Here is a 72,089-nt window from a genome sequence, read left to right as displayed (position 1 = left end):
CAATACTGCAATATCATCATCCTCCAAATATTTTTAGAATTTAAAAACCAATAAACCTAAAAAATAACATAAGAAGATGAAAACAAAAATAGCTATGTGTAGTCACAATCATCGCTATTCAAAGCACTAGTTATTCTTCCAACTAATCCAAAAAGAAGATATAGGCAACAATTCCTTTGAGAAATTCTTTATCATTCCCGAACTCCTTGTTATCGACAACCATCGGGACATAAGGTTCACGGAGATAAGTGTCAATACCCACGAACTGTCTTGGCTGAAGAGGTCGAATTAGGGTCCTCTGAATTTCCAAAGATTTAGACACGAACGTCTTTATTTCATAAATCTCCCTTCTTATTTCCTTTAACTCATCAAGAACATCGGAAAACTTCTGAGAGTTAGAAGGAACAACCCTGGGTTTTCTTGTATTCCTTCTTTTTCTTTTCAGGGACTTAGAACAGAGATTTTCTTTTTCCTTGATTGAAGACTTAACAATCATGTTGACATCCTTTCCATCTGACGACATAGTGCTTTGAGAACAGTTATAACAACTGGATTTGTGTGATTGAATCACTTAACTCAACAAGCAGTCTTATATAGGATGTCAGGAAAAAAGGAATGTAGGGTTCGAAACCTATTGACAGGTTCGTATACGCCCAACTCTAAAACCCTATAAAGAGTAGAATTGTCGATAATAACCCTTTCTTTTATTTGATAGACAAAAAATAACAAAACTAAGAAAAGAAGGAAAAACTCTTCTGAAGCCTGGATCAACACTCAATTGTCTCTTTTCGAACAGGCACATGAGACAAGATTTTCCCAACAACACAATCAAGTTGTGTTGCGATGAACAACGATTTGTCCATCTTTTTCCTCATGGGAGGAATCCTCTGATCTTGTCTATCAAAATTTGACCATATTTTCTTTTCAAATGGTCTTATTCTATCCTTGGAAACCAACTTCTTAGACGAAGATAAGATCCTACATACCTCGGCGGTCTTCTGAGCAAGTTTCAGCTTCCTTGCTAATCGATCTGCTCTTCGTTGAAGTTTGCTGGCGTGCCTTATTTGGTGCTTGTATTTGTAACACCTTGATAGTTCGTGTCCCTTCATCGAACAAAACGAGCACGTCAAACTTGGATAGTATTCAGGCATCTGAGATGTGCAAGCAGACATACAGTTGATCCTGAAACATCACTGACAGGGTTTCCAGTTATCGGATTCAGAATCTTCCAGCTTGATTGGGTTTCCCTCTTCTCCGAACCCATTGAGGTTGATATATGTATTGCTACAAGTATCAAAATCGATGTTTTCACAAAGAAGCCCTACACTTGATTTCCTATCTTCATCGGAATCATAGGTTTCAGACATTTCATCAAGTGTTACAGCTAGACCTTTGTTCCCAGTGTATTTTCTACGATTTGGGATTCGTTAGCAAAATGGCCAAAACCCTTACACTTAAAGCACTGAGGCATGTCCTCGTCGTCAGCCTCGTCAGCATCCCTGTTTTTAGGAGGTACGCGACCGTGAGGTTTGTCTGATGACTTAGGTTTGTCTCTTGAAAACCGTTTACTTCTCTTCAACAGAAGATCCCTAAACTGTCTTGTGATCAAGGAGACTGATTTGTCAAGATCTTCATCCGAAAAATCATCCTCAGACTGATCATCCTCAGAGACATGAACACTCTTACCTTTGACAGTAATTTAGTGTTCTCTGTGCTTTAAAGGCAACATCCTTACCGACTTTGGATGTATGCTCATGGTCAAAGATCTTAAGCTTTCCAACCAAGGTGTTTCTGGAAAGATTATCGAGGTTATTCCCCTCAACGATGGCATGCTTCTTAGACTCGTATCTAGATGGCAGCGATCTGAGAATTTTCATCACAATGTCCTTTTCAGGAATAGTCTTACCCAATGCAAAAGATGCATTAACAATTTCAGACACTTTGTGATTAAACTCATCAAATGTTTCTTCATCTGCCATACGAAGGTTCTCCCAATCGGAATTAAGGTTTTGAAGCCTAGCATCCTTTTCACTGGAGTTGCCTTCAAATACGGTTTCTAAGATATCCCAAGCATCTTTAGATCTAGTGCAGTTTGTCACATGATGTGAAGATTTGGGGTAATGGATGCATGTAGCATTCAAACGTCAATTTTGCTTTGCAGCAGTTATCTCAACAACGGTGTATTCACCAATAGGTTTGGGAACGTTTACATCACCGATGCCACAACGGGAGCATCATAGCCATTAACCACATATACCCATGATTGAAAATCACGCGATTGAAGAAAAGCTCGCATAGCAATTTTCCACCATAAGTAATTGGAGCCATCGAAGACTGGTGGTACGTTAATAGAGATAGCACCTCTGTCCATAGAGTCAGATCGCTACAAACACGACTTGTTAGGTCTTAAACGTGTTTGCCTGCTCTGATACCAATTGAAAAAGGGGGTCTAACAACACCACCCAATATTTCGCTTAGCAATGTATGGACTAACTGAAATACTTTGCTAGAGAATCAACTAGACAGTCAGACTCAATCTAGATAAAAGTATCTCAAGGAGTTAATATCTCTCTCTTGATTTGATTTTTACTCAAGCTAAAATCAATAGCGAGTCTTTATCAAATACAAGGAATAACTTGGACGGTACCAAAGACCAATGTCCAAGGATCAATCAATATCAATCAACAACCAAAGGTTGGATTTCCAATTGATGATCACGAACGACAACCTGTATTATTTCAATTATATAAATATAATGCGGAAAAGAAATAACACAGACACCAGAAGTTTTGTTAACGAGGAAACCGCAAATGCAGAAAAACCCCGGGACCTAGTCCAGATTGAATACACACTGTATTAAGCCGCTACAGACACTAGCCTACTCCAAGCTAACTTCGGACTGGACTATAGTTGAACCCCAATCAGTCTCCCCGATCCAAGGTACAGTTGTACTCCTACGCCTCTGATCCCAGCAGGATACTGCCACTTGATTCCCTTAGCTGATCTCACCCACAACCAAGAGTTGCTGCAACCCAAAATCGCAGACTTGATAATAAACAAATCTGTCTCACACAAAAGTCTATCAAAGGATAAATCTGTCTCACAGATAAACCCTAGGTTTTGTTCCGTCTTAAGATATAAATCAAGGTGAACAGGAACCAATTGATAATCCGGTCTTATATTCCCGAAGAACAACCTAGATTAATCAATCACCTCTCTACAATCCTTCTGACTACACAAGCGGTTTGTCGAGGAATCACAAACAGTGAGACGAAGATGTTTGTGACTTCTTTATCTTGCCTATCGGAGAACTCTCACGATCTCAAGCCAATCAAAGATTGTACTCGTACGATAGAAGATGCAAGATCAGATCACACAACTACGATAAAAGTAGTATCGGTCTGGCTTCACAATCCCAATGAAGTCTTTAAGTCGTTAACCTGGTTTTAGAGAAGAAAACCAAAGGTTAAAGGAGAATCGACTCTAGCGAGCGCACTAGTATCACACAGACGTGTGGGGATTAGTTTTGCACAATGCTAGATGTCTCCTTTATAGCCTTCAAATCAGGGTTTTGCCTTAGTTACAAAGCAATCCATATTCACCGTTAGATGAAAACCTGATTTAGATTCAAGCTAATATTTCTCAACCGTTAGATCGAAAACTTAGCTTGTCACACACACTTGGGTAGACGTTTACTGGGTTTGTGAAAACCATGCCCAAACGTGTACGTGTATGTTGGTTCAACATAGTAACCCAAAAGGTTAACCATATGAGCATTTCATATTAACCTTGTTCTTCTTCACCATAACTAGTTCAATTGACTCAAATGAACTAGTTAAGAGTTGTTCAATTGCTATGAGATCTTATGTAACTACACAAGACACAATTGAAACAAAGATGATTCGATTCGATTGAATCGGCCTTTGAACTTTATAGCCACGGTTTTCATAAAGCATTCCTTAGTAATTTAAGTTTCTTGTTCAGAGCACATCTTTAGATCATAACCTCTTAAGCTCACAAACAAGTTCGCGGACTTAAGACAATCGGTGGAGTTTTCCAAACTCAACAGAAAATCTCGGCAAAGAGACTTTCGCCAGTTTGCGGACTAATTTCGCGGACTTACATGCAAACGAGTTTTTGGAAAATCCCAGAAGAAATTCTCTGTACAAGAACTTCCGTCAGTTCGCGGACTGAGTTCGGGGACTGGGTTCGCGGACTTGGCAAAGCCAATTCCTCTGGTTTACCTCAATCAACAAAGTTCGAAAACTTCGGATTAAGGAATACATGGTTATGTAATCTAAACTCTCATTCCAATCATTGAGACATTCTCAGAGGACGTTATATATCCGTTATTCACAGACCATTTCGCGTCAGAGCAATTCTCAAAGTAATTGAAACTTTTCATGACTTTCGTCACTAGGTGAAGATAAACTTGATCAAAGCGAAACGCTTTACCAACACATGATTTCGAGATATAGGTAGGCGAGATATACTCGGCTCGAAATATCAAATGTGTATGATCCAGTCTATATAGCATACGACTTTTGTCTCATAAGAAGTAAGAGATAGAAGAGATAGAATTTTGAGTGATAGATAAGTTCAAGTCTCCACATACATTTTTGTTTATGAAGTTCTACGGTTCCTTGAGTAGATCTTCGTTGTTGTATGATGAATCGCCATGAAGTCCTTGAGCTCAACCACACTTTTCTATCCTAGTCCGAGACTTAGCTATGTAGGCTAGAAATCAAGACTCATAGTTTTGATCACTAACATTGACAAACATACTTGAGATAGCAACGCATGCGAGGTCGACCGATCTATGCTCTAACATGATGCCCAAACAAGAACATCATGCAGTTTCTCATTCCTTATACGGAAACGACATCTCCTTTCCAGGTGACCTTTATTTCCGCAATAATGGAAAACATAAGGAATGCTCTTACCTCGATCCGTGTGTGCTGACTTTGGAGGTTGATATACTTTGCTCTTTTGAACCTTAATTGTCGGTGAAGGTATTTCACTTTTTCCATCAGTGGAGACCTTTTGTTGAGAAGAATCACTAGCCTTGACAAATTTTACCTCTTTGCTAATACTTGGAGCATTTATTCCCTTATAGCTCAATCCTCATGTATCACGATGATTTTTACTTGCTCCTAGCATAGTGGTTAACTTGCTTGAACTAGTTTGAATTTTTTCAAGTCATCTTCCAACATCTTGATTTTATCAAGAGCAGCAGCTAAATCAGCCTCAAGACGTTTTTCTCGAGCGAGAAAAACTAACTCGTTGAGAGTTAATCCTTGCTTCATATTATGCAAGTTTCTCTTCCAACCAAAAGTACTTTTGATAAATATTATCACATTCAAGTGACTTCATACGTAGGTTTTCCTCAGAATCCTTGAGGATCGATTCGTTAGAACGATTCAAAACATAAACACCTGCGTAACATCTTCTCATCTGCTTGTTTTTTCGACAGAGAGGAGTCAGAAGAGGTGTGACATGAGAAGTTGTCATCTTCTTCTTTTCCAACGAATTCAAAACCTTAACATACTCTGAGACTTCCTCATCAACCTCTCTATCAATATCTGAATCACCTTCATCAGAAAGTTCATCCAACTGTTCTTCTAGGAGTGTTTCCCAGTTATCAAAAGTTTTTACATTAAGAGAATGTTTAGATATTGACACAGTTCTCTCAGGTGAATCCAAGCTTTGAAAAACATCTGGTAGTTTCTGACCTGGTACGTTATTAGAGATATACTCGTCCATAATCAGATCGCTACAAACACAGACTTATAAGGTCTTTAATGTGTTTTCCTGCTCTGATACCAATTGAAAATGCGGGGGTCTAATAACCTCACCCAATAATTCGCTTAGGAATCTGTATGGAGTAACTCCAATATACTTTTAAGAGAATCAACTAGACAGTCAGACTCAATCTTAATAAAAAGTATATCAAGGAGTTATATCTCAATTTCTCAATTCAATACTTACTCAAGCAAATAAAAATCTGCGAGTCTAATTGAATACAAGAGAAATTAACTTGAACGGTACCAAAGACCAATGTTCAAGTATCAATCAATTTCAATCAACAGCCAAATGTTGGATTTACCAATTGATCGATTCAACGCACAACCTGTGATATTTCAATTGTATAACAAAATATAATGCGGAAAAGAAATAACACAGACACCAGAAGTTTTGTTAACGAGGAAACAGCAAAAGCAGAAAAACCTTGGGACCTAGTCCATATTGAACACACACTATATTAAGCCGCTACAGACACTATCCTACTACAAACTAACTTCGGTCTGGACTGTAGTTGAACCCCACTCAATCTCACACTGATCCAAGGTACAATTGCGTTCCTTATGTCTCTCATCCCAGCAGGATACTACGCACTTGATTCCCTTAGCTGATCTCACCCACAACTAAGAGTTGTTACGACCCAAAGTCGAAGACTTTAATAAACAAACTGTATCACACAGAAAAGTCTACATGAATTGATAAATCGGTCTCCCACAGAAATACCTACAAGTTTTGTTCCGTATTTTGATAAATCAAGGTGAACAGGAACCAATTGATATACCGGACTTATATTCCCGAAGAACATCCTAGAAATATCAGTCACCTCACAATAATCTTAATCGACTAGCGAAACAAGATATTGCGGAATCACAAACGATGAGACGAAGATGTTTTTGAATACTTTTCTATATTGCCTAAGGTTAAAGGAGAATCGACTCTAGCTTATACAACTAGTATCACACAGGAGGTGCGGGGAATAGAATTCCCATTTGTTAGAGCTCTCCTTTATATAGTCTTCAAATCAGGGTTTGCAATCAATGCTACCTTGGTAACAAAGCATTCAATATTCACCGTTAGATGAAAACCTATTAGATTCAAGCTAATATCTTTCAACCTTTAGATCGAATCTTAGCCTGTTATACACAAATGAAATGCACGTTCATTTAGGTTTGTGTAACCGTACCTAAATGTGTACACCTAGTTGGTTCAACAGTAGTTAACCAAATGTTAGCCATATGACCACTTTCATATCAACCATATTCATCTTCACCATAACTAGTTCAAATGACTCAAAAGAACTAGTTAGAGAGTTGTTCAACTTTTTAGATCTTATAGAAGTACACAAGACGCAATCAAAGCAAAATCGGTTTTGATTCACTCGAATCGATTCATGAACATTATAGCAACGGTTTGAAAATTGCATTCCTTATTATATAAATTTTTTAGTTCATGAATAAACCAATTTTAGAAAGTAACACACTTAAGTATGCGTACGGGTATGCATTCTTAAATAACCGGATTTGAGTTTGTTTTGGTTTTAAAACTCAGCAGAAATTCACGAATGTGAACTTTCCGTCGGTATGCGTACGGATACGTATACTTAGGTAACCATATTGAGTTGGTTTTGATTTCCAAACTCAGCAGAAATTCACGGTCGTGAACTTCCGCCAGTATGCGTACGGGTACGCATACTTACCCAGTCTCCATCAACCATTTAGTATACACACAAGTATGCATACATTTGGTTCCCGGTTTTGGACTTATACACTAATGTGGGAACACACTATATGCTTATATCCAAAGATGGTTAGATATTCCAAACTCTCATTTCAATCATTGAAACATTCTTAGAGGATGTTATATAGAGGTTATTCACACTCCATTTTTCATCAAAGCGATTTTCAAGAGATTGAAACAATCAACATGACTTTTGATAAGTGTCTAAAATACCTAGTTTTATATCTAGTATTTATGCTTTCTTTGCGAGTTTTCTTGTAAATTATGCATCTTCCAATTGGTTATAAACGAGGCAGAACTATCTAGGAGTCCTTGATATCATCTCGAAGAGCACGAAAATACGAAGCCAATGGCGAAAGAATGGAGTCAATCCGACGTCGTATGAAGAATCTGGAAGCATTTGAAGCAAGCCGAAGTTGTCGAAAACTAGAGAACCTACAGAACTGTTATAGGCACCCGATTTTATACTCAGGGCAGCCACAAAATAATGGTTCATCTGCCAAGGGTTCATACAAAGAAACTGTTCTTTACCGAGAATCCATATGAACAAGGCTATGTGCTGCCATTGTTTAGAAGATGAACAGAAATACAGGGAAGAATGAATGAAATTAATGTGTTTTTATCGCATTGAGAATATGGGTTTGTGTTAAATTGATGTTCAGTGCAGGAAAGGAGCTGAGATCGGCTTATAAAACAACAAGAAGCTTGCGTCTGTATCAGCAGAAGAATGCAGTCGCATGTTTGAGAAAATGCCGGAAAATCAACAGTTGAGCTCGAGAGAAGACATGGGTAACGATGGAGCTATTGATCATGCTCGGAGTAATGGTGATGTTGTTCATGGTTAATGGTGGGTTTTAACGAGGCTGAGATACTCAGCTGAAGAGCGATGTATATGAATGATGGAGATTGGTGGTGCTGAGTTGGTTGTTTCTCTAGTGGTGGTTCTTTCCAGTAATGGTGAAGATGGCTGCCAGCGATAACTCGAATTGGTTTGGCCTTGGAAGAGCTGAGCTGCAGAGAAGTTGAGCTGTTGCTATTGTTGATCGTGCATGGCAGTGATATGGTGATCGAGCTATAAACGAAACAGAGAAGTTGTGGTTCATGGAAGTGAGTGCTGGAATGATGATGGTTGGTTGTATAGGTGATGGAATGGAGTCGAGTAACGAGATGGAGAATAGGATCTGCATTCAGTGGGAAAAGGACTTAACGAATATTGCTGCCATTTTGGATGAGCTGTGAAATGGGTGCCGTTGTTATCGTCGATGGCGTTTGGATAGAATTGAAGAATAGCTCGAGTCTGTTTGGCAGTAACGGCGAGAGATGACGATGGAGTATGCAAGGTTGCTGTCAATCGAGATCGAACAGGGAAGATAGCAGTGGAGAATAATGAAGGGTTGCAGCTGATAAGCAAAGAACAGAGTTGATGGGCAGTGATGGTGGTTGTGTGCTGTTTCTATGTTGATCAATGGAAAGATTATTGCTGCCATTATCTGAGATAGGAAGATGGGTTTCCATTGGTGTATGGCATGAGTCGAGCATGGGGAGATATTGACGTGATGATGAACCGGTGTGCTATCGCTGGTTAGGATGATGGAAATGGGCTGTCAGTTTCACAAAACTGACAAGCCAAGAATGACCGTTGGGCTTGGATGATAACCTCGTGGGCTGAAATTAACATGCATTTGCGAAAGCCCATTAGTTGTGGCTGAAATCCTTTACACAGCCAGACATTGGACGTGGGATATTGGCAAGTTTGACGACCTATTTTGCACGGGGTGTGATGCACGGACACAACTCTTAAGGAGGTGCACTTTCCTATTTTTGCTAGGTTTCCTAGTTTTCTTCAAGAAGAGGTTACAAATCTCTATATATATAGGGAGGCCTAGAAACAATTTGAAAAATGGGGATATGATATCTTTTTCTACTACTTTTATCCTAGGGTTTTGAACATGATAGTCTTATTTCTTCTTCTTGTTTATGAACTCCATGGATATGATTACATAACTCTCTTTTGGTTAAGGAATAAGTTGGAGTACCAATCATGATATTTATGCAATGCATTAGTTTTGTCTCCATATTTTGTTGATTATGATTCACTTTTAATATTGTTATATGATTTGAATGCATGTTTAGTCGAGTCGCGAATCGATTGAATTAGTTTTCATCTCTATTGCTAGATTAGGGTTATTATACGCAAAAGTGATCATTCCTGATTGCAAGTAGCATAATTGTGAGTATTGCTTGTAGTGATACATCCTAGTAGTCACAAGTGGATCATAACCTTTGTTAAAACGGATTAGTGCTTTTACACGTTCGTTTGCATTGATTAGTCTTATTTCATAGAACTTAGTGCTCTTAGGGAGTTAAACTTAATTGTGCTTAAAACACTTTAGGTTGTTGTCTAGGTAGAATTCACATTCGCATCTTTTAATGTGTTTGTTGATGACAAGAGGAAATTAGCAGGATATTCTTGCGATCAAGGTATCCTAGGACGTTTAATAAATTGAGATTAAATATAAATTCTAGTTATTGTTACAAATTCATGTTTGTGAATGAAAACTAATCCTTGACCAATATCTTCATCTTATTGATTTGCTTGTTTATTTCATTATTTGCTTTTAGTTTATTTTCCTTTACATAAAAATTAGAAATCCCCCCTTGTTTATATAGGAAACCGAAACAATTTGACAACCTAGATCCTCTCCGTGGGAACGATCCTTTCTTACCCTTGCTATATTATTTATTTTGAGTTGTGAGAAAGTGTAATTTATTTTTGACGCATACGACAGCGATCAACTTTCGTCACGAGTAAAGATGAACTTGGCCAAAGCGAAAGCTTACCAACACATATTTCGAGAAATCGATAAGCGAGATAAACTCGGCTCGAAATAGCAAATGTGTATAATTGAAGTCTATATAGCAATACGACTTTTGTCTCAAGATAGGAGATAGAGTAGATAGACTTTTGAGTGATAGATAAGTTCAAGTCTCCACATACCTTTTAGTCGATGAAGTTCCACCAGTTCCTTGAGTAGTTCTTCGTCTTTGTATGATGAACGACGTGGAGTCTAGAACTCAACTACACTTTCTATCTTATTGTCCGAGACTTAGCTATAAGTAGACTAGAAATAAAGACTTATAGTTTTGGCAACTAAACTTGACAAACAAGCTTGAGATAGCAACGCTTGCGAGTTCGACCGAGCAGTGCTCTAACAATCTCCCCCTTTGTCAATTTTAGTACAAAACTATCAATACAATGGAATACAAGATAAATAAACTTTGCAACTTCTCTTCCACATGCATGATCTCCTTGGTTCTTCAATATTACTCTAAATATTCGTCACTTCCAAGTACTCCAATGATTCCAAAGATATTCAATGCATCATCATCGTTGTTGAAGATCCGTAGCCATAACAATGAGAAAACAAAAGGTCTCAATTATTGTTACACAATGTCATACACAACATCAAAGTTCAATTGTATCACAACTTCGACAACAATACTATGGTGATATGTATCACTCCCCCTTAGTCAATACTCCATCTCACATGGAAACCACTCCCCCTTACATAATGATCCGAAAACCATATGTATTTGTAGTGTGAACTACACATTAATTCTCCCCCTTTTTGTCAATAAAATTGGCAAAGATACGAAAACTAGTGGGATCCTAATGAAATTTCCATAGAGACATTTCATGACCAAAATAAAGCACATATCAACTTTTTAGATGCAATCATATAGCCGAAACTAAATGCATTCATCAAGGAGTTTATAAAGATACAAGATAACCCATACAATATTCCACAGCCGCACTCCCCACAAAGATTTGGCATTTAAGCACAAGTTCAATTAAGAACTGATCTCCCCCATAAAATGTCATTCTCGAAAGAACAACAAAGGCGACCTTGCTTTTACAAGAAAAGAAGGATTTCTTTGGACATAACCAAATCACATGAAAACATGAATTTGTATCCAAAAATCTCAATTGAATCAACCACAAAAATGATCAACTCAATTGGTCATGCTCGACATAAGAGAACTTACGGAGCAACACAGTATGTGCACAAAAATATGGATCAGAGGTCGACCAATACTGCGGAATACACAAGGATTCATTCTATTTTCCATCACTATTTGCACAATGACATACAATAGACATAATCCTTGTAAACAAAAGTCTTCCATCAAAATAATGACATAAAAGGATTTACTTTTGTATTCAAAAGTTCATTCTATCTTTTATCAATACTTTCATACCGACATAATATAGATAACTTTTGAACAAGTATGGGACAGTCAAGGTTCACGGACGTAAACAACATATCCCATAACAATTTGCAATATATAAAACCATAAAGATTAATATTCTAAAAACAATCTTTGCCCTTAGAATGTAGAATCAATCATTTTCGCACGGATTTACACCAAGAGTGGTTACCAAAGGCGTATAAAAATATTTTCTTAACAAAGAAGAACATACAAAGTCATTAAAGACCATGCATCATAATTCACATAAGATGATTGTGAACATTCAAGAATCTCATAGAAATGCGCACTACTTCCCATTCTTGAACTTCCTTCTTTGTGATTCACCAACATCATTCTTGTAAAAGCTTACAATGAGCTTAGAAGAGAATTACTCCAAGAATTCAAGTGCCCAAGTCCAACAGAAGTAGAACAAGTGCGACGAAACAGAGCAAAACACTCAAAAACAAGATACAGGACAAAGACTAACCTCAACTCATCCAACTTTAGGTCCCCTAATCCAAATAATGGTTTTGAAACCATGTTTTTCCAAAGTCTAAGTTCAGTTTTATCCCAGATTCTTCGTTCTTCACGTTACAGTACTCTCTCCGTCCCCTGTGTATAAGAGGAATATGTAAAATCTTTTAAGTTAAGAACTTTTTTTGATTTGATAAATATCCATTTTTTTTTATATTTTACTCTTTATCTTATTCCTGATACTAGTTAGAGACATTAACTTAATCGTTATGATACATATGCTCTTTAAATAAGGGTGTGCGTGGTAAAAAAAGCTTTTGGAATCTGATTTATGTCTATATAATGTGATACGAAAATATCAAAAAGTCCATCTTTATAAGTAGAGCGGGGAGAGTATTTATTACATAATAGGGTTTCAAAACGACCCAATTAATGGTTCCTAAACCCACCATGATATCGCCGAATCGTCAGCGGACTGCAATAACATAATCAATTTTTTTTTTGCTTAATCATTAGAAAAATTTATTACCAAAACCAAAAAAGAGTATTACAAAATCAGTCTAGATAGGCCCAAACCAATTACAACTAAAAAAACAAAAAGAAAAACATAACAGGTTAGCCCATTAAGGCAAGCCCATAAAAAACAGCTGAAGGAAATCTACACAAAGTTTTCAAACTCTAAAGTAAGACTTATTCTGACATTCTAATACCCCTAAGAATGTTGGTTTGTTCTCATAGTAAATACATTCACCTCTGTTTAGCAGAACTCCCTTCTTAGCCAAATTGTTTGCTGAAAAATTATCCTCTCTGTAAGAATGTTTGAATGGTATTCTATTCAGCTTCTTTTTAATTGTCTGCCACCTATTCTTCACTATCCAAGGTACCCTCCCTGTCATGAAAGCCATGATGACTTCCTTTGAATCAAGGTTAAAATACACATCCATAAAATTTCTTTTTACTGCCCATTCACCAACTGTGATCAGAGTCATCACCTCAGCAATATAGTTTGTGGCAATCCCAATACCACCAGAAATAGCACCTAAGTACTCTCCATTAGTATCTCTTCATATACATCCAACTCCAGCCTGTCCAGGATTTCCTTTGGCAGCACCATTACAGCAAATCAAAACTTGATTCTTCACTGGATACTTAAAAAAAATTGTTCAAATGGGGACTTTTATTCAATATCTTCTTCGTTATGATTTGGCGCGAAAATATACTCCTTGATATAGATATATAACAATTGGCTGATATTTTTCAATTGTAGACTGTGTGTTTATCCAGTTATGTAACCAAACTGGTTGTTAAACTTCTACATTATAGAGTAAAAACATCCATAACTTAAAAGAGTATCCACATGTATGTGGACCCTCAGCAGTTAGTGGAGCTAAAATTCACTATGGGTAAATAAAAAAGTTAATCCATCCAGTCCCTCATGTTCTGGGTTTTTCACGAAAGGATTTATAAAAAAATTATCCGTCGGCTCTTGAATGACCGTATGATTCCTAAATTAATAATATTTCAAATTTTTTAAATTAGTAACGCTTATAACTACTGCTGATTCAAAGGGTAACAGTTGACATACATCAAGAACAAGAAAATAGATACAGATTCTTACACAATCCTTATATTAATTCATAATTAAATCTATTCAAAAAGGATTAAACTCCCATTCGGGAAATGAGTGGTTGGATTGTTCCATACGACTGCTGAATGGTCGGATGTGAGAGAAAAAATGAAAAATAAACACCCAAATATTCAATAATTGAATAGGGTATGCGGTCAGCTTATTACTGGGTGGACTACTACTCCAGAGTCATCCCCTCAAATTTGAGAAGTAGAATTGAGATTTTACAAAGATGTGGATGATAAATTCATCCATTAGCCCATAAGGTGTGGACTGTCATAAAAATGTAGATTATTTTCCTCATAGAAGTTGCCCTTAGGGATGGTCCGTAGAAGATACCCTTAAATCACCTTTTCAACTACGAAGCAAGTTTCGTAAATCTACTTCCTTAAACTATGTGATTAAACATAAACCCCAGGAAGTTCAACACTAAAGAATATCAAATTAACAATTAGTAAAATATCTATAATATGAAGTCCATAGATGAATTATACTTCGTAACTTCATATACTCAAGTTGTAGAAATAACTAATATGTCGTTCCTTGATACTTTGTCATAGTAATGACCAAGTCACCAATACCAAATTTATATTTCGTATGTTATGTTTCAACAAATACTGACTTGAAAAAATAAATATAGAAACGGAACAAGTCAAGTATGTTGTTACTAGCCTCGATTTGAAGGATGATGTGTTCGTTGATTCCGATACGTCTTCAGGTTCTTCATGAGTAACATGAGCAAGTCTCAATATTTATATGTTCCTAGTCTAACCTAACTAAGCCGACTCTAATAATCAAATCAAGCGACTGCGGGTTTTGGAATTAAACAAAACAACCAAACTTGACATACAAACGCTTGGTGGATTCAACCGAGCAATGCTCTCAGATATACTTTAATATTGTTATCCAGACAAGATTATGGATTTTAATATTTTGGATGCGCTTTATATTTCTTCACTACAACAAGATTTATTAGTTATAACAAAATTTATATAAGACAGTTCATGTTATTTTGAGTCGACACGTTGAGGATACTCAATCATAGATACTGTTACAAAACATGTACTATCTAAGGTTTCCATCTAAAACAATATTTATCCACTTTTGGTTCATCTCCTCAACCTTTCTAACAACCCGCATTAGCTCTCTCCACTCTCTCCACTCTCTCCTATAGAAAAGAGATTTTAACATATTTCCCAACATTGCATGTTAATATCTTACTGGTGCATACGTCAATAGTTGTTGGTCGTGATATTGCCACAAAATAAAGGTTATATCGGAAAAAAATTATTTTGTAAAACACGACTTTTTCACGAACTATTCGCAGTTTTCCGTTGCTTTTCCGAAATATATCGACTCCCTCCCTTTTAGGGTTCAGGAAGTGGGTTTTGTTTTATCCTGTTCAAACCGACATTTGGGGGTTTCAGCTGTCATACCACAAGGTATTGATATATAAAATTATGTATTACTGTTGTTAGTCTTTGTGATCTTACTCGATTTTTTTCGCTAGTTGATGGTGTTTTGTTGAATCCTAATAAAGGTTTTTAAAAGCTTGATTTCATGGATTTCATTTTAGGGTATCTTAGAGTAACTAGTTGAAGAAAGGGTTCAAATGAGTGTTTCGGTTAGTTGAAAAACATTATGGTTTAGAAAATGTATGAATGGTTGAAAACAATTTTTTTTTATTTAAAATTGTTCTGGTCTCTTGTTGATTTTCTCCCTTCTAAATTGCTTCCTTTCTGATATATTAGATGAGTGGAAGTGAAAAGGCGGGGTCTAACAATCACACCCAATATTTCGATTAGCAATCTGTACGGACTAACTCCAATATACTTCCTAGAGAATCAACTAGACAGTTAGACTCAATCTAGGTAAAATTATATCGAGGAGTTAATATCTCTTCTCTTGATTTTATTCTTTACTCAAGAAAATAGTAATCTGCGAGTCTTTATCAAATCCGAGGAATAAACTTGGATGGTACCAAAGACCAATATCCAAGGATCAATCAATATCCAATCAACAACCAAAGGTTGGATTTCACTATTGATCGATACAACACACAACCTGCATTATTTTAATTATATAACAAATATACTGCGGAAAGTAATAACAAAGACACCAGTAATTTTGTTAATGAGGAAACCGCAAATGCAGAAAAACCCCGGGAGCTAGTCCAGATTGAACACCACACTGTATTAAGACGCTACAGACACTAGCCTACTACAAACTAACTTCGGTCTGGACTGTAGTTGAACCCTAATAAATATCACACTGATTCAAAGACACCAGTAATAAAACCCCGGGAGCTAGTCCAGATTGAACACCACACTGTATTAAGACGCTACAGACACTAGCCTACTACAAACTAACTTCGGTCTGGACTGTAGTTGAACCCTAATAAATATCACACTGATTCAAGGTACAATTGCGCTCCTTACGTCTCTGATCCCAGCAGGATACTACGCACTTGATTCCCTTAGATGATCTCACCCACAACCAAGAGTTGCTACGACCCAAAGTCGAATACTTAATAAACAAATCTGTATCACAGAGAAAAGTCTACGATAATATATAAATCTGTCTCCCACAGATAAACCTACAAGTTTTGTTCCGTATTTTGATAAAATCAAGGTGAACAGGAACTAATTAATAAACCGGACTTATATTCCCGAAGAAAAATCTAGTTTTATCAATCACCTCACAATAATCTAAATCGTATGGTAGCGAAACTAGATATTGCGGAATCACAAACGATGAGACGAAGATGTTTGTGATTTCTTTTTATCTTTCCCTATCGGAGATATAATCTCAAGCCAATCTTATAATTGAACTCATATGACAGAAAATGGCAAGATCAGATCGCTCAACTACAAGAGAAGTAGTTTCGTCTGGATTCACAATCCCAATGAAGTCTTTAAGTCGTTAACCGTCAGGGTCTCGAGAAGGAACCTACGGTTAAAGGAGAATCGACTCTAGCAAAACCAACTAGTATCACACAGGAGGTGTGGGGATTAGTTTTTCCAGTTGCTAGACGTCTCCCTTATATAGTTTTCAAATCAGGGTTTGGAATCCAACTTACCTTGGTAATAAAGCATTCAATATTCACCGTTAGATGAAAAACCTGATTTATCCAAGCTAATATCTTTCAACCGTTAGATCGAAACTTAGCTTGTCACACACACAAATGAAATTTGTTCATTTAGGTTTGAGTAACCATACCTAAACGTGTACACTTAGTTGGTTCACAAATAGTTAACCAATGGTTAGCCATATGAGCACTTTCATATTAACCGTATTCATCTTTCTCATAACTAGTTCAAATGACTCATAAGAACTGGTTCAAGAGTTGTTCAATTGCTTAGATATTTATACATAGACACAATTGAAACAAAATCGGTTTGATTCACTTGAATCAATTCATGAACAATATAGCCACGGTTTGCAAAGACTGCATTCCATATTGATTTATTGTTTAAGTTCATGAAACTACCGATTTGAGAAATATAACCAGCTTGGGTACGCGTACGGGTATGCGTTCCTTAGATACCAGATTTGAGTTGGTTTTTGATTTCCAAACTTAGCAGAACTTTTCGGGTAGAAAAGTTTCGCCAGTACGTGAACGGGTACGCGTACCTAAGGTGACTGGTTTATGAGTTCGTAAACTCCAAACTCAGCAGAATTTTCCGGGAGGAAAATTTCCGCCAGTACGCGTACCTAACCTGTCTCCTTCACCAATACCGCATGCACACATATGCACGCACTTGGTTTCCGACACATGGATTTATACACTAATGTGCGAACACACTATATAGGCTTATATCCATAGTTGGTTACGTAATCTCAACTCTACATTTCAATCATTGAAACATTCTTATATAATGTCATAATAGTCGTTAGACATAAAGAATTGACTATCGTCATCAAAGCTATTTTCAAGATTGAAACATCATCATGACTTTCGTCACGGGTAAAGATGAAAAATGGTTAAATCAAAAGCTTACCAACACATATTTCGAGAAAAATATAGGCGAGTAAACTCGGCTCGAAATAACAAATGTGTATGTATGAAAACTATCATACTTATACGAATTTTGTCTCAACAGTAGGAGATAGAGTAGATAGACTTTTAAGTGACAGATGAGTTCAAGTCTCCATATACCTTTTGGTTGGATGAAGTTCCACTGGTTCCTTGAGTAGTTCTTCGTCTTCGTGTGATAATCGCCATGGAGTCTGGAGCTCAACTATTCCTAACTATCCTAGACCGAGACTTAGTCATAAGTAAACTAGAAATCAAGACATATAGTTTTGATCACTAACATTGACAAACATGCTTGAGATAGCAATGCATGCGAGTTCGACCGAGCAATGTGGTAGGTTGGGAAACCTACAATAAAATACTGCAAGTGCACAGCGTCTAACTAGTAGACAATGGCAAGTACAGGTCGTTCCCACGAGGAGTGTGAAATACTCTGCTAACTAATACCAAAACTAAATAATCAAATAAGTAATGTTTTAGCGATTTTCAAAAGGTCGGAACAAAATGAAATAATAATAATTTTAACAATAAACAAAATGAAAACGGGTTATCAGGGTTTTCGGTTTCCACCAATTAAATCGTGTGAACTCTACTAATTTTTATATATTACTCAAGACAAATATTGAAATTGATTTCATGTCTCGGAAGATAGTATGTTAAATTCCAAAATATTGTTTCTCCGCTGTAAATTCCTTCGCTTCATCGGTAGTGATTCTATAAAGCATTATTTATCAATTCTAAAGCATATCACGTCAAAGAATTTAACCCAAGCACGCCATATTAATTGAAAAACATAAATAATCAAAATAATCACATGAAAAATTATACACCAAGCTATATGAAGTGAAAATACTAATCAATCAAATCATTATTAAAAATATCATCGTAGAGAGTACACAATTGAATTGGTTTCTACCTAAACCCTAATATGGATCTAGTTAGCCATGGCTTTCTCAAAAGCCATAAACAAATATCAAATAAAATCAATAGTTAATAGAAAAACGGAATTGAAACAAAACTTCAAACCGTAAACGGCTGTGAAGCCGCAACAGCAGCAGCCTCCCTTCCTTCTTCTCTGTATACGGCTCTCGCCTCCCATTCCCTCTTGTTCTCTGTTATGTGTTTATATAGTGATGCCAAGCATTCCAAAATAAGACCCATCCGATGACTCATATCTATATCTTCCAAGGCCCAGTCCATTAACACCAGTTTTCAAACTGGGCTCTCTTCCGAAGTCAGCAGCAACTCAAGGAATTTGTCGCAGTTCATACTCCCTATCGGTTATTGCTTGTTCTTCTCGCTAGGCTACAACACATAGCCCTCATTCTAATACAGAATCCATCTCTTCCAATCGATACCACAGTTCTAGCTTCTTAGTTTCATCGACGTCACATCAGCTTTGAGTAGAAGACTACTGTCAGCTCCTTTCTTCGACGACTGCAACAGCTCCACCAAGTTCAGTCATATTCAACAGACGAGCATCTTTCCCTGGCTATAACACCATCGTTCTCGTATTTCTGTTGCCCTCCTGCCATCTCTGTTCAAACCAACAACTACTGACAATCAAACTCAGCCAACTCCTAGACCTAGACATGTAACCCACTCGAGCGACTATATAAACTCCACTTTTTCTGATGTACCACCAGCTCGACTCCATTCATGCAAACACGATCTGCGTACAACCCATTTTTAGGCCATATAAACACCAGACTCCTCCACAGCCAACAACATGCATCTATACTCTTCGCAGCATCAGTTTCTCCTCTGAATTTCCACCTGAAATCATGATTCACTTCACCGTTCAACAACCCAACTGGCAGCAGCATCCGCTTATATTTCAGTTAGTTTACCGGCTTGAAAACTCCATAAAACTGTGTCCAAGGCTGAATCCGGTCCATCCCCCCTTTCTCTTCAGTACCCTTGCTTTGGTTCGACAACAGCTACTTAGAACTATTCTTTTGGTTTGATAATAAAATGAGATGTGGTGTAGATCTTGACACGTCGCCCCCTTTGACCACTCTGTGAAATGATAAGGTTCTTCTCCAGAAGTAACTTGTCAGAGTGCTCGACCAAATAAACGAGGATAATTCTCTGTTTCCGTTAGCATCGTTCCTTGGCCGCGAATGCTGCTGATATATGAAAATATCAGGCCAGCTGCATTTTGTCATTGTGGTTGCTGATACATGGAAATACTAGGCCAACCCCATTTCATTATTCTCGTCGCAAATACTTATTTCTCCAAAAAAACACCTACAAGACATAAAATATCAAAATAAACAAAATCGAGTACTAATATTACAGAGAATTGAGACTAATATAGACACATAAATGCGTCTATCAAATACCCCCAAACTTATTATTTGCTAGTCCCGAGCAAATCAAAACTACAAAATAAAATCCTAACTCACTTTCGCAGGTATCGTCGATTGCATTTAGCGTATGCAATAAGCCTTTAAACCCCTAGGTGTCCCTAGTGGCCGAGTTATAGTCTCGGGAGGGCTTACAAGAGATATACCCACAAAACCTTAATACTCCAGACCCTAGCTATCTACAACGAACCTTGGAAGGCACTAAAGAATGTCCTTGGTTGGCATACTTATTGACTACAAGAGGAAGTACCCTGATGCGAAATTCCAACTGATGTACACGAGTTTGCACTCAAGCATACTAAAATTCATATATAAGTGACAGAGCTCTACTCAGATAGTTGCACTGTGGACATCATATTCGGAGTCAAACTAATCACATGGAAAGATTAAGAGATGGATATAGAAAAACATAGATGGTTTTGATGTTTACTAAGTGAACGGCGTTTCCCATATCTGTCTGAAGGTCTCCGCCAAAATGAACCTATCCTAATGGATTGAGATATTAGTCTGACTAATATCAACACACCGGCATATACAAGGGAACCAGTGGTCGATAACCTAACTCTAGGTCAACACAACTGACATATACAAGGGTACCAGTGGTCGACTTTATTGAATTTATTCCTTTTGGTCAAATGGTCTGGTCTCAATTTTTTTTATTTTTTTTTATTTTTTTTCATAATGATTTTTTTTTTTGGTAACTACCATTATTATTATTATTATTATTTTTTGTATCTCAATCACTCTAATTCACCCTAGTATTGGTAACAACTTGAATCGTGAGCCCCACCTAATCACTTAGAGAAACATAGTTTAAAAAACAAAATAAAATAAAAATAGAAGTGAAAAGGACTCAACGAGATATGGTGAAACTATCATGTTATTTCTAACACCTGAGCTCTGTGCTTTTATGAATAGACTCTTCTAGATGTTGCCATCTAATCAGATTGGTTCCTCAACTCCTACAATCAAAATGCTTCCATCCACTTAGATTGGTTAGTGTCATCCTTAATATGCATAGATTTCTAGGCTCTGGAGTTTATTTATTCATACTGCAACTAAAAAGTTTCTCCCATACCCCCAAACTTAAATCTAACATTGTCCTCAATGTTCTAAAGATGAAATTAAAAGCATGAACAAGGAGAAACGGTTACCATTCGAATCAAAAGAGTTAAGGAAAGATATTACCGTGTTGCATGAGCATGGGATACCTCCCAAGAAGTGAAATGTATTTGTTTCCTTGCTGTCAGTAAAATATCCTCAAACAAGGTGGGGCTGGTACCCCAAAGTAGACATCCAATCATATATATAGAGTCTGAAAAGTTGAGGATCATCCCAACTAGTCTGGTCGGCTGAAAATATGCACCTGCAAACACTATATTCATCCAAAAATATATGTGAATCCACTCCCCTTATACAATAATCTTTAGTAATCAAGTCACGTATTTTCGGGAAATGTAAATCATTCACACAATGAGATATAAATTGTTCAATAGCTGCTTGCTGAGCTGCATGCCCTAAATCAGCGGTAATAACTTCGACGGATATTGGTTCAAATTCAACAAAATCAGACACACAAACAGATATTGGCTCAAATTCATCCGTGGAACAAAGGCTCAATGGCGCAATAATATCATGACTAATTGACTCATTCTCAGAAACAACAGTTTCAATATTAATATCTCCAAGATGAAAACAATCATAACTTGATAGCTTAAGGGTCAAAGTTGGAGCTTCCTCGACTGATGGAACTAGTCGAAGCTCGGGCAAAACTAGAGGTTCTAGTTTGGGCTTCCATTTATTAGCATCTAGCAGCGGTGTGGAGTCTAATAAGGCATTGACTTCACAAATAACACTATCATCATCAAAATCATACCCAAAATGAGCTAAGCAAAACTCTAATGGATCTTCCAAGTTGCTCTTGTAAAAGATTTGTGAATCCATACTTTCTTTTCACCCGCAACACTTTCTAAGGTACCTAAAAAAATCAAATAAACTGCGTAAAAAGGAACTAAAAAAAAAAATCTAAAAGAAAAAAAAGAAAAAAAATTATGTACAAAAAATGAAAATAAACTATATACAAAAATTGATATCAATCAGAGTGTATTATGCAACCACTCCCCGGCAGCGGCACCAAAAACTTGGTAGGTTGGGAAACCTACAATAAAATACTGCAAGTGCACAGCGTCTAACTAGTAGACAATGGCAAGTACAGGTCGTTCCCGCGAGGAGTGTGAAATACTCTGCAAATTTGTTCCGGGAATTGCATCGAATTTCCTCCATAGAATTTTGATCACTCTTCATCTTTCAAATCCCCTTGTTATCTCCTTTCGATTGATGTCATTCTTAACCACAGTCTCTCACCATCCGAGGTAGTTACAACAGTTATTTTTCTTTACAGATGCCATGCGTCGTACTCGTTCTAGATCATCTTCCTCATCACAACATGAGGTATCATCATCTACGACGTCGTCTTCTATATCAGATTCTCAATACTTTAGCCCAACAACGGATTTTACTCCATCCCATGATCCTGGTGAAGATACAGAGTCATACGGTGATCACTTTCATTGTCCTTTTAAAGGGTTTGACGATTGCAGAGACGGGGTTAATGGTAGAGGGTTCGTTTGCAGTTCGTTCACCAGACACCTTAATGACAGACATTTTTGTACAGCAGAGGCTAAACAAACCTGCAAGGAGAGAATCAACAACAACTTGAATGTTTTTACAGCATGGGAACGAGTTCTAGAGTCATTACAGATGTGGCTCTGCAGTTTATGCATGAGTATGCATGTCTGGAAAAAACCCTGTCGTCATTCAAGCCATCATGGAACAATTGTCTCAGGACCATTCAATGGGCAATGTGCTGATTTCCTTATCTGTGATATTACCAAGCCTTCTGCGACTGCCGCAGACACAACAGACACTGTGGTTGAGAATACCCCATCCCTATCCGTAGAACTGCTCAATGAAGTCCTTCAAAGGCAATTTACCACTATCAATAGTATTCCCTCACCTTGTCGACTAAACTTATCAAGAACTCTTAAATCATGCTTGGATGCTGTCATATTGAGTCCCACTGACTTATCATCATGGATAAAGTTACTGCTCCTTCCTATTTGCACTCTCAACCTCTACACTCCTAAGAGCACACCTGAAGAGCGTTCTGGCAACAGGAAACTCTTGCAAGTTGCCTCTATCAATCGTGCAATACTCACCTGGAGAGAACATAATGGATGTGTTACTCTCATCACCAAACTGTTGGAAGTACCAAGGCGTGAACCATTGAGAAAACCAAGAAGCAAGAAGACTCAAGAGAGTGCCAACTTGCAGGCTTGCAGTAAGAAGTTGAGTTTTGGGCATTATACATCGGCTATTCGAATTCTCTCATCAAATGGTATTGCACCATGAACTACAGATACACTCACGGAACTGCAGGAAAAACACCCACATGCTCACCCTCCTACTATACCCACTGAACCAATCTCTGCTGATCCCATTGCTGTAGACACAGGTGCAATCCTTGGTGCTATAAAAAACTTCCCCAAAGGAACATCCTGTGGCAGGGATGGTCTCAGGGCACAACATCTACTTGATGCCATGAGTGGAGCAGCAAGTGCAGTTGCAGATGAGCTTGTCACATCAATCACAAAGGTGGTAAATATCTTACTTGCAGGAAAATGCCCTGCCATTCTAGGTGAATACATTGCTAGTGCTCCCCTTACACCATTGCAGAAACCTGGTGGTGGGCTTAGACCCATTGCAGTGGGTACTATATGGCGCAGGCTAGTTTCCAAAGTTGCAGCTGTGAAAATTGGAAAAGAAATGTCTACCTATTTGGGTGACTACCAGTTTGGAGTGGGAGTGCCATGTGGTGGGGAAAGTATACTCCATTCCGTCAACAGACTCATGGAGTTAAAAGGTACAATGAACAATACTTCCATGTTACTCATCGACTTCTTGAACGCATTCAACATGGTTGATCGTACAACACTAATCCAAGAGGTCAGATCCCATTGTCCTGCAATTGCTCAATGGGTCGAATTTTGTTATGCTAAACCGGCTCGGCTATACTATAATGAGTTCATCTTATCCTCGGCTAAGGGAGTGCAACAAGGTGACCCCCTTGGTCTGTTTCTCTTTGCACTTACTCTCCATCCTGTTGTATTGAGCATCGCCTCCAAGTGCAAGTTAGACTTAAATGCATGGTACCTCGACGACGGCACCATCATTGGTGATACGTTGGAAGTATCCAAGGCCTTGGCTATAATTCAATCTGAAGGTGTCCGCAGGGGTCTTCACCTCAACATCACCAAAACCGAGTTATTTTGGCCTACACCAGATCAACGGAGTTTAATTCCAGGCGTTTTTCCTGCCAACATTGGTCGACCCTCAACTGGTGTCAAACTCCTAGTTGGTCCTGTCAGTCTAGATTTGCAATTCTGCAAGGAAATGGTGATGCAGAGAGTGACTAAAACCATCAACCTCATGTCAGTCGTCAAGAAGCTCAAGGATCCGCAGAGCGAACTATTATTATTGCGCAATTGTACTGGGGTCTCCAGATTATACTTCACTATGCGCACAACAAATCCCTTAGCATTGCAGCAAGCTATGACTCACTTTGACGATCACCTCTTTCATTATTTGCGACAACTTATTACTGCAGATGGGGCAGGATTTGGTCCATTGTAATACCGCATCGCTACCCTACCAATCAAAGACGGAGGTCTAGGCGTATATACGATGCATGACACCAGCAATTACTGCTACTTGGCTTCACAGTTTCAAACTCGGGCTATACAGGATGTCATATTTAAGGACATCCCTCCTAACAGTTCAAGCTCAACATATCAGCAAGCCTTAGCAGCCTACATCCAAGTTTGTGGTCTTACCTCTTCCTCACATAGCTTTGACGATACAACCCCTCATTCTATGCACTCCCTGGCTGTTTTATACTTCGAAGCAGTGAAGAAATGGATACCCACAACCTATCATTTGAGTGTACGTGATAGTGTATTATGGCAGTGCAACAAGCTCAAACACGCCCAAGATTATTTACTTTCCATACCCATTGCTGGTTTGAATCAAACCCTTGGACCTCGTCATTTCAGATGCGTTCTCAGCTACCGACTTGGCATCCCGCTGTTTCCCGAAGGCAGTCATTGTTCGAGATGTAATAAGGAGATGGACATATTTGGAGACCATGCCTTACATTGTGCTAGCAACGTTGGACTCAAATTCCGGCACGATCTGGTACGTGACATTTTTATGGATATATGTATCAAATCCGGTGTCGCATCACGTAAAGAAGCAACCTTAGGTATTCTTTCAGATGAGAATGCTGCTTTGAGGCCTGCTGACTTATTAGTACACAACTGGGAAAACGGCAGAGATACATGCTTCGATGTCACAGGCGTTTCACCCTTCACTGGGGAAATTCGTTCTTTCACCCCGGGCCAAGCTCTCTCTAAGGCGATTCTCCGTAAACGCAACAAATATTTAGAGAAGTGTGAGTCTCACGGATATGGCTTTCATATTCTCGCTTTCACTACATTAGGTGAACTAAGTGAGGACACGGTGGCTTTTGTAAAGAGGTTAAAGAACTGTCTATCTCACAATGACGCAAATTGTGGCACTGGCAGTTTTCTTTTTCATCGTTTAGGTATTGTTATTCAAAAGGGTGTTGGTTCTCAGCTTGTAGCTAGGTTACCAACACTTTCCATGTAATATTACTCTTTTCCCTATTTTCAATAAATGCCCTCAGAGGTACGTTTCAATAAACAAAATGAAAACGGGTTATCAGGGTTTTCGGTTTCCACCAATTAAATCGTGTGAACTCTACTAATTTTTATATATTACTCAAGAAAAATATTGAAATTTATTTCATGTCTCGGAAGATAGTATGTTAAATTCCAAAATATTGTTTCTCCGCTGTAAATTCCTTCGCTTCATCGGTAGTGATTCTATAAAGCATCATTTATCAATCCTAAAGCATATCACGTCAAAGAATTTAACCCAAGCATGCCATATTAATTGAAAAGCATAAATAATCAAAATAATCACATGAACAATTATACACCAAGCTATATGAAGTGAAAATACTAATCAATCAAATCATTATTAAAAATATCATCGTAGAGAGTACACAATTGAATTGGTTTCTACCTAAACCCTAATATGGATCTAGTTAGCCATGGCTTTCTCAAAAGCAATAAACAAATATCAAATAAAATCAATAGCTAATCGAAAAACGGAATTGAAAGAAAACTTCAAACCGTAAACGGCTGTGAAGCCGCAACAGCAACAGCCTCCCTTCCTTCCCTCTTCTCTGTCTACGGCTCTCGCCTCCCATTCCCTCTTGTTCTCTGTTGTGTGTTTATATAGTGCTGCCAAGCATTCCAAAATAAGACCCATCCGATGACTCATATCTATATCTTCCAAGGCCCAGTCCATTAACACCAGTTTTCAAACTGGGATCTCTTCCGAAGTCAGCAGCAACTCAAGGAATTTGTCGCAGTTCATACTCCCTATCGGTTATTACTTGTTCTTCTCGCTAGGCTACAACACATAGCCCTCATTCCAATACAGAATCCATCTCTGCCAATCGATACCACAGTTCTAGCTTCTTAGTTTCATCGACGTCACATCAGCTTTGAGTAGAAGACTACTGTCATCTCCTTTCTTCGACGACTGCAACAGCTCCACCAAGTTCAGTCATATTCAACAGACGAGCATCTTTCCCTGGATATAACACCATCGTTCTCGTACGTCTGTTGCCCTCCTGCCATCTCTGTTCAAACCAACAACTACTGACAATCAAACTCAGCCAACTCCTAGACCTAGAAATGTAACCCACTCGAGAGACTATATAAACTCCACTTTTTCTGCTGTACCACCAGCTCGACTCCATTCATGCAAACACGATCTGCATACAACCCATTTTCAGGCCATATAAACACCAGACTCTGTCCACAGCCAACAACATGCATCTATACTCTTCGCAGCATCAGTTTCTCCTCTGAATTTCCACCTGAAATCATGATTCACTTCACCGTTCAACAACCCAACTGGAAGCAACATCCGCTTATATTTCAGTTAGTTTACCGGCTTGAAAACTCCATAAAACTCTATCCAAGGCTGAATCCGGTCCATCCCCCCTTTCTCTTCAGTACCCTTCCCTTGGTTCGACAGCAGCTACTTAGAACTATTCTTCTGGTTTGATAAGAAAATGATATGTGGTGTAGACCTTGACACGTCACCCCCTTTGACCACTCTGTAAAATGATAAGGTGCTTCTCCAGAAGTAACTTGTCAGAGTGCTCGACCAAATAAACGAGGATAATTCTCTGTTTCCGTTAGCATCGTTCCTTGGCCGCGAATGCTGCTGATATATGAAAATATCAGGCCAGCTGCATTTTGTCATTGTGGTTGCTGATACATGGAAATACCAGGCCAACCCCATTTCATTATTCTCGTCGCAAATACTTATTTCTCCAAAAAAACACCTACAAGACATAAAATCGAGTACTAATATTACAGAGAATTGAGACTAATATAGACACATAAATGCGTCTATCACAATGCTCTAACAATCTCCCCCTTTGTCAATTTTAATGACAAAACTATCAATACATATGGATTACAAAATATATAAAACTTTGTAGCTTCTCGTCCACATGCTTGATCTCCTTGGTGCTTCAACATTACTCGAAAACTTCGTGTTTTCCAAGTACTCCCATGATTTCATAGATGTTCAATTCAGCATCATAGTTTTTGAAGTTCCGTAACCATAACTATGAGAAAACAAAAGATCCTGATCATTGCTATACAGTGTCATAGTATTTTTACACATCATCAAAGTTCTTATATCACAACTTCGACAACAATACTATGGTGATATGTATCACTTCCCCTTAGTCAATACTTTCGTCTCAACATGAAAACCACTCCCCCTTACATAATGACCCGTAAAACACGTAAATCATATGTATTTGTAGTGTGAACTACATATTATTCTCCCCATTTTTGTCAATAAAATTGGCAAAGGTAGGAAAACGGGATCCTAATGAAATTTCCACGAAGACGCTTCAAGACCAAAGAAAAGTACATATCAACTTATTTAGATTCAATCATAAAGCCGAAGCTAAATGCATTCATCAAGGAGTTTATAAAGATACAAGATAAACCATAAATAATTCCACAGCCTCACTCCCCACAAAGATATGGAAATTAAGCGCAAGTTCAAAAGAACTCTCCCCCATTTGATGTCATTCCCTAGAGAACAACAAGAGCGACCTTACTTTTACAAGAAAAGAAGGATTTTATTGGACACCAAAAACCATAATGAAATGATTTTCTATATCCAAAATTCTCAATTAAACTAATCACAAGTAAACCCATGATCAATTTAATTGGAATACACAATCAAATTAAACACAAAAGTGATTAATTTAATTGAACATGCTCGACATAAGAGAACTTCGGAGCTACGACTATGTTAACCATAAAAGAATGATTAACTCAATCGTTTTATGCTCAACACAAGAAAACCTTATGGAGCATTGCAGTATACACATAAGATATAGATCAGGGAAAGATCAATACTGCGGCATATACAAAGATTCATTCTATTTTCATCACTATTTGCATAACGATATATAATAGACATAATCTTTGTAAACAAAAGATTTTAACCTATCTTCCATCAATAAATTGACATAATAGGCTTAACTTTTGTTTGTCAAAAGTTCATCGATCTTGTATCAATACTTGCATATCGACATATAAAAGAGATAACTTTAGACATCGTATGGGATAATAATAGTTCACGGACGCAAACACACATATCCCATAACATATTCAAATATATAAAACCATAAAGATTAAAATTGTAATCAACATCTTCCAAATCAACTTTAGAATAAATCTAAAAACAAGAAGATGAAAATGTTGGACATAGCTATGTGTACTCAGAATAATGGCTATTCCAAACTCTAGTTATTCTTCTAAAAAAACACGAAAATAAAAGATTTACTAGACATTATAGAGCTTTCTTAGAGCATCTACTGAGAATTCCTTCTCATTATTGAAGAAGCTATTGATTATGGGATCATTCAATTCCTCTAGATCTTCAGAAATGTCAGTTAACTCACTAAGTTCTCTTTTTAGTCCACACAAGGTGTTTTTGGTTAGCGACAACATTTGTTCATAGTGAGATATCTTTTCCAAAGAGGAAACGATTTGAGATTTTAAATCATTTCTCTTGTTGATGAAATCTTTCACCATGCCTCTAAAATTATTATCATAATGACAAACAGATAAGAGACAGTTAGAGGAAGAACCTTCTCTATTAGTTGTCGATTTTGCTTTCTTTATCCTTGAGGAAGAGATTTCTTCACACAGATACACATTAATTGCTTCAACTGCATCCCTTTTTGTGATCCCTCTAGTTACAGGAGCCATGAGACTGTATCTTATGAACATGAATGATAAGGGAAATATATAAACGGACTTTATGAACATAAAACCCTAGAAAGAATGTAGTTACAGGAAATCCTACAACACACCCCTTGTATTATCATGACTATGATTTCTAGATCTAAACTTATTTGATATGAAAATAAAGATAAAGATAATGAAAATAGAAAATAAGACACAAGATTTACGTGGTTCGATCAATTTGATCTACATCCACGGGATTAGGTTTCACTATGATCATTGAATTACATATGAATTACATTGAGACTCCATTAATGAGTATTTGGAGCTCTCTCCCTCTCTCTGATTTTTGGGTAAGAATAAGAAGATAATAATACCCGTCCCTTTTCTCTCTCCTACCTTTCTCTTTATATAAGATGCTACCTAGTGGATGACAACTCACATATAGTGGAGTACAGCTCATATTATCTCGCGCCCAAACTACATTCTCCCAAGCTTCGCTACCTTCTCGCAAACTCTCTCTATAATTTCGCAGGCTCTATCTATAATTTCAAAAATTCTTACTGTTGTGCGATATTCAGATTCTACATCTTGCCTCTTTTTCCTTGAATATTGCTTTAAGAGCAATCTTTAAGGAAAAATCCACCTTGTTGTAGTCGTTGGAGGAACGAGCGAAAGAATATTGGACTTGAAAAGTACGTACTTGCCTCTATTCTTTTGTGAAGTTCCGGAATGTTGCGAAGTAAATAAGAAGTATCATCTTTTGAAGTATGCGAAGTATGAAGTATCCTTGAAGAAGTATAAGAAGCATGAAGTATCCTTGATGAAGTATAAGAAACATTCAATTCTCGAAATGTAAGAAGTATCCGTCCTTGAATGAGAATAATAAGTATTGCCTCTATTCATGCGAAATTATTACTCCATTTTTGGTGATTCTTGCCGAGAAGATAAAGAACATAAAATGTTTTCTTGGTAATCCATAGTTGCCTCTGTTCTTTATCTATGAGGGTAGAATCTTTGAGAAAATGTTGAATGTGCGAATTGTTTCTTCATTCTCATCTTTCCTCTGTCTCATGTTTTGTGCTCATGCGATAGTATAATCTCTTCAAGTTGCTTATAATTGTGCGAAATAATTGAGCGAAATGATCATATCGTTCGGAATAATCACATTCTGCAAAATTCTGACACATTCTGCGAAATTCTGACACATTCTGAATAATCCTACGAAACTCTGAATAATCCTACGAAATTCTGACACATTCTGCGAAATTCTGAATAATTTTGCGAAATTCTGAAAAATTCTGCGAAATTATGAATAATTCTGCGAAATTATGAATAATTCTGCGAAATTCTGAATAATCCTGCAAAATTCTGAAAATTCTGCGAAATTCTGAATAATCCTGCGAAATTCTGAAAAATTCTGCGAAATTCTGAATAATTCTGCGAAATTATTGCGAAGTTCTGCAATATTATTCCGTACAGTTTTGTAAAGTACTTGTGCGAATATAATGCTTATGTGATGATTATGTTATGAAATGTGTATGCGATGTTTATGCCATGAAATACTTATGCAATGATTTTATGATGCGAGTATGATGCTTATATGATGAGAATGCTTATCTATTGCAATATATTGTTAAGGTTTGTGTTACTTAGCTCATTTTGCCGTCTAAAATTGATGTAGCTTTAAATTGCTTCCATTCTTCATTTCTATGCCTTTTTCTTTAGTGTATGCATTTTTCTTCGTGTAGTTATTGTTCTTCACAAGTTCTTACTTGTGTTTCATCTTCCCTATTTCCTGCACTATAGTATCTCATAACAGTATGATCATAATATCAAGTCTGCGGCATTTTCACTGCCTCAGTTTCATTTCCATGTACATATTCGCAAGCTTGTTTGCTTAAATATAGTCATCTTCGCAAGTTTATTTGCGTACTCTCTTATGTGGTCTTATTTTTCCTTCCTAGTTAAAGGTCTTATTATGCCACCTCTTGTCATTGCGACAAAATCGCAGGACGTCTTTGCACTTTCATGCAAAAACCCATTGATCTTGCCTTAACTTTTTCTTTTGTATTATTGCCTCTTCAGGAATGTTGCGACAATATGACAGGCCTAAATATTCTTGCGAAAATAAAGCCCCATGACATTGCCGTCTTGCGACGAAATCGCAGGACGTCTTCGCACTTTCATGCGAAAACCCATTGATCTCGTCTTATCTTTTTCTGTTGTATTATTGACTCTTCAGGATTGTTGCACAAATATGACAAGCCTTAATACCCTTGCGAGTAAAAAGCCTCATGACATTTGCGTCTTAAGACACTTATCAGCTCCCTAATGGAGGGTGCCGCCCTTATCTTCCCCCTGGTTGCCCCTTCAAGGAGGCGTACTTCTACCATACAAGGTTAGCTCCTCCCATCCAGTCTTAACAACAACCAGTTATTTTCGCAGCCTCTTATCCCTTTTACCTATAGGGCTTATGGTTACGAGAGTGCACCCTAAGTGGGGTTTTCTTCGGGCCGAGTGCAGTATAATCCAAGACTTGTCAAGAATGACAAGGACGCTTCAAATTCCCCTGGCACTCTTGACTCAACCGTGTACCTCGGCGCCTTGATCAGATTCTTCACTCCTTGGGAGAGTCCTTATTACCTTAGTCTCCCAACCTAAGTCATATGCTTAAGCTGAGAATCCAAGGTGCCTCTTCCGAATGGGCTTTATTGACCCCAAATCTCCATGACTCAGGTTCCGGGGGCGGTGTAACCTTTCCCTGAGCCATGCAACAGGTACCCCCTTATCTGACGTACTTTAGGTCTTACATTTGCCTCTTGCGAAATTTTATTCGTGAACTAGGGTGTATGCTATAAAGGTTTGCCCCTATCTGCGAAATTTTATTCGCGTTTCTGCGAAATTTTCGCGTCTCTTTGTTTCTGCAAAATGTTCGCTTTTCTTTATTCTCTCATTCATCTTTTCATTTCTTTCATCTCTTTTATTCATTCTTTCATTCTCATAATATCATATCATTTGAATCAAAATAAATATTCAAGAGAAATTCTAATACATGGTAACTCTGAAATATTTGTAGTTGTGAAATCTTTGTAATTCTGCGATTCTATCGTGTTTTGTAAATCAAATCAAAAATATTTTTATTCTCTGCAAAAGAAATATTCTAGAGAAATATATAAATTGAATTTTCTCAGTTTTCTGTAATTTTGAAATCTCGAAATCTCTGTAATTTTGAAGTCTTTGTAATCTTTATAATCTTTGAAACCTTTGTAATCGTGTGATTGAATCTCTTTTTGTAAATCAAATCAATTTTTTTTATTCGTTCTTAGTATAAAGTAAAATGTTCAAGGAAGTGGTACTTATCTTTCATGTGAGTCGCTGTCAAAGAAGTGAATAAATGGCTTGAAATGTATGAATTTCGCGCAGCAAAAAGAAGTGTGAGAAGTGAGACTTGAACCCTTAACCTGCTTCTTGGATTTTCTCGCACCATACCAACTGTGCTAAGCCTCTTTTGCGAAATAATCAAAGTTCTTGCGAATTAATCAAATATCAACTCTGCGAAATGAATATTTGCGAAGCAAAAATTATTTGGTCGCAGGGAGAATCGAACCCATGTCCTCTAGTTTGCATACTCCTTCTCTGACCATATGCGCTACTTGTTGCTTGCGAAAGAAACACACAATGCTGTACTTTATTCCATTTCTTCGCCTTTAGGATTTCAAAAATGTGCGAAAAATTAAGCTTGATGAGGGATTCGAACTCGAGTCTTACAACTCACTCTAGCAAAGCTTGACCAACTGTGCTACCTCTTGTTTGCAAACTAATGAAACAATATTGCGAAATTATTCATTTTTTCGCTATCTGTAAAAAGAAGAAAACTATGCTCGCAGGGAAGTTCGAACTTGCGACCACGAAGGTACATATTGTTCTCTTGACCAACTGTTCAAGAATCTCTTTGCGAAAATAAATGCACAATGTTTTTCTCTTATTCTTTTATTCTCCCATGCAAATGAGAAGAAAATGAAAAATATGTGTCTCTGCGAAATTCGAACCCGTGACCTATCGCTTACTCGCTCCAGCTCAAACCATTTGTGCGAATTTCTGTTCGTGATAGAAATTGCAGCATCTGCCTCTTATCTATTCTTCGTCCTTCCTTAATTTCTTTCCCATTTGCCTTCTTCTCCTGAACATGAAAATCTTCCACCGAAACTTCCATTTTCTCCTTAAATTTCACCACAACAACTAATTTTTTTCTCTCACTCTTTTCATGTCTTTGAATTGTTGATGATGTTTACTCCCTGAAAGTGTGATTTCTTCCATAAAATTTCCGTTTTTGAACCTAAATTTTGTAGATCTAGGAAAATATGAACAATAGCTAATCTTCATGAAAATTTCTTGAATCAACAAGTTACAGGAAGGATAAATCCTTTACTCGGTCCCTGTTTCTAGCGCCAAAAATGTAGTTGCAGGAAATCCTACAACACACCCCTTGTATTATCATGACTATGATTTCTAGATCTAAACTTATTTGATATGAAAATAAAGATAAAGATAATGAAAATAGAAAATAAGACACAAGATTTACGTGGTTCGATCAATTTGATCTACATCCACGGGATTAGGTTTCACTATGATCATTGAATTACATATGAATTACATTGAGACTCCATTAATGAGTACTTGAAGCTCTCTCCCTCTCTCTGATTTTTGGGTAAAAATAAGAAGATAATAATAATACCCGTCCATTTTCTCTCTCCTACCTTTTTCTTTATATAGGATGCTACCTAGTGGATGACAACTCACATATAGTGGAGTACAACTCATATTATCTCGCGCCCAAACTACATTCTCGCAAGCTTCGCTACCTTCTCGCAAACTCTCTCTATAATTTCGCAGGCTCTATCTATAATTTCACAAATTCTTACTGTTGTGCGATATTCAGATCCTACAAAGACATTGAATGAGTCTTTCAAGATTTGTTATCCGTCTTCCATCTTATTAGGAGAAAATTTTCTTAACAAATATAAGAAAAAGAAAGAGATTTACAAAACACAAAGACTTGAGCCATTTTAGTCCAATCCTCATTTTTCCCAAGCTAAAAACGAGGATTCGGACGTCACCAATATTAGTTGGTGACTGAGTGATCAATATGCTCAAACCTCTTATTTTTTCGTGGCTTATCATTGTTTGTTGTGTAAACAGATTTCTTACCTTGTGTAGATCTGGATTTCTTTAAAAGAGCTTGGTTTTCCAAACCCAGATTCATTTTCTGCATGTTCTCTTGAAGTTTGGTGATTCTCTTATTGCTCCTTATGAATATCCAACATGTGTTTTGATCATGCTTTGAATATCCACAAAAAGAACAAATCAATGAGGATTTTTCGTCTTTATGTGGCTCTTCCTGTTTAACACAACAATCAACAATCGTTGTTCCTTGATTAGTTTGAACAAACAACATTGAGCTTTGAGTTTTGCTTTTGAACCCTAAACCATTAGTGTTTCCAAAGGATCTCTGTCCAAATAACATTGCTGCAATTTTGTCAGAGCTTCCAGATAACCTTTGCAGGTCATACTTGAGAGTGTTAATCTCTTCTTCCTCTAGAGACATGGTTCTGACGAACTTATCATTAAGACGCTCTATCTTAATATTTTTCGCCTGGAGTGATAATTCAACTCTCTTCAAGGAGGTCTTTAAGTGAAGGTTCTCGTGAAGGATTTCTTTATTCAATATATCAAGAAACTCTGTGTCATTTTCAAGTTCTGAATCAGAAGTTGAAGAGGAGAGAGAATCTGTAGTAGACTCATCCGAGACATCCAGAGTAGTTTTGTCTTCTATTGAATCATCTGAAGCATTAACTGAAGATGGATATTCACCACATCTATTCTTCCTCTTTATCAATTCCTTGACCTTTCTGATTATCAGTGATTTATCAAGATCAACATGATTGGGGAAACATTCATCTGCCCAAGACAAGTGAGAGGATACACATGTTTTGGTCACAACATTGAGCGCGAACTTTCTGCCTGTGTCAAGATCAAGAATTTTTAATTTTCCTATCAGAGTGTTTTTGGAAAGTGTATCAAGGTTATTTCCCTCAACGATGGCATGCTTCTTAGAGTCGTATCTAGATGGCAGTGATCTGATAATTTTCATCACAATGTCCTTTTCAGGAATAGTCTTACCCAATGCAAAAGATACATTAAAAATTTCAGACACTTTGTGATTAAACTCATCAAATGAATCTTCATCTGCCATACAAAGGTTTTCCCAATCGGAATTAAGGTTCTGAAGCATAACTTCCTTTTCACTGGTATTTCCTTCGAATACGGTTTCTAAGATATCCCAAGCATCTTTAGACCTAGTGTAATTTGACACATGGTGCTGAAGATTTGGGGTAATGGAATGTATGATGGCATTCAAATCATCGGAGTTTTACTTTGCAGCAAGTATCTCAGCAGCATCGTATTCGCCAATATTTTTTGGAACATTAATGTTACTTACTGCAACAACGGGAGCATCATAGCCATTAACAACATATACCCATGATTGAAAATCACGCGCTTGAAGAAAATCTCGCGTAACAATTTTGTACCATAAGTAATTAGAGCCATCGAAGACTAGTGGTACGTTAATAGAGATAACACCTCTGTCCATAGAGTCAGATCGCTATAAACACAGACTTGTAAGGTTTCGAATGTGTTTTCCTGCTCTGATACCAATTGAAAAAGCGGGGGTCTAACAATCACACCCAATATTTCAATGAGCAATCTGTATGGACTAACTCCCATATACTTTCTAGAGAATCAACTAGACAGTCAGACTCAATCTAGGTAAAAGTATATCGAGGAGTTAATATCGCTTCTCTTGATTTGATCTTTACTCAAGAAAATAGAAATCTGCGAGTCTTTATCAAATCCAAGGAATAAACTTGGATGGTACCAAAGGCCAATATCCAAGGATCAATCAATATCCAATCAACAACCAAAGGTTGGATTTCACTATTGATCGATACAACGCACAACCTGCATTATTTCAATTATACAACAAAATATAATGCGGAATAGAAATAACACAGATACCAGTAATTTTGTTAAGGAGGAAACCCCAAATGCAGAAAAACCCCGGGAGCTAGTCCCAATTGAACACCACACTGTATTAAGCCGCTACAGACACTAACCTACTACAAACTAACTTCGGTCTGGAGTGTAGTTGAACCCTAATCAATATCACACTGATTAAAGTTACAGTTACGCTCCTTACATCTCTGATCCCAGCAGGATACTACGCACTTGATTCCCTTAGCTGATCGAACCCACAACCAAGAGTTGCTACGACCCATAGTCTAAGACTTTAATAAACAAATCTGTATCACACAGAAAAGTCTACGATAATAGATAAATCTGTCTCCCACAGATAAACCTACAAGTTTTGTTCCGTATTTTGATAAAATCAAGGTGAAAAACAACCAATTGGTAAACCAGACTTATATTCCCGAAGAACAACCTAGTATTATCAATCACCTCACAATAATCTAAATCGTATGGTAGCGTAACTAGATATTGCGGAATCACAAACGATGAGACGAAGATGTTTGTGATTTCTTTTTATCTTGCCCTATCGGAGATATAATCTCAAGCCAATCTTACAATTGAACTCGTATGATAGAAAATTGAAAGATCAGATCGCTCAACTACAAGAGAAGTAGTTTCGTCTGGCTTCACAATCCCAATGAAGTCTTTAAGTCGTTAACTGACAGGGTCTCGACAAGAAACCTACGGTTAAAGGAGAATCGACTGTAGAAAAACCAACTAGTATCACACAGGAGGTGTGGGGATTAGTTTTTCCAGTTGCTAGACGTCTCCCTTATATAGTTTTCAAATCAGGGTTTGCAATCCAAGTTACCTTGGTAACAAAGCATTCAATATTCACCGTTAGATGAAAACCTGATTTATCCAAGCTAATATCTTTCAACCGTTAGATCGAAACTTAGCTTGTCACACACACAAATGAAATGTGTTCATTTAGGTTTGAGTCACCGTACCTAAACGTGTACACTTAGTTGGTTCACAAATAGTTAATCCATGGTTAGCCATATGAGCACTTTCATATTAACCGTATTCATCTTTCTCATAACTAGTTCAAGTGACTCATAAGAACTAGTTCAAGAGTTGTTCAATTGCTTAGATCTTTATACATAGACACAATTGAAACAAAATATGTCTGATTCACTTGAATTAATTCATGAACAATATAGCTACGGTTTGCAAAGATTGCATTCCTTATTGATTTATTGTTTAAGTTCATGAAACTACCGATTTGAGAAATATAACCAGCTTGGGTATGCGTACGGGTATGCGTATCTTAGCTTCCGGATTTGAGTTGGGTTTTGATTTCCAAACTCAGCAGAACTTTTCGGGTAGAAAAGTTTCGCCAGTACGCGTATGGGTACACGTACCTAAGGTGACTGGTTTATGAGTTTGTAAACTCCAAACTCAGCAGAATTTTTCGGGAGGAAAAGTTCCGCCAGTACGCGTACGGGTACGCGTACCTAACCTGTCTCCTTCACCAATACCGAATGCACACATGTGCACGCACTTGGTTTCCGACACATGGATTTATACACTAATGTGCGAACACACTATATAGGCTTATATCCATAGTTGGTTACGTAATCTCAACTCTACATTTCAATCATTGAAACATTCTTATATAATGTCATAATAGTCGTTAGACATAAAGAATTGACTATCGTCATCAAAGCTATTTTCAAGATTGAAACATCATCATGACTTTCATCACGGGTAAAGATGAAAAATGGTTAAAGCAAAAGCTTATCAACACATATTTCGAGGAAAAGATATACGAGTAAACTCGGCTCGAAATAGCAAATGTGTATGTATGAAAACTATCATACTTATATGACTTTTGTCTAAAGAGTAGGAGATAGAGTAGATAGAATTTTAAGTGACAGATGAGTTCAAGTCTCCACATACCTTTTGGTCGGATGAAGTCCCACCGGTTCCTTGAGTAGTTCTTCGTCTTCGTAAGATAATTTCTATGGAGTCTGGAGCTCAACTATTCCTAACTATCCTAGACCGAGACTTAGTCATAAGTAAACTAGAAATTAAGACATATAGTTTTGATCAATAACATTGACAAACATGCTTGAGATAGCAACGCATGCGAGTTCGACCGAGCAATGCTCTAACAAGAAGTATCCTAGACGAGATAAATGTAAAACTGCGGTCATCCTCGAATATGATACCTGGGTACACAGAGCAATGTAAATCCATCTCTCAATTGTTCAAGATTTGCATAATATATATAAGATATAATATTATTATCTTCATCACAACTCCACAGGACAACAGTTTATTTGGTCAAAGTTATGATTTCCGAAAACTAATTTGATTTACTGATTCGCTCTTCTTAATTCCAAATATTCCAAACATACTCAAACCAAAATGTACGTATTAATCATTTGTGTTTCTGTAGAATTAACGTTAGGATACTACTCTCTTACTTGGGCCACCGACTAGCCTTTAAGATCTGTTCATGTCTTCGTTCAAAAGTTGTCAGAATTCGATGAAAAATGGGGTTTTATAGGTTTTCATTTGACAAAAAGTCATGTTTGTGTTAAAAAATATTTAACAACCATGCATATTTATTAGACGCTCATCTTCCATTGTTAATTTAATAATTTTTCTTGTTCTAAATGATTAGTAAATTTTAGTTGTTAAGGAACCAGGTCTCACTCCAAAATTCAAAGTATACGATTGTACATACATGTATTCATTCAATTTGAAGGTATAAAAGAATAGATGTGGCTTTCAACTTATATTTGAGTTTTCTTCTTATATTATGTCATTTTGAAATATAGTTCAGTAAGCTTGATAGTTTAGATATTGGTGCAATAATAGTTTTATCTTGATAGCTACTAAACCTATTATTTCTTGGAACATAACTCAAAGGCTGATTGTACTGTAAGACCCATACTCCCATTTTTCCTCTCTCTCTCTCAAACTTTTTTTTTCTTCCAAGTTTTTTTTATAACCGTGTTTTGGATTGATTAGTTTGAGTGAGTAATGAGGGGTTGTCTTTATCACAACTCAACATGACAGCAATTTGCTTGGCCAAAGTTATGATTTCCGGAGATATTTTGATCTACTGATATGTTCTCCTTAATTGAAAATAATTTAAACATATTCAAACCAAAATTTCAGTATTGTACATATTAAGTATTTGTGTTTCTTTAGAAATCACTTTAGAACACTATTCCCTAACTTGGACTATCAACCATCTTTTTAGACATTTAAAATTTGTCATAATTCGGTGAACGTTGGGGCTTATAAGTTTTCATTTGAAAAAAAGTCATCCATGTGTTAAAACAGTGGACAATCAAACATATTTATTAGGCTCTCATCATCTATTGTTAATTCAATAATCTTCCTTATCCTAATGATTAACAAGTGAGCTTTAAATAATTTTATAGAAGAGTATAGGTGAAAGCTCAAGTAATAGAGTGCATACACATTAGAGATTAATTGACATAAACCTCTTACAGATCTTGGAAAAAACAAAATCTTGTCATCTTGGAGATCGATATTGGTTCCATTGGAGAGTAAGCCCCTTTCCATCCACTACCTCAAATTTTCATTTTTCTTTAAAACTTTTTGTTTTGAAAATCGAATTTCGGGATGAATGTTTTTTTTGAAGCATGGGTAGATGTAGATGATTGTATAATAATATGCTAACCAAACTTACAATAACAAGTCTAAACTTTTTGATTTGAAAAATCAAATTTTGGGATGAATGTCTTTTTTTTAAAGCATGTGTAGATGACTGTGGAGTAATATGCTAACCAGTAGCAGCGATTGTTTTTTTTTTTTGGAGCATGGATAGACTACTAGAGTCAATGTTTCTTTTTTTTTAATGTCTTATTTACTTATAAAGTTGTCTTAATTTTCAGGTTATTTTCTATGGCTGGAGATGGAGGAAAATTATTGGTAGGTGGTCATATGAAATCGATAGATGTTCCAGATTTTCCCAATCGGTTAGGTATATTTTATGAACATTGCCAGTCTCATTTGAAAACATGTTGGAAAGATTCTGAAATTCTTCTTCTTCTTCAAACGCCTCCACCATATAACGAGTTCATCTATTTTCGGTATATGGCTACTTGGGATGGAATTGTAGTAACCTACTACAAAGGGGACTGAATTAAGAAGAATTAAGAGAAGAATTAGGGTAAGAATCAGATGAGAAGGAAGAACAGGAAAGAGAATGGATAAGAAGACATTTTAGAAAAGTAATTGGTTCATAATAATCTCCCCTCAACCAATGCCTGATCGGCTACATAAGTACTCTCATTGGTTAACACAGCTAACTAAACACACCACACATATAAGGGCCACCCCATGGTTACATATGCTAAATACACCCTACAGAACAACTGGGTGTATGACAAATACCCCTAACCCAAAATGATTCTTGTCCTCAAGAATCAACTTTGGAAACTGACCCTTGATGAGAGATCTGTCCTCCCAAGTAGCTTCAGCAGTTGTAGAGTGCATCCAGTGCACTAAGACTTGTTCCACCTGCTGTTGATTCTTCATGACAGTTCTAGCAGACAGAATCTGTAAAGGAGTGACCTTCATACAGCTTTTAGAATCAAGTGTTGGCAATGTGGTTTGAGGAAGTAACCCTTCTCCCAGCTTAGGTTTCAACTGTGACACATGGAATACAGGATGAATCTTAGAAGTAGCAGGAAGTGCTAATTGATAAGCCACCTTACCAATTATTGCTGTGACTTGATATGGACCAAAAAATCTTGCAGAGAGCTTCAAATTCCTCCTGAGCTGAATAGAAGTCTGTCTGTAAGGCTGAAGTCTTAAGTAAACCCAGTCATCAACCTGGAATTCTCTCTCAATCCTCTTCTTATCAGCTTGCTGTTTGATTATATGTTGAGCATCTTCAAGAGTAGACTTCAGTAGAACACCGATTGCTTGTCTGCGTTGCAAGTAATCTTCTACAGATGTATTGGAGCTCAGTTGATGAGAAAAAATGCCAAATTGATGGGGGATGTACCCATAGAGAGCTTGTAATGGAGTGGTTTTAAGACTAGTATAATAAGTGGAATTGAACCACCACTCAGCAAAAGATAACCACTGCACCCATTTAGTAGGTCTGTAAATAGCCATGCATCTCAAATATGACTCCAGACAGGCATTGACTCTTTCAGTTTGGCCATCTGTTTGAGGATGGTAAGCTGAGCTCATGTGCAATGTTGTGCCCAATTTAGTAAATAATTCTTGCCAAAAATGGCTGAGAAAAATGCTGTCTCTATCAGACACAATGGTAACTGGTAAACCATGCAATTTGTAAATATTATCAAGGAATACCTTTGCCACTGAAGCATTTGTGAAGGGATGGCTCAGTAGAAGGAAATGGCTATACTTAGTGAATCTGTCCACCACTACTAGGATGACTTCTCTGCCCTCTGATTTTGGTAAACCAGTAACGAAGTCCATTGAGATATATTTCCAAGCCTGGTCTGGCACTGGAAGTGGTTGTAATAAGCCACCAGGTGAAGAATTAGAATGTTTGTGCTGCTGACAAACGTCACATTCTTGGATATACTTGAATAAGTCTCTCTTCATACCAATCCAATGGAAATAAGTTTTAGCTCTTTGATAACTAGCCTGAGTACCAGAATGCCCTCCCACAGAAGAAGAATGGACTGCAGCCATGACTTGCTGTCTCATTGTACCAGTGGAGCCAATATAAACTCTATGCTGATATCTAAGAATTCCTTGTAGAAGAGTATAATGACTTCTGCTTGCATGAGCAATGGTAAGCTGTTGAATGAGTTCAGCTGCTATGGAGTCTGCTGTAAAACTGGCTTGTACTTCACTAAACCAAGTAGGTTGAAGTTGGGAGATGAGCTGGCAGGCAGGTGCAGATGAATTAGGGACTCTTGATAAGGCATCAGTCACTTTATTCTCCACTCCTCTCTTGTAAATAAATGTGTAATTATAGCCAAGCAGCTTAGAGAGCCATTTTTGTTGCACCATAGTATGAAGTCTCTGCTCCATGAAGTACTTCAAGCTTTGGTGGTCTGTGTAAATAGTGAAGTGATTATCCAATAAATAAGCTCTCCATTTTGAGACATCCGTTACTATGGACAGTAACTCTTTTTCATAAGTGGACATAGAGAGAAACCTTGTGCCCATTCCTTTGCTGAAATAAGCAATATGTCTTCTATTTTGCATTAAGACATCTCCTACACCTGTGTCACATGCATCAGTTTCTAACTCAAACGGCAAGCTGAAATCAGGGAGTACAAGGACTGGTGTGCTGGTGACAGCGTTCTTTAGAGTCTCAAATGCAGATTGAGTTGTATCAGTCCACTGGAAGTTATCCTTCTTCAATAACTCTGTCAGAGGTTTACTGAGAATTCCATACCCTTTGACAAACTTTCTATAATAACCAGTGAGACCCAGAAAGCCTCTAAGTTCTTTTAAAGTTGTTGGTCTTGGCCAGTTGATCATACAAGCAATTTTTGCTGGATCAGCTGTGACTCCATCACCAGTAATAATGTGGCCAAGGTATTCCACTTGAGTTTGTCCAAAGGTGCACTTACTGATCTTGGCAAACAGTTGGTGTTGTTGGAGAGTCTGGAGAGTGATTTCGAGATGCTTTAAGTGTGTAGACATGTCAAGACTATACACCAAAATATCGTCGAAGAAGACTAAAATGAATTTCCTCAAGTGTGGCTGAAAGAAATCATTCATCAAAGCTTGAAAGGATGCAGGCGAATTTTTCAATCCGAATGGAATAACCAATAACTCATAATGCCCTTGATGTGTTTTAAATGCAGCTTTGTGGATGTCTGGTGGAAAAACCCGAATCTGACGATACCCATCTCGTAAATCTATTTTGGAGAACACCTTAGAACCAAACAATTCATCTAAGAGTTCTTCAATGATAGGAATAGGGTATTTATCTTTAATGGTGGTTTCATTTAACTTCCTATAATCGACACAGAACCGCCAACTACCATCCTTCTTCTTAACAAGTAAAATTGGAGAAGAGAAAGAGCTTCGACTAGGTTGAATCACTCCAGTTTTAAGCATTTCTTGCACCAACTGCTCTATCACTTCCTTCTGAATATAAGGAATGCGATAAGGTCTTTGATTTGGGGTGGTGGTGAGGGGTTTTAATGGAATATGGTGATCATGTGTTCTAGAAGGTGGGAGTGTGTATGGAGTTTGAAACACAGAATCATATTTTTGAAGTAAGGGTGAAATGGGTGATGGGGTAATTGTTTGTTCTTCACAAGCAGTAATAGCAAAAAGTCTTCCAGCCATACCACCTTTGTTTTGTTTGAGCCACATATGAAGAGCCTTACCAGTCATCATAGAGAGTTGTGCTATAGGTGAGTTACCTTGGAGTTTGATATGTCGTCCATCCTTGTCGAACTCAACAGTAGGTTTGTTGAAGTCAAAGTCCATTGGGCTCATTCCGCGCATCCAGTCCACTCCAAGAACCATGTCACAGCCGCCTAAATTTAACAGCCGCATATCAAACTGAAAATGGTGCCCCTGCATCTGCCAACTGAAAGAAGGACATTTAGCATCACTCACCATCTTACTGCCATTAGCTACAGCAACCTGCAAGGAAGCTGTGGGAATCATCAATCCAGCACATCGTGATGTCGCAGCTGGGTCTAGAAAACTATGTGTACTCCCACTGTCAATCAAAATAGTCAATGATTGTTTCTTAGCTGCTCCTTCTATGTGAATCGTGTTATGAGATACATTCTCAGCTAAAGCATGAACTGAAATCTCGACTTCCTCTTCTGTTGTTGGAGATAAGGGTGTATCTAGAGGAGAGTCTTCTTCAGATTGTGTGCATTCATCATCTTCAGCGGCTAGCATATAGATCTGTTGTTTAATACACTTGTGCCCTACTTGAAACACTTCATCACAGTTATAACAGAGTCCTTTTTCCCTGCGCTTCCTCATTTCAGCATAAGATAGCTTCTTAATTGGTGGTGGTGAAATGACATGAGTAGGTGAAGGTGGTTTTGTGAAAGTTTTTGGACTAGTAACTGGAGAAGATGAATTTATTGGAGAATAGTTGTTGGGGACATAGAGTGGTGAGGGTCTGTATTGGGCTCTAGCTTTTTTAGCTGCATTTTTTACGAGTGCATCTTGCATTCTAGCTAAATAGACAACATTAGTAAGTGTCTTAGGTGCAAACATTTGGACATGTAATCTCAGTTCCTCTTTAAGACCACTAATAAAACTGGAAGTGAAGTATTCCTCAGTGAGGTGAGGATTTTTTGCTAGCATTAAAGCCTTCAACTCCTCAAAGATCTCTTGGTAATCAAGTACAGAGCCAATTTGGCAGAGCTTGTTAAATTCCCCTACAACATCATCATGTCCTAACTCTTGAAAGCGTAAACAGATATCTCTAATGAAATTTTCCCTAATTGATTTCCTGCTTACCAATTTGGTAGTCCTGAAACCAAGTATCAGCCTTCCCTTCTAAGTACATGGAAGCCAGATTTACCATATGCGGATCAGACAAATTATGTAGAAGAAAAAATTTTCTACACTTGCGTGTCCAAGATCTGGGGTTAGTACCATCAAATCTAAGAAAATATACCTTAGGCCTGGGTTGTTGAAACTGATTTTGCTCATGATGAATAACATAATTACGAGGTTGAACAATGTTTTCACCTGATATAAATGGATTACCGTTTGGTGGAGGACCCAAAATTCCGTTGTTATTACCCATTTGATTGTCTTGATTTACGTTCCTCCCAACTGAAGCAATGTAACGGTTCATCTGAGATTCAAAAGCGGTATTAATTAGAGTAGCTAACTCCGCCGTTGACTTAACTTGAGCTTCTTTAATTTCTGCAACTAATTTCAATACTGTATCATATTTGACTGTAGAATCGCTCTGGAATTTAGTAAGCTCATCTATCTTCTTATTTGAATCAGATTTAGCCTTATGGATCTCGTCAATCTTCCTTGTGAGTTCTTCAACAACAGCTTTGTTTGCCATAGCAGGTCCAAGAACGAGATGCTCCTGATACCAATTTGTAGTAACCTACTACAAAGGGGACTGAATTAAGAAGAATTAAGAGAAGAATTAGGGTAAGAATCAGATGAGAAGGAAGAACAGGAAAGAGAATGGATAAGAAGACATTTTAGAAAAGTAATTGGTTCATAATAATATCCCCTCAACAAATGCCTGATCGGCTACATAAGTACTCTCATTCGTTAACACAACTAACTAAACACACCACACAGATAAGGGCCACCCCATGGTTACATATGCTAAATACACCCTACAAAACAACTGGGTGTATGACAGGAATCCAAACACAATGTTTGTGTTCACAAAAACATACATTTGTATCTTATGTAGTGAGTACAATGAAGATTTACTTGAAATATTAAGAGAAGTTATACCGAAATCTAACAATGCTTTGACTCTGAAGATACATGAAATGAATAAAGCAAATGGTGAGATTAAACAAATTGATGAAATGTTCAAGGAAATCCGTGAAAAAGTGATTGTAAAAAATATTATCAATGTTGGTTACATACTGGAAAGCTCACAAGTGAGTGTATTCCACAAATAAAACTAGGAAAGGAATCTCATTAATTTGCGCATCATTGATGAATCAAATGGGTTTGCCGAATTATTTGTAGTTAAGGAAAAATATGTAATTGCCACTTTAGAACGATCGAAAATTCTAACTGAAGCTGTGATGGGATCGGGTGGTGAAAGTTCTTACAAATATTATAATGAAAAAATAGGAAATTTCTCATTCGTCATTAACACAAGGTATAATAAAAGAAACAATGAATCCAAAGTTATTTCAAGTAGACTTGGAGCACGAAGGAGTCAATATTTGCCATCCCATGCCGTATAAAGTGGGGAAGACTTGGATTTCGACTTTGGGCTATTCGTTACAAGTAACAATAAAACTTTGATTTATGAGCCTGAATGTGTGATTGTAGTCAGCATAATCTCACCCTACAACGTTATTTTTCTTGCATTTCTAGAACACTCTTTATTAAACCCTCTGTTTCATTAAATATGGCATACGAGGTTCTCTTGGAAGCGCAAAAAGCAATTATTGAAACTCTCCAATTAGGAATAAAGCTAAGTGAAGGTTATAAAGAAAGAAAATATCTAATTTAGACACATGTACCTCATTTACTATCGTACCAGATGATAGAATTATGAAGGATGGGTTTCAAGGTTATACTTGGGTTTGAGCACGTCATCGCAAAATGATACCGTGGTTGTTTATGATGAAAATCCTACTGTTGTTACCATGAGATTCAAATAATTAAAATACGTGACATACCTGTATAATAAATAAACCAAAGAAACCAAAGAAAAAGAAAGGTCGTATTTACATGCATCAACCAGGAGGTTCATACATTTATCTCCGCTCTTAGTTTTTCAATTTGAGGGATTTTATAATATTGATGCTCAATCATCTTATTTGGTGATCAATCTAAAATCTCTTAATATATACTCAACTTTATCTTTCAAAGTTATCATTTCAAGCTATATATTATCAAATGACTTACTCATGATATGTCTTTATACTAGTTAATTCATCCTCAAATCTATCTTAGGAAGTGAAAGAACTTGAATATGAATATAGAAGCTAGATCTGACATTTTATCCCGAGTATTGATCCTCTATCAGAAAGCTATATTGACAAGAAGAATTGATGATATCACTTCCATAAGAAGGAAAGATGTTGTTGCATCTTGTCATTTTTTTTTGTTGTTGATTAGTATGAAATAACTCTCACCTAATAGTAACCAAGGAGTATCCAAAATAATTTGTATTTCTTTAGAAGGATACAAGAATTTTTAACCGAGTCATGTTTTCATTCAAAAGTTAGCATAATTCGACAAAAAATGTGCTACAGTAGAACCTCTCTATATTAATACTCTTGGGCATCCACAAAATTATTAATATAGGGAGGTTATTAATATAGAGAGGTATCCATAGAAAATGTAAAAATTTAAGTTCAATGTTTGGACAATGTATTTGTAGTTGTATTTAGATGATGTATATACATTTTTATAGTTCCAATATACAAGTGCATGTATATATCTTGGAATTTGTAGTTCCAAGAAGCTTTAAACATGCTCGACAAGTTGGAAATATTTTGGCTTCAACAAGAAGGTGTCTATGTTGATGAGATATTACGCATCCGCAAGTTAAAAGATGCTGAGTAATCCAAAAGTTATTTTTTCCCCTCAAACAACTATAGATAAGTATTTTATTTAATCATAAATTTAACGAACTAGATTATATTTTTATAATATGATATTGATTATTACTATTTGGAGGTAAATTTTTTAAGGAGGAACCGGAAAAAATCATTAATATTAAACCGGAGAAGTTATTACTATTTCTCAGTGGCCCAAATTGGGACCATAAATTTTTATTAATATGTAGAGGTTATTAATATATAGAGTATCAATATATGGAGGTTCCGCTGTATTTTAAGTTTTCATTTGACAAGCGTCCAATTAACAACCCAACTAGTGATACCAATTTATACTTACTTAATTTAATTATAATCAAATAAATTTTTTATATTTGATAGAACACAATTAATGTTAGTGATTAGAAAAAAAAAATTAGTTGAAACAATGAAGTGAAACTACTTCATTAAATCTATGTTTAAAAACCAAAAAAAAAAAGAAAAAAAAAGGAGAAATCCATCGATCTTCGTTGAACAATTATAGATCCATGCATAAAAACTAAAAAAATCTTCATCCCAAAATATGATTTTCAAAACAAAACTTGAAAAGAAAAAAAAAAGTTTGACAAAGATAGTGGGCGAAGGGGCTTACAGCTGCATCAACCAATTAAACCCAATGGCTAAAATATCAAGCTTACTAAGTTGCGGGATCACACTCCAAGATTATATGAAACCTAGAAAAACGAAGGATCGGTCTCTAAGATAATTCCAAACACAAGAAAAAAATCAATTAGATCTACTAAAATCCCTAGAGATTTATATTATTCATTTAACCTCTGTTTGAAAATTGCAAAACGTACGTATTTTATTAAAGAGTCGGGGAGCGGGACATACATTCTTCTAAATCTGATACGTATACAACAAAAGATGAAAGTAACATCATACAATTAGTTACTTTCTAAACTTTCTCACTCATACAAATCTAAAGGATATATATTATCATACTTACCTCAACAATGCCCCATAGATCCTCGATGCTTGACTAACCCATGTACTTCATTCTGCTGGTTGGCCAATGATGCGATATTGAGACAAATATAAAACTCGGTCGAGATATCGGACTCCCAATCATAAGTGGAAACAACCTCCATATCTAGCAATGCTTCTAGCCATCCAAGTTGAGCCCCAATGCTTATGTTGGGGAAAAAACATGAACCAAGTAACCATAAAATAAATACCTTGACAATTTATGTATCCGCGACAAGGTCATATATTCAGAATCAAGATCATTATTGTGTAATTTGTGATATCCAAACGCGTTTAAAGAAAAATTAGGAATTCCATCACCTCTTAAGTTCCTGTGCTTCGGCTATGTTGTTATGAAAAAATACAACGAAAGTTCATCTTTATATCCGTCTTCTTCCAACCAATTTTCTTGGTCAAATGGAAGATCATCTCCCAAACCGCAACGTATCCCAAGTAGAAAATAGAAATCTAACAGTGTTATTACTGTAAAACATTAAAATTGTTAATTTCATCAACATCTTCATATTGATTGTATGAAAAATCATACCTATTTCGAAGTATTTTAAAATGAAACGTGTGTGTAGTATACCACCAGCGGTCCACCAACACATACAACAATTTGTTAAGATATTTGTTTACATCAATATGGTACCAAATAAACTAAGAAAATTTATCGAAAATAATTATAACTCCATGATGTAGCTATGCATATACTTTGTTAACTTCGTACCAACCACCTCTTGGTTTTTGAGTAGCGCTATCTCGCTCCATTTTTGTTGACAAACGACCTTCAACTCTGGCTAATTCTGGACCAGAAAGTAAAATCGGAATGTTCTCTTTATCCGAACTTGATCATGTCTTCAATATAGGTTGATTGGATTTAGTCCTAGGTGGTAGGTATTTCTTGTTCGCCAAATATCTAAATATTGAGACATTTCTTTTGAGATTTTTTTTACAAAGGTTGTATAAGAATTAGAAGTTTCTCTAGAGGAGAAAAGCTGCAAAAAAAAGATTGAATTTGGTGTGAATAGAGAAGTTAAATGAGTGTGTTATTTATGAAGGCACAATTGAGGTATAGTCTAACAAATTGGGGGATACTAAAAAAAAGAAGCATTATGAAGTAATTTAAGAACCCCTTATACAAATAATTTCTGTAATGGCTAAATTACCCTTAAATATCCCCCAAGTATGTTAACAGTCGGCAGTGGTAAGTGTTACCCGACAAGGCTGAGAATTCAATTTAATAATGCAAACAACGGTCAACATTGGTTCAAATGGAATCCGCATTGGTAACCAACTGGTATTTGAATCATGAAAATCGACCATGCTGACTCCTAACATGCAAAAATACCCATGTAGTTTAATATCAGTCGGTATTGAATTCAACCTACAAGCAACGTTGACTAACACATTTGGTATTGGTTTCATTAACAGAACAATACTGACTATAACAATCTGTATTGCATTCAAACTAATATCAATGCCGACTGTTACCATTCGCACCACAAAAAGAATATCAAAACAAACACAATATACATAGATTGGCCACTCGGTCTTTTGGATACAAAATTTTCCTTCTCATGTTCCAAGCTTAATTATTTGATGCCACAGGTTTTGATATTAAAGTTCTACCCGATGATTTCACCGTTAACCTCACCAAGATCAAAGTATTTTTGGGGCTTTGACACCGTTAAGGCGTCTTGATTTGGCAACTACTAAGATTATTATCTGAATCACACAAAAACTAATAATTAATATTAAAATTTAAGTTTTGAGGGGTTAAAAAGCTACAAATAACCCTTTAGCCAAAAATCCAATCCCATATAACCGTGAGCATCCCCTAAATTATGAGAGTATCCCCAAATTGTGCCTTCTTATTTATAGGGTTTGAAAAAGTAGCGGTTTATTGACTGTCGAAAAATATAGAACATGGAGACAATTGACCCAATATGTAAAGGTGGACTCAATGTTCTATGATAAAATATTGGATTTTTCTATCCACTGGGCTTATCAAATATGTTAGTTTGTCCAAGTGTCCCACCGGACTTGCTCTTAAGCTGAGTCTAGTGGAGAAATTATGTAGGATGAAAGTAATGGAAAAAAATATGTTTTGAGGCATACCAAAATGTTTCGAGGCATACGTTCGGCTGAAGTTATCAGTCGAACCTAGACAAAATACACAAGGTTCGGCTCAAATTGAGTATGCCTCAAAAATTTATGGTATGCCTCAAAACATGTTACAATGGAAAACCGTGGTCTAAAACCAAATAAATTGAAATGCCCAATCACTATCCTTGAAAACAGGGGATGTGGGAGGGGATTTAAATAGGGAATTCTCGCCAGAAAAAAAATGAAAAGCGAGGTTTCAATACGAAAGTTGTTTTTGGGCATACATGAATCTTATTAGGCATACCTAATAAAGACAAAAAAGGATGTGCAATAACAAAATCAGAAGCCCCCTTAACCAAAATTTTTTTAATGGCAAATCTGCCCTTTTAGGATTAGTTAAAATAATTCTGATTAGTGATTAATGATTAGTAATTAGTGATTAGTTTTAAGATTATTTAGTTATAAATTTGTGTAGATGAAAATTTTTGAGTAAGAAAAAAAAGTTAGATTTTTTTGGAGAAGGAGAAGGAGAAAATGAGAAAAAAGCTTGTATATGATTCAACGGATGAGGAGGGTACGCTTCTATCTTATGTTTAATCTCACTTTTGTAGCTTAAAATCATAAAAAGTTTGTGTTTTTCACTAAGGTTCGGCGATTCTGGAATATGTTCAGCTTAATATATCAGCCGAACCCACCTGCATACAACTAATGAACAGTTCAGCAAGCTGAAAGTGTTATTATTATGAGCCGAACCCACTTTGTAGCCCCTAGTTCGGCTTGTTTAAAAATGTCATAATGAGCCGAACCTAATCCTGTGTGATCTGAAAGAAAAGTTATGTGAGGTTCGGCTTATATTGAGAAAATCGTAAGCGCCGAACCTTTTGGTAGTACATGGTTCGGCTGTTTACATAAATATTGTATAAGCCGAACCTGATCATTTATATTCCTGATAATTGTTGGGGTAAGAATTTTGTATTGGTTCGGCACATAATGTGAATATCGTAATAGCCGAACCTCGTAAATGTGCTAGGTTCGGCACATATTATGATTATCGAATTTGCCGAATCCCTATGCATCTCTATCTATGACTAGGTTCGGCTTGAAATTTCATGAAATTTCATGCCGAACTGTTCATATACACTTACAGGAAGCTTTTGTAAAGAACAGTTCGGCTAAAAACGCAACTCAATTTTGAGTCGAACCCAACACCGTAACCGTCCTTTAATCGATGAAAAACAACAAATATGAGATTGGGTTTGTAAAACTTACTTTCTTATTCTCATTTCCGGAGTTGGAGATGCAGTTGGTTCAATTTCTGGTTCAATTGGTGGTTGATTTCCAGTTTCTACACCTTCATCTTCAATCGGTTATTCTTCTTCAATTGATGGTTTAGAAGACGATTTGGTTTTCCTAGTCCGTTCTTTTCTTTGTACGAGTCATTATGTGGTTGAGTTTAATCGACAATCAAATTTTTACGAATCGACAATTAATCACGATGATGAACTTTTTTTTCGCGGGAGGGGAAGAGTTCGGCTAGAGGAGGAGGAAGAAGAAGAGATGTTAAGGGAAACTGATTTTGATTTTTTAGAAAACTGATTTTAGATTTTTGTATTAAGGGTATATAGGTAATTGAACTACCCATAAGGTACCCCAAGATGGGACTATTGTTTTGTATGCCTAGAAAGATTTAGGTATGCCTAAAAACAACCTTCTTCAATCCTCTCTTACCCTTCCATCAATACCAAAATTTGGGCCCATCTTTAATGTTTTATACCGTATAAATAAAGAACGATTTTTTAGGGACCATGGTTTTTTTGGGGGACCATGGTCTTATTAGGCCAACCCCCTACACTTATAAGGGGTGTCCCAAAGTTAGGTAAATACCTATTTACCCTTTACTTTAATTTAAATTAAAACTAACTTAATAACTATATAAATCTAATCATATACATCTAATCTAAATGAATTTATTAACCAAAATCAAAATCAAAATCAAAATCAAAATTAAAAGAGCAATCGAAAATTTTTAGTTTTGAAAAAAAGTTTATTCTCTTCTTCTTCTCTCTTTCCTTGACGTTCCTCGTTCGATTGAAAAACCCATCAATCTTTTTAATTCGTTTTTGGATAGGAAAATTGAGTAAAAATCATCAAAATATGATTTAAATGGATGTTAAAGTGGCATGTTCGGTTAGGAATAGTTTTAAAAAAACTAGTTTTGTAACCGAACATTCTGAAACCAAGAACACGAATAACACTTCGGTTATCACGAATTTAATTTTTCATAACCGAATTCCGAGTTCGGTTGGTTCACAAAAAATTCTAAAACTAGTTAGTAACCGAACTCTACTCGTAATACTAAAAAAAAAATGTAACCGAATTGTGTTATTTTTCCTACTATGTTGAGTTATGATATAACCGAACTTTACCTACCTTGTTCGGTTGGTTCGCAAAAATTTCTAAAACTATCTAGTAACCGAACTCTACTTATATTCCAAAAAGAATTTTTTTTCCCAATGTAACCGAACTGTGTTATTTTGCCTACTATGTTGAGTTTCAATTTAACCGAACTTGTTCCACTATGTTCGGTTTGTTCGCAGAAAATCTTGACAAACCGAACTCTTCACTAATTGCATACATGTGGAGTTCGGTTAGATATGTTGTTGGGTTAAAGTTTGCGAACCAACCGAACATTACTCTGTAAGTCCTATAAACAAAGTTCGGTAACCTGCGTGTATGGAAAAGGTAACCGAACAACTAAAAACCTCCATTAAAGAACGAGTTCGGTAACCTGCGTATATGGAAAAGGTAACCGAACTACACTTTCAGATGAGTTCGGTAACCTGTTCTTCACATAAGGTAACCGAACAAGCCCAAATCTACCCTAAAAATTTACAGTTTTTTGAAAATTTGGAGCAATTCAACCAACATTATCTAAGTTTGAAACATACCTGGGTACCCAAATACTCTTCCGTCGGTTGTGGTTGGTAAAATCCTTTGTTTTTCATGTTTTCCTTCTTCATCTTCTCCAACTTTACTCTCTCAATAATTCTGCGTCTTTTAAAAAAAAAGCCATCTGATTTTTTAATCTCAGTAATTATCTTTAACTTAATCATTTTACTAATCACTACGCTAACTATTATTAACACTAACTAACAATAACTAATCATTACCAAAAAATTAATCAAGAGGATAATTTAGGTATTAATATAAATATATAGATAAGGGGTGACCTAAATTTACTTCTAATGTCTTTACCCAAAATAAAACCATGGTCCCCTCAAAATAACCATGGTCCCCAAAAAACCGTTCTAAATAAAACAGTCTTTGGCGAGGATTCCCTGCCTGGCTCACCACTCGACTCAGGCCTAGTAACACGTCTTGGTCTACCAGCAATTAGGGGTGAGCATAAAAACCGTAACCGAGGATTTGACCCGTATCCGTCCGCAAAATTGCGGATTTCACCCAGACCGCAAGATGTATGGGCCGGACACGGGTGGAGTTCTCAAATCCGCACGCGGTGCGGTTGCGGTTGTCTTTTAAAAACCGCGGATTACCCGCACCGTTGGGTAGTAAAGTAAAACTAGTAATCCCATAACTCAAATTGAAAAACTTAAGATATATTTCTTGCTCTTGAAAACTTATGATTCATCTTTAGTCGCAGTTGAAAAAGTAACTTCTTAGATTTGTCATTTGGAAGGAACACCGAGTGAAGAAATTATAATTAGATTTCCGAGATAAACTGATTAGACAAAGTTTGCTGGAGCTACAAGTGACTGACTATACTAGAGCTGTTAGTGGGCTTGGCCGAAATGAAACATTTTCTGCTCTAAAATTAGTGGGCTTGGTCTAACAAATCCGTGGTTAATCCGCAACCGGCCCGTACAATCCGGGAATCCGCGAATGTAAAATCCGCGGGTGATTGGACCGGTCACGGTTTGATTTTTCAAATCCGCAACTTTGACGGTTTGGTTGCGGGTGACTCCTAATCCGCAACCGTCCGTCCGTTGCACACCCCTGCCAGCAATATATCAACGGTCAGTGAAGCGAAGTCAAGGAACCCGAGTTCCAACTTCAAACCACTTGTCAGTAGTACAACTACAAAACGGGAACCTTAAAATATCTTTCATTTTTCTCTGCAAATTTTATTTTTCTTCTGTATCAATTTTCTCAATGGATCTCAACGTATCTACTCACTGTATCAAGCCTATCACCGGAAGTCGCATTTCTCCTTCTAATCTAGGGTTTCAAACTAATCTATCCAGAAATCTGAAACTTTTTAAGGTTTCTAATGATTCTTCTATCTATAAAACATCTCGATTATCTCTTCTTAAGTCTGGGTTTCAATCAAAATCTCGAATTCTAGCTGCTGCTGCGGAACCGATTACAGAGAATTTTGATTCAGTGGAAAATAAGATTTCTTTGGATCCTGCTTATACTAAAACGCCTTCAAATAGAGAATTGCGAACTCCTGACAGTGGGTAAGTCTAATAATTCTTTGCTCAATTCGTCATTTTTTGTTCTTAGTTTTTGTTAATTCCATTCAGTGATGCTGTAGTTTGCTCTAATGAGTGTTTAGTGTAGGAAAGCTTTTGACTTTGTGTGTGATTTTTGTGTGTGAAGGTATCATTTTGATGGAACTACAAGGAATTTTTTCGAGGGTTGGTATTTTAAGGTGTCAATTCCAGAAAGGAGGCAAAGTTTCTGTTTTATGTATTCAGTGGAGAATCCTGCATTTCGTAAGAAAATGAGTACATTAGAACAAATTTTCAATGGACCTAGATTTACTGGAGTTGGGGTTCAAATCCTTGGACCAGATGATAAGTACATTTGTCAGTTTTCTGAGGAATCTCAGCACTTTTGGGGAGGTAAGTTTACTGCTTGTCATGTTTTGGTCCATTTTGTGATTCCCCGAGGTTGGGATGATTTTATTTCTTGTATTTGTGATGCTTATTTAACAATCGAGTTTTAATGCATAGGTAGGCATGAATTAACACTAGGGAACACCTTTACAGCAGGGAAAGCCTCGCCTCCCCCAAATAGGGAAGTTCCTCCTCAGGTCCATTCAGTTTCTCTTGAGATTTTAAAATCTCTACATTTAGTATTTGAAATTTTGATTTCCTTTCTTTTTATCTTTTTGGGCATTTAGTTTTTGACCTTTTAGATAAAGAATGAGGATATTTATAACCATTAATGTCAAGCTCACTGGCTTAGGGAACTATGCTAGTTTTTGTTTGAAACATTGTTATTAGTAGCTAGGTAATGTACGTGTTTGCTTACATTTACAAAATGATGATAGGCGAGAGTGACAATTGTCGATGTTCTTTGCTTGGTGCTTTATTGCTGACAAATAAATCACCAGAGTATTGCTCGAATACTAAGCTCCTAAAACTGATGGAGATTTAACTTTTTAAAGTGCTCTTTGGTGTTTGTTGCAGATTTGAAAAATAGTAATGAGTGAGCTTGTCGGAATAGGTGAGAGTGACAATTGTCAAGGTTCTTTGCTTGCTGACAAATAAATCACCAGAATAGTGCTTGAATAGTAGCTCCTTAAACTTGTGAAGATTTAACTTTTGAAAGTGCCAGTTGGTGTTTGTTGCGGAATTGAAAAATAGTTATGAGTGAGCTTGTGGGTTTGATTCTTAAAATGTAATAATCAGCAGAATGCTCTTTTCATGGTTTTCTCCTCAGGAATTTGACGATAACGTCTCGGAAGGCTTCCAAGTTGCCCCACTTTGGAATCAAGGCTTCATCCGTGATGATGGAAGGTATGCCATATAGTGTTTAAAGAAATTGAAGTTCGTTTGGTGAATGGATAAGGTCATAGTTCAACGCTGGTACCGGTTTCAATTTTGTTATATTCAGTGCTCAATGGTTTTACTGTTAACTGATTCTTCGGGATCGTACAGTCAGAGTAGGTAAGTTTGTTGATGTCTTGTAGTCCGGATGTTGAACTTTCGTATACAAGCTGGTATATGTCGGTCTTTTCCGTAGCCATTTTAAATCAAATGGGTTAACAACTTGACGTGGGACAAGATTTACCTTATCTTTCATCCTTCCCACCTGACGTAGACAAAATACTCTTTGAGAGTCATCAATTTTAATGCTTGGCATGGTGTTTTGCACTCCAATCCTGGTGTGCATCATTAATATCACAATGCAGACTCTACAATGCCTTTACGAATATATTATAAGTCAGATATTGGAAATGATTGTCAATGTTAAAAACATGTATTTAAGTAGTGCAAGTATTTATGATTGTGAAACTCTCCTCTCTCGCACAACTCGAATGTATGATTCTTATAGTTATGCCTTAAGCAGCTAAAAAAGTTGAGTCATACTATTTAAAATCAAGCTCAAAATTAGATTGTCGAATAGGAGTTTCCCCATATGGGTTCTGTAAATGTGTTTCTTTCCTTATTCCCTTTCATGTCAAATAAGAGTAAAAAATTCTCCTCAAGGTAAATTTTAAGAAAAGAGTTACGTAACCAAAAAAAAAGAGATCTTCCTTCTCGGTGTTGATGCTCAAACTACAACCGAAATTATTACTCCCTCCGTCTCTAAAAGATAGGCTTGTTTGGTTTTCACAAAAATTAAGAAAACCAATCATTGTAGCCACTTCTTCATGTTTTTTCCTAATCTATCCTTGGTCCCCACTCATTTGTTATAAGAGAGATGGGAGAGAAAAGTAGTCCCCCTTTAATATTAAGAGAGAAAAGGGAGAGAAGAAGTGGCCCCTCTATGGGTATACTAGTAAAATCATAACATTTGACTTTCCACATATGGCAACAAGCCTATTTTTTTTGACATACTCAAATAAGGAAACAAGCCTATCTGTTAGAGACAGAGAGAGTATATTTTATTTTATTTGTGTGTGTGTGTGCGGGTGGTTGGTAACTTGATGATATCTCGCCTAATTTATCTCTTTTATTTGAATTGGCAGATGAAGTTACGTGAACACTGTAAAGACTCTGCGGTGGAAATATAGTACCCGTCCTGTTTATGGTTGCGGTGATGTTGGCTCGAACCAAAAAGCTACAGCAGGCTGGCTTGCAGCTTTTCCTGTATTTGAGCCTCATTGGCAAGTTTGCATGGCAGGTGGACTGTCCACAGGTATAGGGTCAATGTTCTTACTTCTGCCTAGTGAATTTGGATATGATTTGCTCCTCATTTAGTTTATTTGTTGCCCATTGATATTAGTCAGATATGTGGATACTCTTCTAAGCTACATTTAGATGGCACATTGAGAAACCCACTTAAAAAGTGATTCCACCTGTCTGTGTTTTTATTAATTTGGTAATTGTTACACATCTCAGATTCTGAACGGTCATTCCAGGCTGGATAGAATGGGACGGCGACCGTTTTGAATTTGAAAATGCACCTTCTTACTCAGAGAAGAGTTCGGGTGGAGCTTTCCGTAAGAAATGGTTCTGGGTAAGAATCTAAATGTTTCCATTCACGAATGCTTAGTTCAAATGTTGTTAGTTATACCTGTGAGAAAGGGGTGAAAATGAAATACTCCAATTATTCTGAAGTTTGCAGTATGTCAATTGGTGTATTATCTGCAATTGTTCATTTCTTTGCTAGTGGTTAGCAATACAGTTCGTTAACATGATTACTCAGGCTTAAACATGATTATGATTTTACAGTATGCTGAAATAGATTTAAGATATAGAATTGATCTGTTCAATGGGTTAAACTACAACCATAATGGCGTAAAACAGCTCATAACCTTAGAGATAGAATTGAGTAGAAATACAGAAATATAGACGTTACTGTAAGTTTTAGACTTGAACTTCTACTCTTATCTCCTCATGCCTAGGTGAAGAGGCTAGAAGAGCGTCCATTCGATGCTTTAAAAACATGTTTTTCAACCTTACCACAACAATATGTAGAGATACCTCACACTAGACATATGGGCATTGATGGCGTCATTAAGCTACTTTAGACTCGCTGTAATATTAACCAAATATAAGCTGAAGTACGTAATTATAAATTCTTATCACACATTAGTATCATCACCGATCCTCATTTACTCAAACCAGGCATGATTTGTTGCTAAGCCATAAGAAAGCCAATATAAAATTAATCACATTAACTAGTATTATCACTAATCCTGTTTTACTCAAACCAAGAATGATTTGTTGCTAAGCCATAAAAAAACCATTACCCATAAGTTACTACTCCAAAATCCATAGTTGACATGAGGGTAGCGTATCTGCTGAATCTAGTGATTGTTGAACTGTTGAGAGTTTTTAGAGTTAAGGGATCGATGGTTGGTATCTTATTGCAGGTTCAATGCAATGTTTTTCAAGGTGGAGAAGGGAGAAGTTGCTTTGACTGCCGCCGGTGGTTTAAGGGAACTGCCTGGATTGAACAGCTCTGAGAATGCTGCATTGGTACATACTTTATGGGGTTTTTTTGGCCCACAGCAATCTTGTTTGTCTTCTTCGCAATTGTCAGTCTCTTTTACCAAGGATTAATGCTACTATTATCACTGAATCTGCTAAGTTTACTGTCAAATTTTATGTTTAGTCTTGCGGACCTATTTGTTTGTCATTCTTAGATTACCACATCGTTTAGTTAAGTAATTAAAAACACTATTTTGTCTTTTATGCTTATTTTCCTTCTACTCCTTGAGGATTTTGCAAGTGCATGTGAACTAACCAGATACTTACTGTTGTATTTATGCAGATCGGAGTTCATTGTGAAGGAAAATTTTATGAATTTGTTCCATGGAATGGTGTTTTTAATTGGGAGATTGCACCATGGGGTTATTGGCACATGTATGCAGAAAATGTATAAGGTGATCTCTTCGTCTAAGTTAGCTAAGTTTTGTACATCAGTAGTCATCATGTGCAAGTTTTTATCACCGGGACATTAATAACTATAGTAATTGTTATTATGTTTTTTTTCATTGCATATCACAAATCTTATTTTGATTGACAGGTTGAGTTAGAGGGAACTAGGAAGGATCCAGGAACTCTATTGCGAGCTCCTACATCTGAAGCAGGGATTGCAGTAGCTTGCAGAGCTACCTGTTTCAGGGATCTAAGGTTACAAATGTGGGAAAAGAGATATGATGGTAGTAAGCGCAAGGTGCGTGATTCTCTTAATTTTAATTCTCTCTTTAATTTCCTTCTCATTTCGACCACATGAAACTATGTATCTGTATACCCTTCACATAATCTCCCTAATTCCATCATACTGAGATTTTTTACTATCACTAAAAGATTCAATTTTCTGAGACTGTTGGTATCTCTAGAGAGCTACAGAAGAAGTCGCAACGAATTACGCTCGTACCAAGTATAAGTGATAGGTTACTCGCGAAATCGACATTGGTCTCCATCAATCAGATTTTTTTTGTTACTCGTGATTTGGGCATGCATAACCATCGATCTTTTTAGATTATTCAGATGGTTCTGAAAAGCCAGACTTCTCATTTGTGTTTTTTTTCTTTCCCTTTTTGGTTCTACTGCTAAGTTGCTTTACTTGATCTATTTTTGTTTATCGATCTTTTTATTTAATTTCAAATTGAGAACTATCACCCTTGATCATTTGCAGGTTATTCTAGATGTTACAAGCAACATGGCTGCACCGGAAACTGGTGGAGGGCCTTGGTATACTACATGGAAAGCGAAGACCTCTTCACCTGAGATAATCAATCAAGCGCTTAACTTCCCAATTGACGTAGAACGGATTCTTGGATCTGTTCCATTTCTTAAACCTTCTGGTCTCTAGTTATCTGGTGGAAAATGCTTTTGTTTTATCAAAGTAAGCCACGGAGCCAGGGATACATGTGTATACCAACTGCATATGATTAGTCAGCTTGCTAAGCAGTTTTGGTCCCTGATAAAACCTTAAGACCCTTTTCTTGTTTCTTAGTATTAGTAGTTTGCAAGAGATTTTGTTCTGCAAATGCGGGTTTACGAGAAGATTAACGAAAGCAGCGTCTTTTAGTAATGTTTTCCTTTGTATGATTTTCTTTTTCTTCCCTGACTGAAAGCTTGCCACACCAAAGATATTAAAAAGATGCGGTCACCAGACTCACCACCAAAACAATTTGGGATTTAAGATGCGGTGAACGTGGATCAATCATGTGACCTTCATATCTTCAGTCTGATGCTCTCCCAACTGAGCTATCCCCGCAAGATACTGTTGTAACTAAAAACTAGGAACTGGTCACCGATTAAGTAGAAATTTCAGGAAGATGTAGCGCTCAAGATAGAATGCGGAACAAGTTTTCAATTTTTCATAACCATTGCAGGTTCTAAAACTAGAACAAAACGTACGCGTAAAGTTAAAGCGCAAATTATGTAATCAGAGCAAAAAATACCTTCACATGTCTTTCTTCCGACATCCGAGGCTTCTTCATGTCTCAAATAATTCCCTCTACATATGTTCCCTCCCTAGGTAAGTACCAGAGTTGGGTGAAATTAAGCTTTCAACATAACTAAGATTTCTAGAGCAAGTTAGGCCATTCAGATTTCTTTCAACAACACTTCCATGTTTCGGGTCATAGTATACTAGATTGTCAGAACCCACAAATAGAATCTCACCATTTTTGAAAGTCCACATAATCTTCAAAGAATTCCACTGACTGCTATTAGCACTGATTGTTCTAAGTATTATCTCATGGGTAATGATATAACGTCTAGCCCAAGATTGTCGAACTCCATACTCTTGCATTACCAAGACTTCAACTTGACCCTTATCAACCTCAACAAGTAAAGAAAGACACTCTCTCAACATGCCTAGAGAAAAATATGGTCCATTTAGGAAACAATCCTCCGATAGTTGGATTTCTTCAAATTTTTCATTGCTCATATCCAAAGAGACAATGCAAAAGCCATTGTTCCCTGAGGCTAACCAATGAAGATCGCCCTTTACAAGTACCCCAGATTTTCCCTTAGGAATCCAGTATGGGTTAGTCACTGGAATATTTTCCCATAAATTTGATCCTAGCCTATAGACAGTCATCTCAAGAAGGTGTACAACAATTACTAACTTGTAATCCTCATTCATGCGATCATAAGCAAAAGCAAACACTTCCATTCTGTCATAATAAAATTCACTTGGCAAGTGGGATATCTTTTTGTACTCTCTGGTGGCTGGATTCCAAAGAAAGAAAAATCTCATAATTTCTTTTTCGCGGAAATAAGATACCACACTCTCACAAAAAATAAGGCAAATCAAACCAGTACAAGAACCAACCGAGTAAACTGAATGACCTGAAAATTTGAAAGGATATTCCATTTCAACAGCATGATTTTCAATCTCGCTTGATGACTCTAACGATTCATAACTTATAGAGTAAATTATCCCACTCCGATTACTATTACTAAAGTCACAACTTCCAAGCATGAGATTACTAGAGTTGTTTCTTTGGGCAGTAAAATCAAAATGGAGTTTAACAAAACCGGGGTTAGAAACTAGAGAAAACCAAGTTTTGCAAACGCACTTATAAATGAATATTGATTGCACTGGTACCCGTATCAGGATATCCAGATATAAATCTTCTGGAATGCTTGACATTGTCGCTTCTTCTTCTTTGAAGAGGACCAGAGAGTGAAAACAAGAACAAAAGATAGGGTCGATTAATAGCGGAAGATTATTTATATGGCCCAACATAAGACGGGTTATGGGATGTTGCTGACTGACCCGACATCCATCACTGACATAAGTGAAGTGAACTGCAGTCCGAGGAAGGGAACTGTCTTTTCGACCAAAGCTGGTTATTTTTTTTTTATTTTTTTTTTGAAGCATGAGCTGGTTCCTTTTTGGCATGTACTCGTGCTTGTTTTTATGAATCATATATATTTTATTTATAGAGAAAAACATTTTAAGTGAAAGGAAATTATTAGGGTTTTGAGAACTTCAATACATCTGGTTATAGCTTTTTACGTAAATGTTCGTGCCCTACATTCATCTGGTTATAGCTTTTTACGTAAATGTTCGTGCCCTACATTGCTTGAAGCAGTATCAAAGAATTTTATAGAAAATAGTTTAAATCATCTAATACGCGTAGTAGTGGTGGAGTCTTGGAATCCTAGTTTTTTATACTTATTTATTTATTTTATTAGATTTAATTAGTATATCTCAATCAATTTCTTTTTCTTTTTTTGATGAAAAGGCAAATTTTATTAATCAAATAACAGAGTACAAGAGATTTATAATCTCATTTTTGACAAAAACATTGGAGATAACACTAGATTTTAAAACGCTTTGCTGAATATTGGAAGACATGTGCCTAAGATGCTTTATCCGAGCTTCTTTAGCAATGTAATCCGCTGCATAGTTATATTTCATGTTTATATACTTTACCTGGGTCTGTGGAAGATTTTCCAGTATTGAGATAGTTTCCTGAATGGTATTATCCGCGTTCCAAGGAGAATCTTTACAAGTCTTGTTGATCGTTTCCGCCAGTGTTTTGCAGTCCGTTGCTATCGAGACACTGGATAATCAATTTCTTTTTGGCATAATTGAATTAGAAATTTCAGATAACAATTCATTAGTATCTGTGGAACGATCCGTGCTTGCATACTGTCTCATTGTAGCCGTGCTCTTGCGGTCTATAGTGAAATATCACATCACTTTGCGCTTCTTAAACTACGAATGTAAAAATCTATTCAACCGTTACACCATAATTCAGTTAATTAGCCAAATTACATGAACTTTTTAGTAGAGTCAATGACACATGAATATATGAAATGACATCAACTCAAATCTTGGATCTTAAAATTGGACAACACATCGAGAGAGTTCAAGAATTCTCAGCATTCTCTGATTCAAGCATCCAAATTCGATTCAAAATAGTCTTTTGCTCCCATTTTTTTCACAAAAAGATTTTTTTTTCTTCAATTTTTAACTACTTAGTAAGTCTAAAAATATCGTTCTTAAAGGTTTCAACCACACTATTTTTTTAACTTGGAAACAAACACAAACTAAATCAGGAAATCCCTAAACAACCACACTTCTGAAAAAGAAAAAATGACGAAAACCTTAGGTCCCCTAATCCAAATAATGGTTAACCAAGTTGTCCACCTAAGGTCAGCTTTTATCCTAGATCATTTGATCTTCACGTTACAATACTCTCTCCGTCCCCCATGTATAAGAGGAATAGGTAAAATCTTTTAGGTTAATTAAGAAATTATTTTGATTTCATAAATATTCATTTTTATTCTTCTTATTTTACTCTTTATCGTATTCCCCATACTAGTTAGAGACTTAATCGTGACGATACACTTGCTCTTTAAATGAGGGTGTATGTGGTAAAAAAAGTTTTTTGGAATTCGATTTCTGCCTATCTAATGGGATAAGAAAATATCAAATAATCCATCTTTATAAGTGGAACGAGAGAATATTTATAACGTAATAGGGTCTCAAAACGACCCAATTAAAGGTTCTAAAACCCTTCACATATATCGACAAATCCCCAGCGGACTGCAATAACATTATCAATTTTTTTTTGTTGTTTAAATGGGAAAAATATATGCCTTGAGATAGATACATAACAATTAACTGATATTTTTCAATTGTAGACTATGTGCTTATCTAGTTATGAAACCAAACTAGTTGTTAGAGCAACTCCTACAGTGTAGACGTAAAAACATCCATAATTAAAGAGTATCCACATGTATATGGATCCTCAGCAATTAGTGGATCCAAAATCCACTATGGGAAAATAAAAAAATTAATCCATCTGGTCCCTCATCTCCAGATTATTCAAAAAAGGACTTAAAAAAGTTTAACCGTCGGCTCTTGAATGACCGTATGATTCCTAATTTAATGTTATTTAATAGCTTATGACCGTTGCTAGTTCAAAGGGTAAACGTTCACATACATCAAGAAAAAGAAAATAGCTACGAATTCTTACATAATCCTTAAATCAATCCATAATTAAATATATTCAAAATGATTAAACTCCCATTCGGGCATTCATTGGACGGATTGTTCCATACGGCTACTGAATGATCGGATGTGAGAAAAAAAAAACATCCAGAATTCAATAATCGAATAGAGTATGCGGTCAGCTTATGGCTGGGTGGACTACTACTCTAGAGCCATCCACCTAAACTTGAGAAGTAGCATTGGAATTTCACAAACAGGAGGATGATAAAATCATCCATTGGTCCATAAGGTGTGGACTGTCACAAAAATGTATAGATGATTTTCCTCATATGAGTTTCCCTAAGGGACCGTCCGTAAGTGGATTAAACTGCAAATGGCACAAGCCACTACCCCAGGGACGGCATTGGCTCTCTCCACTTTCTTTAATAGAAAAGAGTTTTTAATATATTTCCCAACATTGCAAGTTAATATCTTACCGGTGCATACATCAAAAGTTGTTGGTCGTGATATTACCACAAAATAAAGGTTATATTAGAAAATATTATCCTGTAAAACACGACTTTTCACGAACTGTTCTCAATTGCCTGTTTATTTTCCAAATTCTATCGAATCCCTCTCTTCTAGGGTTTTAAGAAGTGGGTTTTGTTCTATCCCGTTCAAACCAACTTTGGTGGTTTCAGCCGTCATACTACAAGGTATATGATATTTATCAAACTATGTATTAATGTTTTTAGTCTTTATGATCTTACTAGATGTTTTTTTGCTAGTTGATGATGTTTTGTTGAATCCTAAGAAGAGTTTTTGAAAACCTGAGATCATGGATTTCATTTTAGGGTGTCTTAGAGTAACTAGTTGAACTTAGGGTTAAACCGAGTGTTTCATTTAGTTGAAAAAACTATGGTTTGAAAAATCATAGAAATATAATAGAAGATATGAATTATAGACTTATCATGAATATAAAGATCATTTGTGACTATGGTCTAGTGAGGGTATTTTTTAGTATTCTTTTTATCTTTATTTCTGGCTAGGTGCAGATTATTGTATGTATGTTATTCTTCATGTTTTTTATACAATATTTCAAACAAAAAAAAAACAAAAAGAAAAAAACATTTATTGTTCTTGTTTCTTGCTAGTTTTCTCTCTTTTAAAATGTTTTCTTTCTGATTTATTAGATGAATGGAAGTATCATAGCCGAGATAAATGTGAAATTGCGGTCATCCTCGGATATGATACCCGAGTACACAAAGCAATGTAAATACATCTCTCAATGTGCAAGATTTTCATAATGTATATAAGATATAATGTTATTATCTTCATCAAAGCTCCACAGGAAAACCGTTTGTTTGGTCAAAGTTATGATTTCCGAAGACTATTTTGATATATTGAATTCGCTCTCCTTAATTCCAAATATTCCAAACATACTCAAACCAAAATGTGAGTAATGCACGTGTTAAGCATTTGTGTTTCTTTAGAAATAACTTAAGGATATTACTCCCTAACTTGGGCCATCGACCATCCTTTAAGATCCGTTCATATCTTCGTTCAAAAGTTATCAAAATTCGACGAAAAGTCGGGTTTTATAAGTTTTCATTTGACAAAAAGTCATGCATGTGTTAAAAACAGTTATCAATCATACATATTTATTAGATGCTCATCGTATATTGTTAATTTAATAATTTATCTTGTTCTAAATGATTAGTAATATTTTATTTGTTAAGGAACCAGGTCTCACTCCAAAACTGAAAGTGTACGACTGTACGTATATGTATTCATTCAATTGTAAGGTAGAAAAGAATGGACGTGGCTTCCACCTTATATTTGAAATATCTTCTTATATTATGTCATATTAAAATGCAGTATAGTAAGCTTGATAATTTAGATATTGGTACAATAATAGTTTTAACTTGATAACTACGAACCTATTATTTCCGTGAAAAAATAACTCAGAGGCTGGTTGTACTGTAAGACCCATATACCCATTCTCTCTCTCTCTCAAACTTTTTTCTTCTTCCATGTTTCTTTTATATAACCGCTTTTTGTGCCTTCAAGAGAACCTCGTATGCCATAGTTTGTGAAACAGAGGGTTTAATAAAAAAGTGTTCTAGAAATGTAAGAAAAATAATCGTTGTAGGCTGAGCTTATGCTGACTACAATCACACTTTCAGGCTCATATATCAAAGTTTTATTGTTACTTGTAACAAATAGTCCAAAGTCGAAGTCCAAAAGTCGTCCCAACATTGCACGACATGGGGATGGCAAACATTGACCCCTTTTCGTGCTCCAAGTCTACTTGCAATAACTTCGGATTCACTATTGATTTCATTATACCTTGTGTTAAAGACGAATGAGAAGCTTCCTTTTTTCATTACAATATCTTTAACAACTTTCACCACCCAATCATTCATCACAGCTTCAGTTAGAATTTTCGATCGTTCTATAATGGCAAGTGCATATTTGTCCTTGACTACAAATAATTCGGGAAACCCATTTGATTCATCAATGATGCGCAAATCAATAGGCTTCCTTTACTACTTTCATTTGCGGAAGACACTCACTTGTGAACTTTCCGGTATGCAACCAACATTGATAGTACTTTTTACAGTCACTTGTTCACGGATTTCCTTGAACATTTCATCCATTTGTTTATCCCACCATCTGCTTTATCCATTTCATGTATCTTCAGATCAAACAATTGTTAGATTTCGGTATAACTTCACTTAATAGTTCAAATAAATCTCCATTGTACTCACTACATAAGACTGATACTACTTTCGCCATTGATTGTTCACGGATAATTTCCTTGAACATTTCATCCATTTGTTTAATCCCTCCATATTTGTATCTTCAGAGAGAAAACATTCTTAGATTTATGTATAGCTTCTCTTAATATTCAAACAAATATCCATCGTATTCACTACACAAGATACTAATATGTGTTTTTGTGAACACAAACATTATGTTTGGATTCCATCCCAAGTATCCATATATTGAAAATAGATGAATTCAGTCATCTCATATGTTTATATGGTGGAGGCGTTTGAAGAAGAAGAATTTTAGAATCTTTCCAACATGTTTTCAAATGTGATTGTAATTGTGCATAAATATATCTAACCGATTGGGAAAATTGGAACATCTATCAATTTCATATGACCACCTACCAACAATTGTCCTCCATCTTGAGCCATAAAGAATAAACTGAAAATTAAAACAACTTTATAAGTGAACAACACATTAAAAAAAGAGTAACATTAACATTCACAGTCTATCCATGCTCTAAAAAAATAATAAGAAAAATTGTTGTTACTGGTTAGCATATTACTCTGCAATCATCTACCCATGCTTTAAAAAACAACATCCATTCCAAAATTTGATTTTCAAATCAAAAAGTTCAGATTTATTATTGTAAGTTTGGTTAGAAAAGTACTCTATAATCATCTACAATCATCTACGATCTACCCATGCTAAAGAAAAACATTCATCCCAAAATTCGATTTTCAAAACAAAAAGTTCTAAAGAAAAATGAAAGTTTGAGGTAGTGGATGAAGAGGGGATTACTCTCCAATGGAACCAAGATCGATCTCCAAGATGACAAGATTATGTTTTTTTCCAAGATCTGTAAAAGCCCTAAAGGTTTATCGACACAACAAGAATTTTTTTCCAAGATCGCAAATCCCTTGTTAGTATTACTTGCTAATGTGTACGCACTCTATTACTAGAGCTTTAGGGAGGGGACTGTGGGACCTACACTCTTTTTATTTAAAGCTCTTTTGCTAATCATTAGGACAAGGTAGATTAACAGTAATAACTTATATTTTTTTTATATCAAGTAGTAATAACCTGATCCAATCTCTCGGGTTTTTTCCAAGTTCTGCAAAATCCATAGGAGGGCGTAGGGGTTTTACAGTAAAACCAGTTTCTGAGTTATGCTCCCGGAAATAATAGGTTTCGTAGGTATCAAATTAAAAAGATAATTGCACCAATATCTAAACTATCAAGCTCATTGAACTGTATTTCATGATATAATACAAGAAAGAAATCTCAAATATAAGTTGAAAGCCACATCCATTATTTTCTACCTTAAAATTGAATGAATACAACATGTACGTACAATCGTACACTTTCAGATAATATGCAAATTAAACTGTAAGGTTGGGAAAGAAAATTATTTTTACCAAAAAGTTAAGGATAAGGTTGGGAAAGCTCATGTACGTACAATCGTACACTTTCAGATAATATGCAAATTAAACAGGTCCTTTCTTCAACCAACCAACAACATACAAACCCTTATCAAGAACTGACGCATTTCTTAGAACTAGGCCTCTAAAGTTAAGGATAATACCTGACAAAACATTTGATGGGGATAACGAGAGAGAGAGAGAGAGTATTAAACACAAACTTATAAGCAATATTAGTTGGGCATGTAACAGACTAAATAGATAGAGAATTACCCCAGAGGCAAGAGTCTCGCATAAAATAGGCAACAAAGAAGATGAGAAGGTTTTACATCAAATTCAGTAGTGTTTCAAATTTGGCAATTAAAATCAGCCAGCATATTCCAATTCAATTCACAAACCATCAGAACTCAGTTTTCTTTACCCAGCTTATTCGCATATTATTTTCAAACATATAAAAATATATATATAAATTCATAAATTTATATGAATTTATGAATACTAGCATAATCTAGGATCAATTCTACCCAATATTTTAAAACCCGGACCGGGCATCGACCCAGTAAAATTACTGGATCAGGGTCAATTGGTTTAACCAGTGGTTCAACCGGGGGTCACTGGGTCAAACAGATTACATACTAACTGTCAAAAATATATACCAATACGAGGAGGAATGGAGGATAAGTGGCGTGAGACACAAATAGTCAGACAACCAAGTGTTTCACATGTTTAGTCCGTCATAGTTGCCCCTAATATAATGCTACTATTTACGCTTTATGCCATTGAACCCTAATGTTTACGTTTCTTTATGTGTGTTTCATCTTCTTTCAATAATTTTTCTCAACAGATCAGTACCGTCTCTTTATACCAATATCCTCTTTCGGCGATCATGTATCAAATCAATCAATGAAGTGTTATCAATTCATTCTTAAATTCTCTTTAATTTTCCATTTGGACCTCTGTGCTTCTCCATCGCCAGGACTCATTCCGATTGATAAATTGTTTCTTCCCTTTTCCATTAATTGTTTGATTGAATGAAATTAACAGATCCAAGGTTTTGATTATACTTCATCTTCTTCTATAAACCGATATTCTTGTGATTCATTCACGAAGAGCAAGTTTAATATTCTAGTAACAGAAAAAGTTCAACAACAAAAAAAAAATCGAAATTTTGATGACGAAGTAACTGGGTGAACCGGAAACAACCCAGCTGGGTTAATTGGTTCGCTGGTTGGACCGGCCGGCTTTCCCGGTTCAATGGGTTTTTAAGCATATTAGTGGGTTAAGGGTGGCCCAACCCGTTTTTTCTACTGGTTCACCGGTTCTCTGGTCGAACCGGCCGGTCCGGTCCGGGTTTTAAAAAACTGGTTCTACCTTGACGCCCAACATTATCTAAGATTGGTTCTACCTTGATTTCCTATATAGGTTAGGATCGGTCCAACCTTAAGATCTTCAATGAAAATCGTACCATCAACCCTTTTGATTTTCTTTCGACTACAAAATAAGTTCGGATGTCTACTTCCTTAAACTCATATAATTAAACATGGTTTTCTAGGTATGAAATCAAACCCATGTTCACTATACAATCTAGTAACGAGTTACAAAGGTTATATCGATGTCGCAATTCCGAAGTTCAAACGATAAGCATTATACTTCTTAACTCAATATACCAATATAAAGCACTTATCGCTATTAATATATATATTGTTCCTTGACACTTTGATCACAATATGATGATCAAGTATATTATACTAGATTTTCATATATATAACTTTGTATGTTATATTTTTAATCAGAAACGACTTGAAAGCTTACGATATAGAAATGGAAACAAGTCAAGTCATGTATTACTAACCTCAAGAGGAAGGATGATGTAATCATCAGTATCGATACGCCTTCGAAATATTTAGGTCTTTAGAGTAATACTTGTATGTCTCAACATTTCTAGACTTCCTATTCTAACCTAAAAAAGTTGACTCTAGTAATCCAATCAAGCGACTTATATATGAGTTTTGATACTAAAATATGACAACCAACCCTGACATACAACCACTTGGTGGGTTCAACCGATCAATGCTCTAACAACAACTTATGGTTGTTGTTATTACATAGATCAATAACTTATGGTTCTTGGAGAAAAATACTTAGGTATCCCGTTATTATTACATAGATCAATGCACAAGAATTCTCAAGGCAGTTTAGATAATATGCAAATTAAAGGCTTGGTAGTTTGGGTCTTAAACAGTAAAATAACTACAACTCAACTTTTCTAGCTAAAGCAGCTTAACAATTACTTCACAATCAAGATGCACTTTAGGTTAAAGTATTGAAGATAAATACTTCAGAAATATTCCAAACCTATTCAAAAGAAAACTATACATATTAAATATTAAACATTTGTACTTCTTTAGAAATCACTTTAGGATACTGCTCTTCAATTTGGACTATCGACAAACCTTTTAAACCGGTCATGTTTTCATTCAAAAATTATCACAATTCGACGAAAAAATAGGATTTATAAATTTTGCATTTGGAAACTTGTCATGCCTGTCAAAAGTAACTAGCAATCATACATGTTTATTTAGACATTACTGGCTATTGTTAATTTAATTTTATCTTATTCAATATGATTAAGAATGTTTAAGGTGTTAAAGAACTTAGGTCCAACTTGAAACTTAAAAAAAACTTAAAGTGTACGGTTGTACGTACTTGTTGTATTTATTCAATTTTATGGTAAAGTAGAAATTGATCTGGCTTTCACTTCGTCTTAGAGATTTGTTTCTTGTATCTTGTCATCTTAAAATACTGTAGGTAAACTTGAGACCTTATATACTGGTGCAACATTGGCTTGAGCTTGAAAACGACGAAGCCTATTAATTACATTGATCTTTCTGTTATCAGAAACGTAACTCAAAACCCTTTCTAACTCTATCAAAACATT

At 36.3% G+C, this 72,089-nt stretch overlaps 1 protein-coding gene and 1 pseudogene across 1 annotated transcript; one reads left to right on the top strand and one right to left on the bottom strand.

Annotated features, from left to right (window-relative positions):
* Window positions 1-55,203: 55,203 nt before the first annotated feature.
* On the top strand, window positions 55,204-61,088 carry LOC113349109 (annotated as a pseudogene).
* Window positions 61,089-61,517: 429 nt separating this feature from the next.
* On the bottom strand, window positions 61,518-62,180 carry LOC113351946 (F-box/kelch-repeat protein At3g06240-like). The gene has a single exon (XM_026595850.1). The coding sequence runs from the start codon at window positions 62,178-62,180 to the stop codon at window positions 61,518-61,520; it is 663 nt and encodes a 220-aa protein (XP_026451635.1).
* Between the last annotated feature and the right edge of the window lie 9,909 nt (window positions 62,181-72,089).

This window comes from Papaver somniferum, chromosome 2 (assembly GCF_003573695.1).
Source record: "Papaver somniferum cultivar HN1 chromosome 2, ASM357369v1, whole genome shotgun sequence".
In the NCBI taxonomy this organism is placed as follows: Eukaryota; Viridiplantae; Streptophyta; class Magnoliopsida; order Ranunculales; family Papaveraceae; genus Papaver; species Papaver somniferum.
The sequence above is the reverse complement of the archived record's forward strand: the minus strand, read 5'-3'. Positions and strand labels throughout refer to the sequence as shown.

Excerpts from the sequence above, each read along its gene's own strand:
- LOC113351946 (XM_026595850.1), bottom strand. The coding sequence starts at position 62,180 with ATGGAAGTGTTTGCTTTTGCTTATGATCGCATGAATGAGGATTACAAG.